This window comes from Chiloscyllium punctatum, chromosome 12, assembly GCF_047496795.1.
Source record: "Chiloscyllium punctatum isolate Juve2018m chromosome 12, sChiPun1.3, whole genome shotgun sequence".
Classification (NCBI taxonomy): Eukaryota; Metazoa; Chordata; class Chondrichthyes; order Orectolobiformes; family Hemiscylliidae; genus Chiloscyllium; species Chiloscyllium punctatum.
The window spans coordinates 64,204,655-64,276,743 of record NC_092750.1 but is presented as its reverse complement, the minus strand read 5'-3'; the positions used below and the strand labels follow the sequence as shown (position 1 = coordinate 64,276,743).

At 43.0% G+C, this 72,089-nt stretch overlaps 1 protein-coding gene across 1 annotated transcript; it reads left to right on the top strand.

The window, feature by feature from the left end:
- The first annotated feature begins 43,071 nt into the window (after window positions 1-43,071).
- On the top strand, window positions 43,072-63,456 carry setmar (SET domain and mariner transposase fusion gene). The gene is made up of 2 exons (XM_072582668.1): window positions 43,072-43,318; window positions 62,289-63,456. The coding sequence occupies exons 1-2, from the start codon at window positions 43,190-43,192 to the stop codon at window positions 63,072-63,074; spliced, it is 915 nt and encodes a 304-aa protein (XP_072438769.1). The 5' UTR covers window positions 43,072-43,189; the 3' UTR covers window positions 63,075-63,456.
- The last annotated feature ends 8,633 nt before the right edge of the window (window positions 63,457-72,089 follow it).

Below are 72,089 nucleotides of genomic sequence, written 5' to 3'. Positions count from 1 at the left end.
CTCTCTCCTCCTTAAATTTATTCATTGTCTTGGTACCCACCGCACTCTGGGGTAGTGAATTCCACAGATTCATAACCCTTTGAGTGAAGTGATTTCTCCCCATTTCCGTTTAAACCTCTTGTCCTAAAACTATGACCTCTTGTTCTAGTTTGCCCCATAGAGGAAACATCCTTTCTCGACTACTTTGTCAAATTCCTGTTAGAATCTTATATACCTCAATTAGATCTCCTCTTATTTTCTCAACACGACCAAGTATAGACCTAAGCTGCTCAATCTCTTGTGATCTGAGGCCATAAAGATGTCATCTTATCCAAAGATCATTTGAAGCAGAGCACGTTATTACAAGCATACTCTACCGCTATAAACTATCAACTCACTATCAGCCTAGATAGTGCTGTAGAAATGTAATGCTCTATATATACCTAGCTGCAATATATGTTTGTTGGATTGTTCAATACCATGAGTATATTAGGGTATCTCACCTGTTGCAGCAATGTTATCTCCCTTAACACAAGAAACAGACAATTGAGGAATATTAATGTTACAGCACTCTGGAACTCCTTCAGCATCAGCTTCAGTTTGAGCTGTCTGCGCTAACCTCTTTAACTCTGCATCCTTTTTCTGAGCCTCAAACAATGAAGCCATGCCAAACACTTTCTCTGAATTATCCTTGTTCTTAAAGAAAGTTTCAGCTACCTTAACATCTGTTTCCGGTATGGTATTGGCTTCTGGCGATAGACTTTGTTTCGGCATTGCTCCGGTCACTGCACGCAATGGAAAAATGTCTGGAACTTGTTGCTGCAACTTTTCCATCTCTTTAGCCTCACTGAGACTCTCTGTCATTAGAGGCGAAGCTATAACATTCAGTCCTGCTAAATCATTCCCCAGGAGTAAATAAACTCCATCCACAGATAATTTTTAATGACTCTGTCCATGTTCGCTCCAGAGAGCAAGTCACACTCCAATTGGACTTAGTCTAATGGAATTGGGATATACCCTACACCTACCCTGTTTACTAAAACTTTAGCTTTCATTGAATTCTCTGGAAACTAAATCCTTCTCCAGTAAGGGAGTCACCCTTATTCCCTTAATGTAATAATATATACCTATAAGGCTTAACTGAATCATTTAAAGATTTAGGTGTTATCTTCACTTTAGACAATAATCTTTTTTTGTCTCTCATCTACCTTATTCACCTCTTTTTCACTCACAGCAGTGTTTACCACTGGTCTCTTAGTTGTGGTGAAAGAGCTACAATTTGGTCTGTGCCATGTCCCTTTCGAGTTTCCTTTTTGGACACATGCTTATGCACATGAATAAGTGCTGCAGACTTCCCTTGCAACTTCCAGCATTTTGAACAAATGTGTTCCATGTTGTTACAATGGAAATATTTTGGCCTTCCATTTGTATCTCCAACCCCAGTGTTTTCCCTTCTGCTGTGGGGATGGGAACATGCAGCATTCCCAGCGATCCAAACTCTACTACGGCTACTTGAATGCTGTTCAAACTTCCATTTTCTTTCCCTTTTGAATTTATGAAGGTGACGGAAAAGTGTTTTGTTTTTGGTTTATGAATCAGCTCATAATCATCAGCCATTAATGCGGCCAGTTGTAACCTTTTTAAATCATTGGACACAAAATGTTAACTCCGATTTCTCTCCACAGATGCTACCAGACCTGCTGAACTTTTCCAGCAATTTCTGTTTTTGTTAATCCTTTCCTTACTGGGCTTCAGATTGTGACCAGAATTCTCCTCATCAACATCGGATGTCTGTTTTTAAAACTGCAGCACTTTAAACATTCCATGCATGTTCTTGCTCTGTCTCTTCTCTTTTGTATTGCAATTCTGGGCCTATTTTTCTTATTTCCATCTCCCTTCCTTTATCTTTTCTCTTCATCTCGAGCTTCTTCAGTTTGTCCTCCTGGTCAAACCGTTTTAACATTAACACAATGTGAACTGATTCCATTGTTTTGCTACCCAAAGTATTTGGTGTGCCCTGTATTCCTACAGAAACCTAAATATCTTTCCTTTCTTTCCACCTTCTTAGCAGGCAATTCCACTCCCAACTTACTTGCCAATGCAGTTTAGCTAGCTGTTGTAATCTAATCTAAATTAATCAGGAACAACTCTGCTACTTGCAGCAGCTATCTAGCAATTTTAAGCATCATTTCTTTTTTGTAGTACAGAATCTGGTGTTTCCTTCATTCCTTTACTAATATCACACCCAAATCTTCATTAGCTGTTTCAGAATAATCCTGCAATAGCCCTCAATCTCTTGGGAAATTTCACTCATACTCCAGTCACACTATTGCCAAAGTCATCTCAAAAGATTTAATCCAATTACTCAATGTCCCCAATTTACCTGTCTGATGTTCTCGGGTGACCAGAAAACTATACTTAACAATGAGCTACCATTTACAACAAAGAAATCAATTCAAACCACAGAATGCTAGCTAAAAGTGAACGCTAATTGAAATACTGGTCTACTTCTTAAACCTCTTTGCACAAGTGCAGGCAGATACAGACAAACATGAATGCTTGGGGGGAGAAAAAGAAAGCTGGGAAACGCAGTTCAATAGCGCCAGTTCACAATATTCAACTGGGATGTCCCTTTTGCTTCTTCCAAGTCCTTCCAATCTTCGAATTCCTTATTTGCAGATTCTTTCAGTTCTTTGCTAGAGACACAGGGCTTGGCCTCCTCACTGAAATCTTTCAGCCACTGGTTAGAGGCAACAGCTTATAAAATGGTAGGAGAACGTAGTTACCTTTCAACTCTTGTTGACTTCACTGCAGAGAGAGAGGGAAAGGAAGGTGATTTAACAATCACAGAAAATACTGGAGAAACCAGTAAACCAGCAAGTGTGAGGTGACAAACAGAGTTAACATTATAAAGTGTGCTTTGACTCTTCAGAACTGAAAAGCGTTGGGGAAATTATTCTTTAAAAATACTTTTGACAGAGGCAGAGGAGGAGGCATGGGGGCATGTGGTGTGGCGGTCCAGCGCAAAAGACAAATGGTGCTAGAAGAGATAAAGAGATGGAAAATGGGTGTGAGTTAAGGGGGGAAAGGGAGAGAATGGATCCTCTCTACTGAGTCTGAAGTAAACATGATGCAAACAAGTCAAAGATGTTGGGAGGGGGCTGGCGGTGGGGAGGAGAATGTCAGAAAAAATGGAGAGCAGACATCGTGGGGCCAGTTTCTGAGCTAATGGAATTTAACGTTGAGACCCTCAGGCTGTAACGTTGCATCAGCAGAAAATGAGGTGTTGTTCCCTGAGCTTGTGTTACACTGTGTTGGAACATTGCAGCAGGCCCAAGACAGAAATGTTAGCGTGAGAGTGAGGGGGCTTATTCCAATGGATAGTAACTGGGAGCTCAGGGTTCTTCCTACGGAGAGAGCAGAGGTGTTCTGCAAAATGGTCATCCAGTTTCGATTTGATCACATCAATGTAATGGAAACCACATGTGAGCCAAGAATGCTGTGACCAGATTGAAAGAAGTGCAAGTGAAATGTAGCTTCACCAGGAAGGTGTGCTCAGGGCCTTGGACAGTGAGGACGCAGGAAGTGACTGGGCAAGTGTTACCCTTCCCGCGTTTTGTATGGGAAGGTGCTGTGGGGGAGTGAAATGGGAGTGATGGAGGAGTGGACCAGGGTGTCACAGAGGGAATGGTCCCTGCAGAATACTGGCAATTGAGGGAAGGGATGGATGTGTTTGGTGGTGGCATCCTGCTGGAGCTGGCAGAAATTATCCTTTGGATGTGGAGACTTGTGGGGAGTGGGGAGGTGCCTAGTAGTGGATGTCTAATGAGGATTAGTCTCACTCTGGAGATCTTCAGCTTCTGTATTGTTCACAGACAAGCTGTCCACCAGCACGGGAGCCAATCAGAGAGTTGTCATGTTGGTGACTCTTGATCCTGACTGAACACCCGATCAACAGTCTGTCTCTGGGGGACGCTTACTGCTCACAATGAGTTCCGGTAACTTACGGTGACTCAGTGGTTGGCACTGTTGCCTCACAGCACCAGGAAACCTGGCTTCAATTCCAGCTTCAGGTGACTGTGTGGAGTTTGCACATTCTCCTCGTGTCTGTGTGGGTTTCATCTAGGTGCTCTGGTTTCCTCCCACAGTCCAAAGGTGTGTTAGGCGGTTAGGTGGTTTGGCCATGCTAAATTGCCCATAGTATCCAGGGATGTGTAAATTAGCTGAGTTAGCCATGGAAAATGCCAGGTTATAGGGCAGGGAGTGAGTTTGGGTGGGATGCTCTTCGGTGTGGACTTGTTGGGCTAAATGGCCTGTTTCCACACTGAATTAGTTCCATGATTTTGATAGTGCAGCAATCCCTCCTACTCTTCTTTGTTTAAAGTTGCTCTTGATAGTGCAGCAATCCCTCCTACTCTTCTTTGTTTAAAGTTGCTCTTGATAGTGCAGCAATCCCTCCTACTCTTCTTTGTTTAAAGTTGCTCTTGATAGTGCAGCAATCCCTCCTACTCTTCTTTGTTTAAAGTTGCTCTTGATAGTGCAGCAATCCCTCCTACTCTTCTTTGTTTAAAGTTGCTCTTTTCCCATTTGGAGCACAATCTAAAATAAAAGATGCAGGCTTTACAAAAAGGTAATGTTTGTATACAATAGTTAGCTGTAAAAAGAAGTCTGTTCAATTTCTCAATACCACAACATTGATGTCCAGTTTCTTCTGTTACAATGGAAACAGGTAAGGATTGGAGGCAAAATCACCCTATTTTGAGATGAGATGATTTAGGGAGGTACTGGTGAGGTTTGGGCGTGAGATGTTAATAATATGGAGTGTAATTTTCAGTGGGGGCTGTTCATTGGAAATGTGAGGAAATATTACGAGAGAGGGATGGGTGGAGCTACAAGGAGAGAGTTGGTCTGAGGATTGCTGCACCTGAGAAAGTTGGCCAAGTCAGAGTGTCAGAGCTGGTATTCCAATCACTTCCCTGTCCTGTGGAAGTCATTGATCCCGCTTCAGCATTATATCCAAGAACGTAGGGCCAGATTCCTGCTGCTCACCTCTACTTCTTACTCCGTTTGTGCGTCCGTTTGTAGGTGGTGGAAATGGTGGAGGATGGTGCGGTGTATTCAGAGGAGGTCACCTGGTGTATTCTGTGGGGGAACTGGTCCTCTCACGAGCAGATGCGGCAGAGGCGGAGGAATTGGGAATAAGGGGTGGTGTTTTTACAGGAGGCAGGGTGGGAGGGGGTCTAGTCCAGGTAGCTGTGGGAGTCAGTTGGTTTGTAGAAGATGTCCGCATTGAGGTGGTCACTGTTGGTGGAGATGGAGAGATCCAGGAAGGGGAGGGAGGGAGGCGTTTGAGATGATCCAGGTAAATTTGAGGTCAGGGTGGAATATGTTGGTGAAGCTGATGAACTGTTCATCCTCCTCATGGGAGCACAAGGTGGCGCCAATACAGTCATCAAGGTAGTATAGGAAAAGGTGGGGAATGGTGCCGGTGTAGCTGCGGAAGACGGACTGTTCCACGTAACCAACAAAGGGACAGGCATAGCTGGGGCCCATGTGGGTGCCCATGGCTATCCCTTTTGTCTGCAGGAAGCAGGAGGATTCAAAGGAGAAATTATTGAGGGTGAGGACCAGTTCAGCCAAACGAATGATAGTGTCTGTGGAGGGGTACTGGTGGGGATGCCAGGAGAGGAAGAAACAGAGGGCTTGGAGGCTCTGGTCATTCCGGATGGAGGTGTAGAGGGACTGAACGTCCATGATGAAAATGAGGCATTGGGGGCCAGGGAAACAGAAGCCATGAAGGGGGTGGAGGGCATGGATGGTATCCAGAACATAGGTGAGGAGTTCCTGGACTAGGGGGGATAGGACAGTATCAAGGTATGTGGAGATCTGTTTGGTGGGGCAGGAACAGGCCGAGATGATGGTCAGCTGGGGCAATCAGGTTTGTGAATGTTGGGTAAGAGGTAGAACCGGATGGTGCGGGGTTTCTGGACTATGAGATGGGAAGCTGTGGGTGGGAGATCCCCTGAGGTGATGATGTTGTGTCCGGCCTGGGAGATGATGGTTTGGTAATGGGGAAGGGGAGGCAGTGACGCGTGGTCAAGGGGGCAGTAGTCGAGTTGGCGCCTGTCAGAGGAAGTGGTAGATGCAGGTACAGTTACAACATTTAAAAGACATTTGGACAGGAACATGGATAGGAAAGGTTTAGAGGGAGATGGGCCAAGTGCATGCAAATGGACATAGTTCAGTTTAGAAAACCTGTTCAGTACAGACGAGTTGGACCGAAGGGTTTGTTTCCATGCTGTATAACTCTACAACTCTTTGACTCTACCTGAGGGACACCTTTTAGAACCAGGAACAATATGCACCATGTACAAGATCCACTGCAGTAACCTCCTTCCAAACCCACCACCTCCCCGAAGAACAAGAAGTTGAAGAATGGGAACGCTACCACTTCCAAGCTCCTCACTATCCCAGTTCGAAACCAAATCACCACTTTCACCAAGTCGAAATCCTCTTACGCTCTTCCCGAAGCATGGTGATTGTACTTGCACCATATTATCTCAGTTAGGGATAGGCAACATATATTGGCCTTCCACATTCCATGACAGAATTCAAAAATACTTTTCCCACATTGAGTCTTCACCCCAGCTTGGTCTTAGCAATTGCAGAATGGAGCAATGCTGACCCCTGCTGGTGATGTCTGTAACTACAGAGGTCTCCACTTTCAACAGTCAGGTAGGAGCCAATCACTTCCAGCTGGGGTTAGGAGACTTGACAGTGAAATGCTAATACAATGATTACGTTAAAGAGACATTGGAAAAAGCCACACACCAACTTTATGGTTACTGATCCTTCACTGATCTTCTCCACTCCAGGCTGGTCCATGAAAGAAATTGCAATGCTCTGACTAAGTTGCATGTTGTCAGTGATAGGTTTGGACCGATCCAAGTTCAGCCCTAGTAGGTGTCAGTGATGCCCATCATAACGCTGCGGTTTCACTGCAGAAGTAGGAATATGAAATGGAACTATGCAAAAGAAGCAGTGACGTTTCTCAAATGTTGAATTCTCTTCAGAATGGAACAATACTCAAGCATCTTAGTAAAGTTTGGGAAGAAACTAGAGAAGGTGGGTGACAGGCGGCTCACATTACAGGGGAGAGACAGTGGTGTAGTGGTACTATTGCTGGACCAGTAAGCTAGCTCTGGGGATATATGTTCAAATCCAGTCAGTGGAATTTGAATTCAATCAATAAATCTCCAATATAAAGCTAGGCTCTGTGATGGTGACCATGAAACTACTACTGATTACTGTAAAAGACTACAGGTTGTTCTGCTATAACACGCGTTTTGTCAGCATGAATTGGCTACAACGTGATTGATGAATTGTGGACATTGTCTGGATAACACAAATTTTCTACCGAACGGGTGAACTATTTTCTATGAGCAATTTTCGACAGCGTGATTTTCTATAGTGGTTTTCCATAATGTGGTTTTCTATAGGGTGGAGTTGCAGAGGGACACAGCTGTCGTTTTATAGCAGAACGACCCGTATGTTGTTCACTGATGCCTTTTCGGGGAAAAAAAATCTGCTATCCCTAACTGGTGCGGCCTACGTGTGACTCCAGACCATGCAGCGATGTGGTTGACTCTTTTCTGCGTTCTGAAATAGCCGAGGAAGCCATCGATGTTGACAGGAAATTAGGACTGGGCATAATAACAACTCAGGAAGCCCAACAGAAAAGGAACATCATTTTATTGCTGAACACCAAAATAAAGTCACTACTCGTGATGTACGTGCGCTAGTTACAGCCCGGGGCTGAGAGTTCTGCAGATCCGTCCATGGGTCTGCTTCCAGAAGAGCCCAGGGAATGAGCTCCAGCCTTGCCTGTTACCAAGGGAACTAGTACTCAACAAGCTCCACATGGAGATTAATTGCCCTCGGATCTTTTAGAGGTTATCACAGGCATAAAAAGCTGACCTTGCCAATAATACCCGCATCCCAAAAAAGAATAAAGAGGGAAACAAAATTGGGAGAATGAAAATCTCCCAGCAGTGGGGCAAGGCACAAAGTGACTCCAATAAAGAAGGAAGAGTAAACAGCCTGTTAAAGTATAAAATAACAGAGAAGGAGATGGTTTGATAGCACAAAGGACTGTTTCAATGAGAAAAACATTTAAACGCACCATCAAGGCCCACACAAGAAAGGTGGAAGGAAATGGTAAGGAGAGGGAAGGATAATAAGATTTGCCTGAGGGGAGACACAGAGAATCCAAAGCAAGGACCAAAGCAGTCCGGGAGGTCGGAAACCAAAACATTAAATGATGGAGGTAAACATTGGGTTTTGGTTATCGTGCACTGAAACCACAGCAGATGCTCCCTCACTTCTTCCCACATCATTGTTCAGAACCTCTCTAAATATCTTGCACGTGGAAAAAAAAATCAACTGATGTGGGCTTCCCCTCCTGTCAGCTCAGAACGTAACTGTTGCTGCAGTCTCCTCCGCACTGGGAGAACAAACACAGAATGGGGCTGCTGGATTTACTGAGCCAAATTGTCTGTTGTAACTCAATGGGGAGCCTTCACATTTCTGAGTGAAAAAGTTCCACTCCAGCTGCTTAAGCTGACAAATCTATGCTGGCATTGTAGTCTACTGTATTATTTTTGTTATTCATTGACAGGATGAGAGCATCACTGACTATGCCAGCATTTCGTACGCATCCCTAATTGTTCAGAGTTAAGAAACAACCACACTTCTATGGAGACATATGCTGGCCAGACTGCGTAAGGATGGCAGTTTCCTTCCCTAAAGGACACTAGTGAACCAGATAGGTTTTTCCAGCAATTGACAATGATTTCATAGTATTCATTAGACTCTTTAATTCCCCAGACTTCCTTTTCATTGAAATTCATCTGCTGCAATGGGATTTGAACCCAGGTCCCCAGAACATTATCAGAGTCTCTGGATTAACAGGACCGGTGGTAATGCTGCTATCACTGGTTACACCAAATCAAGTGTACTCTTGAGACCGGGAATGAGGGAAGATTGCTGATGGGAAGGAGTTTTTTGTGATAAACAGCCTTCATGTGTTGTACCTATTCATCCTCTCATTTTTTTACAGAGTGTAAATCTTGTGGCCTAAATGGCAGAGATGTTATGCAGACACATGGAGGTCAGCTTAAACTGGGGACTAGGCCTGTGGTGGTAGCATATTGTGTAGACTTAAGTACAGCAATAAATCATAAGGCAGATATGATGAAGCCAAATGCACCCAGCTCCACTTCTCAGGTTGAGATGGGGTCTATTGAAAGTTTTGAGCCTGAGATTGATGAGTTTCCTTTCAAGTATGGGTCTTAGGTGTTATAGAGATGAGAAAGTTAAGATACATATTAAATGATGGAACAGGTGAACAGGTTTGTGAGGATGAATGACTTATTCCTGTATGTTCCTTAACTTCCCATCCATTGGACCTTTGGAAAGCAATAACCAGCCTTATTCCTAGAAAGTTAAAAATCACACAACACCAGGCTATAGTCCAACGGGTTTATTTCGAAGCACTAGCTTTCGGAGCGCTGCTCCTTCATCAGGTGGTTGTGGAGAATAAGATTGTACAGAATTCATAGCAAAAGTTTACAGGTGTGATGTAACTGAAATTATCTATTGAAAAAGACCTGGATTGTTTGTTAAGTCTCTCATCTTTTAGAGTGAACATGTTGGTTTCAATTCTTTCGTAAGTAAATCGCAAAACATTTTTTTTTAAAAGTTACATTCTCAAGTAAAGTTTAACAGGCCATTTGCCCAACAAGCCTACACTGACGTTCTGCAGAGTAACCCACCCAGACCCATTCCCCTCCCATGTTACTCTTTATTCTCCCTGTAAAATACACCTACAGAAACCGTCCCCTCCATTTCCAGTCCATAATAACTGGATGAACCCGTGAACACCACAGGAGCATGCACTGCCAATGAGCCATTTCAAAACCCAGCACTGCCCTGTTATTAAGAGACAAATTCACACTGCTATTCCCATTGGCTGCTGTAACCACGAGGATTTAGATCTCTGAAAGACCAGTTTCAAACAACAGTGGATATTGATTTAGTTGACAGTTACTTGCCCACGTGGGATGGTCTTTGGTAGGTTTATTGCTAAAAGTGCAATGCAGCTTTGCTTCATGTGCTCTCTTAGGGATTCCTCAGCCTCCCCAGCATCTCCAGTAGCTTCAACATTCCCCCACTCTTCATAATTTGCTCTTGTTGTTTTTCCTGCCGCTGTTGTGTGTTAGATCCCTTGAGGTGGAGTTCTCTTCTTGTTGCATTGATTGATGTTTCTGTCTGTGTGTGCCTCTCTCTCTCTGTCTGTCTATGTGTATATGTCAATGTTTTGTGTCAGTGCATCTGCATGGTATTTGTGTGTGTCAGTGCATGACTATATGTGCCACTGTGTACATGTCTGTGTGTGTCAGTGTGTGCATATATGTGTGTGTTTGTATGGGAGACAATAAGATCACAATTAAATGCACTTTAAAAATCAGGAGAAAATTCTTCTTAGAATGTGGAATCCACTAACTAAAGTCATTGAAGTGAATGGGAGTGATGCAATAAAGGGGTAGCAATTGTGCAATGGAATCAAATATTCTGCTGTTATGTTGACAAGATGAAATGAAGTAGAGTTGCAAGAGGGTGCATGTTCATAGAACCCCTACCATAAGGAAGAAGGCCATTTGACCCATACTGACCCTCTGAAGAGCATCTCATCCAATCGCTGCATTTCCCATGACTGACCCACTTAGCCTGCACATCCCTGAACACAATGGGCAATTTAACATGGCCAATCCACCTAACCTGCACATCTTTGGACTGTGGGAGGAAACCAGAAAAAGCCCATGCAGACTCGGGGAGAACGTGTAAACTCTGACAGACAGTCACTCGAGGCTGGAGTCGAACTTGGGTCCCTGGAACTGTGAGGCAGCAGTGCTAACCACTGAGCCGCAGAAACACCAGCGGAGTCCTGTCTTTTTAAGTTGCTCACTGGCATGACCAGCAATCATTGCATAGGCACAGCTATGATGCTATTAGGAAGAAATTTCCAAGAGTTTGACCCAGAAACAGTGAAAGAATGTTGATACAGTTTCAGGTCAGTGAGCTAACTGTGTATGTAGGAGGGGATTGTACACGTGGTGGCATTCCTATGTATCTACTGCTGATATCAACAAATCACAAGTCAGTAGTCACCTTTTAGCTAGCAGCAGTCATGGGCTTCAAAGGCTGAGTTGAAGGAGTATTCCTGAGTTGTTGCAGTGCATCTTGTGGACAGTAACCATTGCTGGCACTGTGTATTGATGGTAAAGGGAGTGAATGTTGAAGGTGGTGGATGATATGCCAGTCAGATGTGGTGCTTTGTTTTTTGATGGTTTGTCAATTGTTGTTGGCGCTGAACCCATCCAGACAAGTGAAGTTTTCCATCACACTCCTTAACTGTGCCTTGTAAGTGGTGATCGGGCTTTGGGGGAGTCAGGAGAAAAGTTAATTGTCACAGATATCCCAACTGTCACCTTCTCTTGCGGTCACAGTATTTCTTTGGCCAGTCCAGTTCAATGGTAACTTCCAGGATGTTGACAGCGGGAGATTCAACAATGATGACACCGTTGAATGTCAAAGGAAGATAGTTAACTGGAGGAGATGGTTATTTCGTGGCACTTACTTGCCACTTATCAGACAAAGCAGACAAAGTTCAGGTCTTGCAGCGTAAGGGCATGGAACATTTCAGTGTCTGAAGAGTCGCGAATGGTGCTGAATATTGTCCAATCAACAGCAAATGCCCCCGCTTCTGATTGTGTGATGGAGGGGAAATCATCAAAGAAAGTTTGCCTTAGGACACTACCCTGAGAAACTCCTGCGTTTAAATCCTTGAGTTGAGGTGATGGTTTCCATGACCACAACCAAATCAGCTGAAATAAAGTCAGAAGGTGCTGGAGAAACTCAGCAGATTTGGCAATATCATTGGAGAGAGAAACACAGTTAAAGTTTTGAGTCCAAAATGACTCTTGCTCAAGACAAAGTGGCCAGAGGAATTGTTCTCTGTTGCCCAGTTGAAGTGATTTGGGGGAAATTCATGGTATTATAGAATCGTACAGCACAGAAGGAAGTCATTTGAAACATTCTGCATGCGCCATCTTTTTGGAAGAGTTATCTGAGTAGTCCCACTGCTCCCCCTAGCCTCCACTTCGCCAACTTCTGGGAGTTCAGATCTCAACAAATTACTCACCCACACGCATATATCCCCCCCCAATGACATTTTGAATCTTCTTCAACCAGCCTTTCAGGCAGTGCGTTTCTGAACTGTCCCTTGGCCGAAAGGTCCCTTTGAAGTTCCTGTATGTTATTTTACACAGTCGTTGATCTGATCAGCAGCTGAATTGCACACAATGGAATTCTTATGCAAACAATTTAACCTGTGCACTGTCAGGGGATATCAGACCCTAAATTCCTGACTTTGAATGTTTTACGATCTAATAGTGGCAATTTACCACCAGTTGAAATGACAAAAACAGATGTGTTTTCCCTTTTCCCAAACAGAAACATCAGATGTAGTTTTCAACACGTATTACTCTTCCCCAGTCCCTGTTGTGGTAGAGTTCACGCAGTGCAAACCATTGAGCCAGTCTCTGAATGTATCAGATCCTATCAGCCCCTCTGCTCAAAGTACTTGCTGGCTTACTGGCTTTTGCATTTGGTGTGACCCAGTCTGAGAAGAAATTAAGCAGCTCAGAGGCAAAAGAATCACTGGGACATGCAAAGTTTGAGTCCACTTAGCTAACACAAAGCTATCGGCCAAAGTAGTGGTTAGTACTGCAGGTCAAATGCAATTACTGCTTGTTCAACCAACTGTTTTAACGATGCTTGCCACAAGTGTCATGTTACTTGCTTTTGAAAACATACAGCAATTCTTTAAAACATTGGCTTTAAGACATTTTTGTTTCAGTCCACAAGGTGAAAAGGCACAAACATTAAAAAAAAACCTTTATAAAGGTAACCTTTATGACCTAGATTCCAATCTCGGCCTTGCCTGGTTGATAAACTATCCCTCCACTGGATGTTCTTTGTGGAGGACATTGCTCCAGCTAAACAAGGTGGTTAGTCCATGAACTTAGTCAGAGAAGTCTTAACTTCCTGTACGTCCTTTGCAGAGGAACTCTTTCCCTGCTGAATTAAACAGTTGCCCCACGACAACTTTTAATTTCCATCATGGAATTTGGTGCTTAACGGAAACGAGAACTTTATTTGTTGCTCTTTCTGATTTTCTTCTTTTTGATGGTATCCTGAATATTAGTCTGGTTTCCAATGGAGTTGTACAAAGCTCATCTGCAATTTGCGTAAGCAAATATTTATTCTGAATCTGCTGGTTGGTCTGGTTTGACCAGGGTGGCACGGTGGCTCAGTGGTTAGCACTGCTGCCTCACAGTGCCAGGGTCCCAGGTTCAATTCCCGCCTCAGGCGACTCTCTGTGTGGAGTTTGCACATTCTCCCCATGTCTGCGTGGATTTCCTCCCACACTCCAAAGATGTGCAGGTTAGGTGAATTGGCCATGCTAAATTGCCCGTAGTGTTGGGTGAGGGGTAGATGTAGGGGTATGGGTGGGTTGCGCTTCGGCGGGACGGTGTGGACTTGTTGGGCCGAAGGGCCTGTTTCCACACTGTAAGTAATCTAATCTAATCTAAAAAAAGATGCGCAGGTTGGCACATGCTAAATTGTCCATAGTACACTCTGTGTGGAGTTTGCACATTCTCCCCATGTCTGCGTGGATTTCCTCCCACACTCCAAAGATGTGCAGGTTAGGTGAATTGGCCATGCTAAATTGCCCGTAGTGTTGGTACACTCGTCATGTTCCTATCCTCAGTCTCGACACTGGAGAATTGTTGCTTAGTTAGCATTATAGGGGTCATGGATTTGGAAGAATTTCTTCACTCAAAGAGCTGTAAACCTATGGAATTCTCCCCCACAGAATGCTGTTGGGGGCCTCTTCATTCAATATATTCAAGACAGAGCTGGACAGCACCCTCGTGCCTAAAGAGATCCAGGGGTGTGGAGAGAAAGCTGGAGGAGGATATTGAAATGGCATGATCAGCCTTGATCATATTGAACGGTGGTGCAGGCTCGAAGGGCCGAATGGACTCCTTCTGCACAGATTTTCTATGTTCCTATTATGTCTCTCGCTGGGTTTTGATAATTCCAATTGGAAGTCAAAGAATTGAAGTGTTCTTCTTGAATATGTGTAATCTCATCATCTGGCATCACATTCAAATCCACGAAAGTTTTACCTTCAGTTAAAGACTCTTCAATGATCTTGAGTGGGTTACACTGCTCATTCTTGATGTCAGTATTGGTTTCTGGTCACAATCTGCTTACTTCTGTCATCTTCAGTGATGAGAGAAATGGAAGACATTTGCACCACACCCGTACAGTAACAGATTTGTTTCCGGTTGACTCTTCAAAATGATTCTCAAATGCCTGTGGAGGTAATCTCATTAGATTCATTCTTCCTTTTGGGGTCAGTCCTGAGTTTAGGGAGCCCATTTAAGTCTTCTTTCGGTTTTCCTTTGACCCATTGGATGTCAACAGTTTGTTCCTTCCCAACGTTGTTGCTGTCTGAATAGTTTCTATTTAAACAGTCTCAATAAACTTTTTGGACTATAACCTGGTATTCTGTGATTTTTAACTTTGTCCACTCTCCAGTCCAACACTGGCACCTCCATTTTGTTTTCCTTGATCTAGTCGCTGTCTCTTGGGACCAGTGAAACAACCTCTCCTGCTTTAAAGATATTGAGGACAAGTCATCCATCCAGGCTCAAGAGTGAGAAATGTTGATTGTAAATAATATATACATTCTCAATCCCCTCACGTTGTCTGTATTGCAGAGTTGTTTGTGGCACACTTAATTAGATTAGATTCCCTACATTATGGAAACAGGCCCTTCAGCCCAACAAGTCCACACCGACCCTCTGCAGAGTAACCCACTCAGACCCATTTCCCTGTATTTACCACTGACTAATGCATTTAACACTATGGACAATTTAGCATGGCCAATTCACCTAACCTGCACATCTTTGGACTGTGGGAGGAAACTTACGCAGACGTGGGGAGAACGTGCAAACTCCACACAGACAGTTGCCTGAGGCGGGAATTGAACCTGGGTCCCTGTGAGGCAGTAGTGCCAACCACTGAGCCACTGTACCAGCCCAATCATGAGTGTTATGCTACCTGGATCATACAGGTTCATGTCTGTAGGGTGTATTTGCAGCATGGTATTCAATCTGATATGAAAGTGATACCCCCATGCATCAATGTAAAAGTAAAAATAAATCTAAATTGGTTCTGTCAAGCTGTTGGATCAACAATTTCTGTTAGAAATACATTGGTTATTTACTTTAATCATAAATAATAGAATCCCTTCAGTGTGGAAGCAGGCCATTTGGCCCATCAGGTCTGCTCCAACCATCCAACGAGCATCCCACCCAGTTCCATCTACCCCCACCCTATCTCTGTAACCCTGCCTATCCCATGGCTAATCCACTTTGCCTGCATTCTCATTCATCTGTCAAATGTTGCAAAATACGATTGTCCCTCAACTTCTCATGATGCTTTCATTCTTTTGGAACAAAATTAAAATGATAGGAAGCTATTCAAAGAAGTAAGGAAAAGTGAAATAAAGTATATAAAAGTTTACTAATTTTAGCAGCATATCAAGAATTTGCTCTGGTCCTGTCTTAGCCTTTCCCATTGTCCAATCAAGCAAGACTGAGTGCCTGTGGATTTTAATCCAATCCAGGCTTTTGCCGCCATCTTCTGGCTGATATCATACCTGCAGGTCATGGCAAAACCTCATTACCAAACAAGCAGGAAGTGCAGAGGACGCAACATAACTTTGCCTTTTCACTTTTCCTCATTTCACACTTATCATTAGCAAGCTAAGGACAGGAAAACGTATCCCCTTATCTCTCTGTTATCATTGTTCTCCAGATCCAGCACCGAATTGAATCCAACTTCCTGCAACACAGAACATAGAAAAGTACAGCACAGGAACGGGCCCTTCAGCCCATGGTGTTGTGCTGAACATGATGCCAAATTAAACTAATCCCTTCTGCCTGCCCTTGGTCCATATTCCTCCATTTCTTGCATATTCATGTGCTTATCAAAAAGCCCTAATATGCCCCAATTGTATCTGCCCCAATTGTATCTGCCTCCATCACCACCCCTGGCAGAGTGTTCCAGACTCCGACCGCTCTGTGTAAAAAACTTGCCCCTCACATTGCCTTTGAACTTTCCCCCTTCACCATAGTACAGAGGAGGAAGTGCTGGATGTCTTGAAATGCATAAAAGTGGATAAATCCCCAGGACCTGATCAGGTGTACCCTAGAACTCTGTGGGATGATAGAGAAGGGATTGCTGGGCCTCTTGCTGAGATATTTGTATCATCAATAGTCACAGGTGAGGTACCGGAAGACTGGAGGTTGGCAAACGTGGTGCCACTGTTTAAGAAGGGCGGTAAAGACAAGCCAGGGAACTATAGACCAGTGAGCCTGACATTGGTGGTGGGCAAGTTGTTGGAGGGAATCCTGAGGGAGAGGATGTATATGTATTCGGAAAGGCAAGGACTGATTAGGGATAAGAGTTGAAAAGTGTGGTGCTGGAAAAGCGCAGCAGGCCAGGCAGCATCCGAGGAGCAGGAGAATCGACGTTTCAGGCATAAGCCCTTCTTCAGGAATGAGGCTGGTGTGCCAAACGGGCTAAGATAAAAAGTAGGGGGGGGGGGGTGGAATTTGGGGGAGGGAATACGATAGGTGGAAGGAGGTGAGGGTGAGGGTGATAGGCCGAAGAGGGGGTGGGGGTGGAGAGGTCAGGAAGAAGATTGCAGGTCAAGAGGGCGGTGCTGAATCCGTGGGTTGGGACTGAGATAAGATGGGGGAAAGGGAAATGAGGAAGCAGGAGAAATCTGCATTCATCCCGTGTGGTTAGAGGGTTCCTAGGCAGAAGATGAGGCGCTCTTCCTCCAGGCGTCATGTGGCCAGGGTCTGGCAATGGAGGAGGCCAAGGCCCTGCATGTCATTGGCGGAGTGGGAGGGGGAGTTAAAGTGTTCAGCTACGGGGCGGTTGGGTTGGTTGGTGTGGGTGTCCCAGAGGTGTTCCCTGAAACGTTCCGCAAGTAGGCGGCCTGTCTCCCCAATGTAGAGAAGACCACATTGGGTGCAGCGGATACAGTAAATGATATGTGTGGAGGTGCAGGTGAATTTGCGATGGATATGGAAGGATCCATTAAGGCCTTGGAGGGAGGTGAGGGGGAGGTGTGGGTGCAAGCTTTGCACTTCTTGCAGTTGCAGGGGAAGGTGCCGGGAATGGAGGTTGGGTTGATGGGGGGTGTGGACCTGACGAGGGAGTCATGGAGGGAGTGGTCCCTCCGGAATGCTGATTGGGGTGGGGAGGGAAATATATCCTTGGTGGTGGGGTCTGTTTTGGAGGTGGCGGAACTGACGGAGGATGATACGATGTATCCAGAGGTTGGTGGGGTGGAAGGTGAGGACCAGTGGGGTTCTGTCCTGGTGGCGATTGGAGGGGCGGGGTACAAGGGCGGAGGAGCGGGAAGTGGAGGAGATGCTGTGGAGAGCATCATCGACCACGTCGGAGGGGAAATTGTGGTCTTTGAAGAAGGAGGCCATTTGGGCTGTCCGGTAGTGGAATTGTCCCAACCCCTGGATTCAGCACCGCCCTGTTGACCTGCAATCTTCTTCCCAACCTTCCGCCCCACCAACCTCCAGACACATTGTATCATCCTCCGTCAGTTCCACCACCTCCAAACAGACCCCACCACCAAGGATATATTTCCCTCCCCTCTCCTATCAGCTTTCCGGAGGGACCACTCCCTCTGTGACTCCCTCGTCAGGTCCACACCCCCCACCAACCCAAATCCACTCCCGGCACCTTCCCCTGCAACCGCAAGAAGTGCAAAACTTGCGCCCACACCTCCCCCCTCACCTCCCTCCAAGGCCCCAATGGATCCTTCCATATCCATCGCAAATTCGCCTGCACCTCCACGCACATCATTTACTGTATCTGCTGCACCTGATGTGGTCTCCTCTACATTGGGGAGACAGGCTGCTTACTTGCAGAACGTTTCAGGGAACATCTATGGGACACCCGCACCAACCAACACAACCACCCCGTGGCTGAACACTTTAGCTCCCCCTCCCACTCCGCCAAGGGCATGCAGGTCCTTGGCCTCCTCCATTGCCAGACCCTGGCCACATGACATCTGGAGGAAGAGCATCTCATCTTCCGCCTAGGAACCCTCCAACCACAAAGGATGAATGTAGATTTCTCCAGCTTCCTCATTTCCCCTCCCCCCACCCTTATCTCAGTCCCAAACCCCGGATTCAGCACCGCCCTCTTGACCTGCAATTTTCTTCCTGACCTCTCTGCCCCACCCCCTCTCCGGCCTATCACCCTCACCTTCACCTCGTTCCACCTATCATATTCCCAGCGCCCCTCCCCCAAACTCCCCCCCCACCTTTTATCTCAGTCCACTTGGCACACCAGCCTCATTCCTAAAGAAGGGCTTATGCCCGAAATGTCAATTCTCCTGCTCCACGGATGCTGCCTGGCCTGCTGTGCTTTTCCAGCACCACACTTTTCAACTCTGGTCTCCAGCATCTGCAGTCCTCACTTTCTCCTAACTGATTAGGGATAGTCAACATGGCTTTGTGTGTAGGAAATCACGTCTCATAAACTTGCTTGAGCTTTTTGAAGAAGTAACAAAAAGGATTGATGAGGGAAGAGGGGGAAACGTGATCTATATGGACTTCAGTAAGGTGTTTGACAAGGTTCCACATGGGAGACTGTTGATCAAGATTAGATTTCATGGAATACAGGGAGAACTAGCCATCTGGATACAGAACTGGCTCAAAGGTAGAAGACAGAAGGTGGTGGTGGAGGGTTGTTTTTCAGACTAAAGGCCTGTGACTAGTGGAATGTCACAAGGACCGGTGTTGTATCTACTACTTTATATAAATGATTTGGATGTGTGCATAATAAGTATAGTTAGTAAGTTAGCTGATGACGCCAAAATTGAAGGTGTAATTGACAGCAAAGAAGGTTACCTTGCATTACAATGGGATCTTGATCAGATGAGCTGGTGGGCTGAGGAGTGGTAGATGGAGTTTAAATTAGATAAATGTGAGGTGCCTAATTTTGGTAAAGCAAATCTTAGCAGACTTATACACTTAATGGTAAGGTCCTAGGGAGTGTTGCTGAACAGGGAGACCTTGGAGTGCAGGTTCATAGCTCCTTGAAAGTAGAGTCGCAGGTAGATAGGATAGTGAAGAAGGCGTTTGGTATGCTTTCCTTTATTGGTCAGAGTATTCAGTATAGGAGTTGGGAGGTCATGTTGCAGCTGTACAGGACATTGGTTAGGCCACTTTTGGAATATTGCGTGCAGTTCTGGTCTCCTTCCTATCAGAAGGATGTTGTGAAACTTGAAAGAGTTCAGAAAAGATTTACAAGGATGTTGCCAGGGTTGGAGGATTTGAGCTATAGGGAGAGGTTGAACAGGCTGGGGCTGTTTTCCCTGGAGCGTCGGAGGCTGAGGGGTGACCTTATAGAGGTTTATAAAATCATGGGGGGCATGGATAGGATAAATAGAGAAAGTCTTTTCCCTGGGGTGGGGGAGTCCATAACTCAAGGGCATAGGTTTAGGGTGAGAGGGGAAAGATATAAAAGGGACCTAAGGGGTAACTTTTTCACACAGAGGATGGTACATGTATGGAATGAGCTGCCAGAGCAAGCGGTGGAGGTTAGTACAATTGCAACATTTAAAAGATATCTGGATGGGTATATGAATAGGAAGGTTTTGGAGGGATTTGGGTTGGGTGCTAGCAGATGGGATTAGTTTGGGTTGGGATATCTGGTCGACATGGACGAATTGGACCGAAGGATCTGTTTCCGTGCTGTACATCTCTATGACGTAACTGCCTTTATACGCTTCTGAGGGTTCGCTTGATCTCTTCTGTCTATACCTGACATATGCTTCCTTCTTTTTCTGAACAAAAACCTCAATTTCTCTAGTCATCCAGCATTCTCTACGCCTATCAACCTTGCCTTTCACCCTGACAGGAATATACTTTCTCTGGATTCTTGTTATCTCATTTCTGAAGGCTTCCCATTTTCCAGCTGTCCCTTTACCTGCGAACATCTGCCCCCAATCAGCTTTTGAAAGTTCTTGCCTAATACTGTCAAAATTAGCCTTTCTCCAATTTAGAACTTCAACTTTTAGATCTGGTCTATCCTTTTCCACCACTGTTTTAAAACTAACTGAATTATGGTCGCTGGCCCCAAAGTGCTCCCCCACTAACACCTCAGTCATCTAGCCTGCCTTATTTCCCAAGAGTCAGTCAAGTTTTGCACCTTCTCTAGTAGGTACATCCACATACTGAATCAAAAAATTGTCTTGTATGCACTTAAGAAATTCCTCTCCATCTAAACCTATAACATTATGGCAGTCCCAGTCTATGTTTGGAAAGTTAAAATCCCCTACCATAACCACTCTATTATTTTTACAGATAGCTGAGATCTCCTTCCAAGTTTGTTTCTTAATTTCCCTCTGACTATTAGGGGGTCTATAAAACAATCCCAATAAGGTGATCATCGCTTTCTTATTTCTCAGTTCCACCCAAATAATTTCCCTGGATGTATTTCCAGAAATATCCTCCCTCAGTACAGCTGTAACACTATCCCTTATCAAAAATGCCACTCCCCTTCCTCTCTTGCCTCCCTTTCTATCCTTCCCATAGCATTTGTATCCTGGAACATTAAGCTGCCAGTCCTGCCCATCCCTGAGCGATGTTTCTATAATTGCTATGATATCCCAGTCCCATGTTCCTAACCATACCCTGAGTTCATCTGCCTTCTCTATTAGGCCTCTTGCATTGAAATAAATGCATTTTACTTAATCAGTCCTACATTGTTCTCTGCTTTGTCCCTGCCTACCTGACTGTTTGACTCACTTCTGTTACAACATGGGGTAAAGTCTCCTGCTTAATTTAAACCATCAACATAGAACAGATTTATCCCAATGCAGTAATCTGTGAAAATTCGAGAGGCCAAGAACTATTTAAAGTAAAAATTAACAACTTTATTTCTTAACGTATAACAGAGAATAATTAACTAGCAACTATGTACAACTCCTTCCTCTAACCTATCTTTTACCTTCCCCTTCTACAATACTAGTCCAATAAAACCCCTGATTAAGATTTACAAAACAAAACTTCTTATCTCAAAACCATTCAGCTTTCAGTTCTTCTCTGTATTCTTGGGGATTCTACTTCACGGGTTACTGATTGATAAAGGTACCTTTAAGAGAGCTATTTTTCGGGCTGTCTCTACATGCTGGCAACTGTTCAATTTTCCCCGGTCTTATACCCCCAAAGCATCAAATTATGTCATTGGCTTTTAAGATTGTCAATATACTAAATTCAAACTGGTTTGGAGTTTGTTTGTTTTGGGTATAATTTAAACTGATTGGCCTATTTCAAATCTGTTTTGTCTCCAGGCAACCAGTTACTCCAGATACCCCAGTAGCTGGACCACATGTTATATTGTATTTTGTTAAGAACACTTGGTACTGTCACTGCTAGCTTTTAACTCTCTTAAAGGTCCTCTACACCCACATCTTCATCACACTTCTTTATTCAACTGTACCAGTCTCAGATTGATTTCTTTCCTCACTATCTCCCTTGGTCCTACACCACCCCCCCACCCCCATCTTTTTAGTTTAAATTCTCCCGAGCAGCTTCAGCAAATCTCCCTGCCAGTATATTAGTCCCCTTCCAATTCAGGTGCAATCCATCCTTCTTGTACAGGACACTTGTACCCCAGAAGAGATTCCAATGATCCAAAAATGTGAACCCTTCTCTCATGCACTAGCTCCTCAGCCACACATTCATCTGCTCTATCCTCCTATTCTACCCTCACAAGAGCTGATCAGTCAGGTTCATATTTGAAGGTACATGTGTGCAGACAACCATTGAGGACAAGATCAGCCCTGCTTATCATTCGGTTCACAAATTGAACAGCTTGCCAACACACATTCCGGGATATGGATGGAAAACAGGAGTACCTGCATCTCTCAAAAGTAACAGAATCCCTTTCCAGGATGATAAAATGCTTCTTGTTTGGTTTAGAGGTACACATGGACACCGATGTTTTACTATTTTATTTATTTGGAAATGTAGAACAATGTTGCTGGGGTTGGAGGGTTTGAGCTATAGGGTTTGAGGTTGAATAGGCTGTTTTCCCTGGAGCATTGGAGACATAGGGGTGACCTTATGAAGGTTTATAAAATCATGAGGGGTGTGGATAGGATAAATAGACAAGGTCTTTTTCCTAGTGTAGGGGTGCTGAAAACTGGAGAGCATGGATTTATAGTGAGAGGGGAAAGATTTAAAAAGGACTTGAGGGGTAACTTTTTCATGCAAAAGGTGGTACGTGTATGGAATGAGCTGCCAGAGGAAATGGTGGAAGCTGATACAATTGCAACATTTAAAAGGCATTTGGATGGGTAAATGTATAGGAAGGCTTGAGAGAGATATGCGCCAAATTCTGGCAAATGGCACTAGATTAATTTAGGATATCTGGTCAGCATGGATAGGTTGAACCAAAGGGTCTGTTTCTGTGCTGTACATTTCTATGATTCTATGAGTTTATGACTCAATGATGTGAAGGTAACTGGTTGACAGACAGCTGAATAGAAACATAGAAAAGAGAAACAGGAAAAGGAGTAGGCCATTTGGCCCTATAAGCCTGATCCACTGTTCAATATGATCATGGCTGATCATCCAACTCAGTACCCTACTCCACTATTCCCCTCACCCTTTGAATTCCTTTAGTCATAAGAAGTATGAGTAGTTCCTTTTTGAAAACTAGTCTTGATTAAAGACTGCTTTCAAGTAGGAATCACATTTCTTGTCTACTAGTCCTCTATTATTATGACTTTTACAACTGACCTTTTATAAATAACTATTCGTGCCCCTGTAACAGGAACTTGCATTCAGTAGCAAAACATTCCAATTCTCAGGGATTATTGTCAGACAGAATCTGACAGCCAGCCACATAAGGGAATATTAGTTCAGGTGGGCAAATGTTTTGCCGAAAAGTAGGTTTTATAATTGCCTTAAACAAAGAGAGAGCAATGGAGGTTCAAAGGAAATCAGAGATTCACAAGAGGGCAGCATTGAAGGGAGGTAGGAGAATGAGGGTTGAAGGCAGCATTGAATGAGGGTTGAGGAGGGTTGCATAAGTGCCTCAAAGGATACAATAATTGAGGAGTTTTAGCAGAAAGATGGACATTTTTCAAGACCAAAATGTTTCGGGAGCCAATGTAGGTCGGCAAGCATGGGTCTAATGGGGAACAGGATTTGGTGCTGTTAAAGCATGGGCAGCATAGATTTACATGAGCTGAGCCCAATGGAAGGTGCAAGACGAGCGACCAGACAGAGCAATGCAGTAATCGAGGCTGGAGGCTGCCAAAACACGGCTGAGGGTTTTGACATCAACTTGGTTGAAACAGGAGTGGAGATAGGCAGTAAGACAGATGTCGACATTAGCATCCACACCTTGTATCCTCGTAGCACCTTTAAGGCAACTAAACATCAGAAAGCCCTTTGCAGAACGGCTGTCAAAACACAATTTGACATTGATGCACATAATGTGACTTTAGGATAGGGAACTCAAAGCTTGATCAAAGGGTTTAAAGAGTGTATTAAAGAAAGAAAGAGAGGTTGAGAGGTTTAAGGAGAAATTCCAGAGCTTAAAAGCTAGCCACAAGGGGATGCAGTCAAAGTGCTCAAAGACGTGCAATGGGTGATGGTAAGGAATGGAAGAAAATATTTTCCAAGCAAGTCCCTAGCTCCAGAGAAAGGCTGGGTGATGAACGTTCAACACAAAACACAGAAGGCTGTATTGCATCAGTCCATGCCATCTCTGCAGCCAGATACACTCCTTATATTTTTTTGTAAATATTTGCAAGGTGAGTAAAACATTGGCAAATCAAATGCTACTGAAAAGATGTGATGTCAGTGACTCAGGGTGGGAAGAAAGGAAAGCTTGGATTATAGTGCAGATCTATACAATCTGGGAACTATTATCATTCATAAATCTCAGTCCAGCTAACAAGATCTTTAAAGATGCATTGTAAGAAACGATTTAGATTCCAAACGGCTTTTGGGTTGCGTAGGAGTCACACGAAGACAGGGCTGCGCATCTACCCTAATCCATCCAGCCACACAAATGCCCAGTACAAGGCATCCTGATCAGATGTCTCATTCTATCCGATGTTGCAGGTATAGGGCAATAGGATAAATCAGCAAGGAACTTGCTGTGTACTTCAATGAATTTCAATCCAGGAAACTGTCAGAATTACTTGATCATTATATTGCTTTTACTTGTAACTCGTTATTCATCGCTCTGTGTGTTTTCATTTTTCTGATCAGTTTCTCAGACACCATGACCTAAATTTCCTTCTGAGCGCCTGGCAACTCATTGCCATGTGGAGGTTTCTGTCTGTCCAACAGTTGCCCACTTGAAATATTCAAATATTGAACACAGTTTTAACAAATGAAAGGACAGGGCCAGATTGCATCCATTTACTTGAGTGCTTCCCTAACCTTTCCCCATTGTGACCATGGATTGAAGCTTGATCATTGTCTGGAGATCAGGGTGGGGAGGGGTGGGACTCTGAGGGCTGAGGCTTGTTATAATTGGTCAGAACTCCACAGTAGTTGTCGCTGCCTCAGAGTTCGAGACCTCAACATATCAGCTCACGAACCCACGTGGGATCCCAGCCTCTACATTGGGAAGCTCTGATCTGACTTGCTCTCTCTCATCACTCTCTTACTTACTAGCCCCCTTTCTTGCAGGAGCACATAGATACATGCTATTTCCACTTGACATCTCAAAGCCAGAATGGCAGTCCCTGGGACAATGCCATGGGTTGGTTTTGAGCTCTGTGGATCCATCTCACAGAAAATGCCCCTGAATGTCATGATGTTGACTTGGAGGAAGGGTGCGTAGTGATGGGCTAGTTCAGGAAATGGTCAGCCCTGACAACCCTTGAAGCAGATTCTAGGTAGCCTGCTAAGGCAGACTAGTTATAAAGTCTACCTCAATTCTCAGCCTATGCAGCATTATAAAATTTTAGATCCTTGAGATTTCACCCCTTACAAATCTCTCTGCACCCCACCTTTTATATTGTTCTTTTGTATTATTTATGCTGATTCATCTCCCATGGTTTCTTACATCCCCATGTCAACTCGTTTTCCCACCTATTGCTGTGGTCCTGAATATCCTCATGCTAGCCCACCCACTATTGATCCACAACAGACCTCAAGAGCCATGTAACGATGAAATACAATAAAAGATCTTATATAAGTTTTGTTTTACATACCTGATAGTAAAAGGAAATCAGTTAATGAAAACCATTCTTTATTTTAAAACTCAAGTGCTTAATCTCTTAGAAAATTATACAAATTTCTTATCAATCCCCATATCAAAGGCCAGCTAATCCTTTAATAACCTCATTAAGCTGTTGATCAATCAGCACAGTCAGAAAACCCCTGCTGAATAATTGGAGCATTTGTAACTAAACAAGTATTCATGAAGAGTCCTTAGAAAAATGACAACAAACAGCTATTGAAACAGCAATACAGAGATGTCTTTTAGCTTCCACTGATAACTGCAGCTATTTTGTTTAATTTTTTTTTAAATGGCTGGGTTTTAAATAACTTCACACTATGATAATTAAACAGGCCTTCATGATCCTTTCTGTCTGTTCCATAAGTCCATGGATTCCATGGACTTATGGAACAGACAGAAAGGATCATGAAGGCCTTGGACTTATTCTAGATAAGGCTTTTGTATAGTAAAAAAAAATGGATCTGTTTGAAATCAAATCTCACTCTCTTTCCACTTCTGGGAGAAAGTAGATCTGACGGGGGCTAGGTTTTCTACATATAGGCCCTGGTTGTCATTTTGGAATCTCCAAAGCTCTAAAAATTTGAGCCATCGTCTAAGGGCAGCAAACACTTTCCACACTTCCAGTTAGGATTGCCAACTTTGGTTGGTGCTTTTGACATCTGACCTCATGCCTCTAGTTCCACCACCCAGTCAAACAGCTCTGTTCCCCATCTCACAGACTTTTACAAATAATCAATGGAAGTATTCAAATACAATGCCTGATTGTTTTAATGCCGCTATTGGTTTTGTCTTCTGGATTGTTCACAAAAATGTACAGGAGATTAATCTCCAGTTCCTGAAGACTTCACGGCAACCCCAAACTGGGTTGTAAAAATAGGCTGGAACATTTTTCACTGGAGCGTAGGAGGTTCAGGAGTGACCTTATAAAGGGTACTGATAAAATCATGAGGGGCTTAGATAAGGTGAATGGCAAGTGTCTTTTCTTTTCCCTAAGGTGGGGGATTTCAAGACGAGGAGCCATATTTTTAAGGTGACCATAAGACCATAAGACATAGGAGTGGAAGTAAGGCCATTCGGCCCATCGAGTCCACTCCACCATTCAATCATGGCTGATGGGCACTTCAACTCCACTTACCCACATTCTTCCCATAGCCCTTAATTCCCCTAACAGAGGAGAAAGATTTTAAAAAGGCAATGAGGGGCTTTTTTTTTTACAGAGAATGGTTTGTGTGTGGAATGAACTTCCAGAGGAAGTGGCAGGTGTGGTTAAAATTATAACATATAAAAGACATCTGTGTAAGTACATGGATAAGAAATATTTGGAGGAATATGGGCCAAGCGCAGGTAGGAGGGACTAGTTTAGTTTGGAATTATGGTCGGCATAGACTGGTTGGACTAAAGGATCTGTTTCCCTGCTGTCTGACTGTATGACAAATCCAAAAGCAACAGGAATATATTCGCAGAAGCCTCATAATGATGGAAAATGTCCAAGTTAATGTTATTTCCAATAATAATGATAGCAGTTAATTAATCCATTGAATAAATATGTGTATCCGGAGGGTGTTTTATGTGAGATCTTGGCAGCCTGACGGTAGCAATAACAATCTGCCAAACCCAGTCTCTGCAATCTCTCTTCTACAGTATAATGTACTTGTTTAGCAAGGTAGGCAAGAACTTTCATTAGAACATCCAAAATTCTCAATGAAATAATCTTCCCTGGTCCCATAGCACTCACCGGAAATTAGCTTTCTAAAAAACATAAAAACTGACACAAAAATTATTCAATCAATGAAATATTGCAGTCATAAGTCCCTGAACAACTGAGCTTTTATGACACTGGTATTTATTATTATTTTTAATCTTTATGGTGATATTTCTAAAATGTACTGTTCATTCACTCCTGCCGACAGTACTTCAGAATATTCCCAAGGATGTCAGCGAGATTCACAGGCTGGGGAACGAAAGAACAGAGGCATCTTTCATATTGGTTAGTGGAATAATGTGTGGTAATAAATCTGTAGCCGATGTTCAGCAGTGTGTAGTAAAACTCATATAGAATCTTTGTGCGCCCTATCTGAATGTAGCCACTATACTATTTAGGATCTTAGGAATATTGCAGTACTAGAGCATTTCTGCAATATTGATGGGTAGTGGAAAGGAACTAGAAGATGTTACCTGATGAGCAAATAGTCCCATCTGATGTCCCTTCACCCTTACAGAAACTAATGACATCCTACCACAAGGGTCTGGGTTTCAACCTGGTGACTGTGAGCCTGTATATGTTGGTCTGACCACCTACCTAAATTGTGACAGGAGGTCTGCAAGCTCCTTGGAAGAGTGAGCCATTTATGCCATTTCTTTAAAGGGTTCTAAGATCTCTTGCCAAATTCCACAGGAATACAGGACTTGAATTCTGTTTAAGACTGGGTCAGTCTAGAGAAAACAACATGTCCGCTGAACATCCAAAACAACAACTCTGGAATGCTTTATGTACTGAGTGAAGCAGAATCGCAGTTAGTCCATGTATTTCATCAGTAATTTTCAAAGTTTCACCTGTGCTGTCTTAATCTTTTTATAACACTCAATAAAATCTATCTTTCTGATCAAACTTTTGGAGACCTGTCTCATATTCTGACTTGGTGCCAATTTTTGTCTGATTTCACAACTGTGATACTTTACTGTGCATGTACCTTTAAGGGATATTTCTTAAACTGTTGTCAATCATTGCTCACCTCTGGACAGATTGTCATGGACTAGTCTAGTGACTCTATGTTCAGCATACATCATAGGACCATATGATGTGGGAGTAGATGAAGGCCACTTGGCCCATCGAGTCTACTCCGTCATTCAATGAGATCATGGCTGATCTGATACACTTTCCTGCCCTTTCCTCATACCTTTGATTCCCTTGTTAGTTAAAAACCTCACTACCCTACCCTTGAGTATTCTTAATGACCCAGCCCATTGTGGTAAAGAATTCTGCACATTGACTACCATCTGAGAGAAAATATTCCTCCCCATCTCTGTCTTAAACCCTCATTTTGAGATTACACACTTTGGGTTTAGACTGTCTCAAAAGGAGAAATAATCTCAGTATCAAGCCTGCAAAGAATCTTATAAGTTTTGATAAGGTCTCCTCTCATTCCACTAAATGCCAATGAGTACATAACCAACTCGATCTCTCCTCATCAGAAAATCCATCTAGACCTGAGATGCTTCGAGTGGACCTTCAGAAGCTATAGCGAAAAGACATGCCTACACTGCTTCCCGCTTAACATTGTATGTATTTTCAAAAAAAAACCCATTATTGTTTTATTAATCCCTGTGCTATGATTTATGATGAATAGACAAATGCTGCATTAATTACATTAAAGTTGCCATACAAATGTCAGTTGCTGATACAATTATATTCATCTCACTTATTGAGTCCATATAAATTTCAATTAGAAACTTGCTTTTAAGGCCTCCTGTCAATTAATATTATTAATTGATTAATTTCAGTTAATTGTGAAGAATATACGCAATAACAATGTCTTTGTGTCAGATTTGAAATGCGAAGAAATAATTGCAACATATTTAAAAAGCCAAATATATTACACTATAAGACCACATACTTCAGATTCTTCAGGGAAGTATACAAGCTGTCACATATTAAAAGAAGAATTGCAGTTACTACAGCATTTTGTAATTATTGTCATTGTAGCCTCTAGTTTATTTGACTCTATTTTGTTCCATGTTATAGGAGAAAGTGAGGACTGCAGATGCTGGAGATCAGAGCTGAAAATGTGTTGCTGGAAAAGCGCAGCAGGTCAGGCAGCATCCAAGGAGCAGGAGAATCGACGTTTCGGGCATCAGCCCTGATTCCTGAAGAAGGGCGCATGCCCGAAACGTCAATTCTCCTGTTCCTTGGATACTGCCTGACCTGCTGCGCTTTTCCAGCAACACATTTTCAGCTCTGTTCCATGTTATAGCAGATATCAGCAACTTCTGCAGTTGATGCTTATATTAAACAATGGTTGGTGCTTTGATTGCTTGTGCAAATATTCTTGCTTTTGCTATGGACAACCCAAACTGCAACATTGTCCAGGACATGATTAATTGCATCAGTGTCTCGCTATGGACTCCTGAGGACTAAGTGAGCCCCTTCTTAAATTGTAGTAAGTTCCTCTCTGTTAATGTGCACTTAATGGGTAAAGACCAGTCTTATATCTTGTAAGTTTGCTCCCACCTTCATAATGGTGATTTTAAACACAATCAGTCAACCATTCTCCCCTCTGTTGTCTCATGGACGGTTTGTTAAAGACTGACTGCTCCAAACTGGGAAGGGTGCGTGTGTGTGGTGAGGTAGTTGGATGGAAAAGTTTGTTAGCATAGTGCTATTTCAATGATTGCTTCCATTGATGAGCACGACTTGAACCATGCAGGTAGCAACTTGCAGTGCTCCCTGTTCCTAGGAAATCGGAGGGGTCGAGGTTCCACTGTCAGCATCAGCCAGGGCTCTTCATTAACTAGGTAAAAGCAATGACTGCAGATGCTGGAAACCAGATTCTGGATTAGTGGTGCTGGAAGAGCACAGCAGTTCAGGCAGCATCCAAGGAGCTTCATTAACTGCCTTCCAGAAGCATCTCATCTATGTTCTGTGTTCCTCAGGTGGTGCAGTGGTTAGCACTGCTGCCTCACAACACTAGGGACCTCGGATCAATTCCAGCCTCAGGTGACCGTCTGTGTAGAGTTTGCGCAGTCACCCCGTGTCTGCATGGATTTCCTCTGGGTACTTTGGTTTCCTCCCACAGTCCAAAGATATGCAGATTAGGTGGATTGCCCATAGTGTCTGGAGATGTGTAGGCTAAGTGGATTAGCCATGGGAAATGGTTATCATGGGAGGGGTGGCTCTGGATGGGATCCCTTCACAGGGCCAATGGGTTCTTTTTCAGAATGGCAGCCAGTGACGAGCGGTGTCCCGCAGGGTTCGGTGCTGGGGCCACAGCTGTTCGCATTATATATTAATGATTTGGATGAGGGAACCGGGGGCATTCTAGCGAAGTTTGCCGATGATATGAAGTTAGGTGGACAGGCAGGTAGTACTGAGGAAGTGGGGAGGCTACAGAAGGATCTAGACAGGTTGGGAGAGTGGTCCAGGAAATGGCTGATGGAATTTAACGTGAGCAAGTGCGAGGTCTTGCACTTTGGCAAAAAGAATAAAAGCATGGACTACTTTCTAAATGGTGAGAAAATTAATAAAGCCAAAGCACAAAGGGATCTGGGAGTGCTAGTCGAGGATTCTCTAAAGGTAAACATGCAGGTTGAGTCTGTGATTAAGAAAGCGAATGCAATGTTGTCTCTTATCTCAAGAGGGTTGGAATATAAAAGCAGAGATGTACTACTAAGACTTTATAAAGCTCTGGTTAGGCCCCATTTGGAGTACTGTGTCCAGTTTTGGTCCCCACACCTCAGGAAGGACATACTGGCACTGGAACGTGTCCAGCGGAGATTCACACGGATGATCCCTGGAATGACAGGTCTAGCATATGAGGAACGGCTGAAGATACTGGGATTGTATTCGTTGGAGTTTAGAAGATTAAGGGGAGATCTAATAGAGACGTACAAAATAATACATGGCTTTGAAAAGGTGGATGCTAGAAAATTGTTTCTGTTAGGCGAGGAGACTAGGACCCGTGGACACAGCCTTAGAATTAGAGGGGGTCATTTCAGAACAGAAATGCGGAAACATTTCTTCAGCCAGAGTGGTGGGCCTGTGGAATTCATTGCCACGGAGTGCAGTGGAAGCCGGGACGCTAAATGTCTTCAAGGCCGAGATTGATAGGTTCTTGTTGTCTAGAGGTATTAAGGGCTACGGGGAGAATGCTGGTAAGTGGAGCTGAAATGCGCATCAGCCATGATTGAATGGCGGAGTGGACTCGATGGGCCGAATGGCCTTACTTCCACTCCTATGTCTTATGGTCTTATGGTCTTATGGGCTGAAACGCCTGATTACACACTGTAGGAATTCGATATTAATAGTCCAGTTCAAAGCATACTTTAAATATTACATCCCACAATCAATTCTTAATGTTATTTGCTTGCCAGATTCTATAGGGACAGTTTCTGGATGCAAAGCTTTCAAACTGCAATTTGATTTTTCATAGTTTTTGTCAGCTGATTAATTATTCTCCATTGTGTGCCCCTAATACTTTTGCCTTTCACTAACTCCGGTGTTTCTATGAGGTTTAGATTAGATTCCCTACAGTAGGAAACAGGCCCTTTGGCTCAACAAGTCCACACCAATCCTCTGGAGAGTAACCCACCCAGACCCATTCCCCTACCCTATGATTACCCCTGATGTGGCAATTTAGCATAGCCAATTCAGCTAACCTGCACCTCTTTTGGATTGTGGGAGGAAACCGGAGCACCCAGAGGAAACCCATGCAGACATGAGGGAAAATGTGCAAACTCCACACAAACAGTCACCCGAGGCTGGAATTGAACCCGAGTCCCTATCACTGTGAGGCTGCAGTGCTAACCACTGAGCACCGTGCCTATGAGGTCTTTGTAACCTAGGAGGGACAGAGACTGCTGTGGCTAGTTTGAACACTCATGAGATACTTCTGGACAGTGAGCTCCGATCTGCTGGGGCAGTCTTGCCAAGCCAGGTTTTTTCTGGCGCCATTCAGGTTACAAGCTATCCAATCATAATCATCATTAGAGATGGCCACTGTCCATTCTCATTGCAAAACAAACTAGGACTGTAGCTTAACCATCTTGAAAGAATATTGGAACGGAAGGGGGAGGATCCAGTTGTTATGGTCTACACTGGGACAAACAACACAGGAAAGGCTAGGAGGGAGGACTTGTTTGGGGAGTATCAAGCACTAGGAACGAAATTAAGGAACAGGTCCTCAAGGGTCATAATCTCCGGAGCCACATGCAAGTTGGCCTGGGGATAAAATAATTAGGGAAGTAAACACGTGGCTAAGGGAATGGTGTGTGAAAGAGGGGTTCCACTTCATGGGGCATTGGCATCAGTTTTGGAACCGGGGGTGTTCTGTACCGATGGGCAGGTCTCCACCTGAACCAATCTGGAACCAGTGTTCTAGCGAAAAGGATAAATAGGATGGTCACTAGGACTTTAAACCAGTGAGTCGGGGGAAAGGGAAAATGACAGGAAGCATGATGGTAAATAAAATGGTAAGCAGCAGGTTAGCATGTCTGCATGGAGGGTTTAACAACATGGCAGACTATGAAGGAAGTAAAAAGGAAGGATAACTCAGGAGATATTATGAGAGATGTTGGAAATCATGAGGGTATGAAAGGTACTTTACCTGAATGCTCATAGCATTTGTAACAAGGTCGATGAGTTAATGACACAAATCATTGTGAATGAATATGATTTGGTAGCTATTACGGAGACATGGTTACAGGATGGTCACTATTGGGAGTTAAATATCCAGGGGTATCAGACTATTCAGAAGGACAGACAGGAAGGTAAGGGAGGTGGTGTAGCTCTGATATTCAAGGATGACATTAGGGCGATGCTGAGAGATAATATAGATTCTATGGAGAATAAGGTTGAAGTCATCCACCTTGGTAGGAGTAACAGTAAAAAGGATTATTACTTAAATGGCAAAAAGTTGCAGCATGCTGCTATGCAGTGGGCCTGGGTGTCCTTGTGCATTAATCTGAGAAGGTTGGTGACAGGTACAACAAGTAATTAAGAAGGCAAATGGAATTTTGTCCTTCATTGCTAAATGGGTCGAGTTTAACAGCAGGGAGGTTATGTTGCAGCTGTACAGGGTGCTGCTGAGGCCACACCTGGAGTACTGTGTGCAGTTTTGGTCTCCTTACTTGAGAAAGGATGTACTGGCACTGGAGGGGGTGCAAAGGAGGTTCACTAGGTTGATTCCAGAATTGAGGTGGTTGGCTTATGAGGAGAGATTGAGTAAACTGGGATGATATTCAGTAGAATTTAGAGGAATGAGGGGGGATCTTAGAGAAACATTAAAAATTATGAAGGAAATAGGTAAGATGGAAGTAGAGAGGATGTTTCCACTGGTGGGTGAAACGAGGACAAATGAGCATAGTCGCAAAATTAGGGGGAACAGCTCTAGGACTGAGTTGAGAAGGAACCTCTTCACCCAAAGGGTTATAAATATATGAAATTCCCCAACCAGTGAAGTAATTTACACTACTTCAGTAAACATTTTTAAAGCTAAGATAGGTATTTAAAAAATAAAGGAATTAAGGGATAAGGTGAGAGGGCGGGTAAGTGGACCTGAGTCCATGAAAAGATCAGCCATGATCGTATTGAATGGTAGAGCAGGCTTAAAGGGCCTATTCCTGCTCCTGGCTCTTATGATGAATCTTCATACTGCTCTGCTGGACAGGAGACTCTGGGGAATCAGTGACCCCAGTGTAGCCCTTCGCCGTTCAGACTGTCCAAAGCAGAGAGATCAGTTGAACCCAGAGCCTGTACAGTGCCAGTGACTTTTGAGACAGATTTTTGCAAAGGGGCTGAGAGAGAAATCAGTTGCAGTGATTCTCAAGGTCTGATTAATCTTTCTTTTTGTACACACATTTTAAGTCAACATTCGGTGAAAGTGGCAATACAACAACATTCGGGAGTTCAAAGAATTAATTAGGTGTCAAATCCAATTCTGCCCTGTGATCAGGTTGGCACTCATTGTAAAGTTTTCAGTAGGACAGTGCAAGGATCACCGAAAAACAGTCTGGGGCATACCTTAGCCAGTGAAAGAGTTAGAGATGAACAGATTCCCCTTTGCAGAGTGGGGGTAGTCAGCCGTACTGCCGGGAAGGCATCTGAAGTGAGGAATCAAGCGCAGTTGGATGGATCTTTGTTTTTTGAAACTAAACTCAGGTGAAGTTCTTGGATTAGGAGGCAGCTAAGCATTGGAGTCAGGACTCAGGAGAAGTCCTGGCTGGCTGAAAAACTGGGAAATTTACTAGCACTACGGTGGGAAAAGCTACATGGGGCTTGGAAAAAGCCAGTCAGCACTGATATTTAAGTGCAGCTCAGATGCTTTACAATCTTAAAGGTGGTGTATATAAGTAAGTTGTTGTTGTTATCATGTAGAAACAGAATAGCCTTGATGTTTTGGCCTTCTGTCATCACTTTGTTTTGGAAAGACCTGGGGAACAAAGGGGTGAAGTACTTGAAAGTGCAGACAACCACAATTTCAACTCCCCTTCACCCTGATTACACAGAATCAGGTCTGTGGTGTTTCTTTATATGTGGAAAATCCAAGCAGAAAATTAATCAATGAGGACTCTGCTGTAGTTTTGGCATTTTTATTTTCTGTGTCCAGGTTTTGAAGGCCAGTAGTGAGCAGTAAGCCGAAGAGAACCCTCAAGAGTGAGGCCTGTGCAACTGCTTACAAATGACAGCTGAGCTCAGGCACAGGAGGACGACCCAACACTTCTACATTTTCAGTCAGGTTCAAGGTCATCTACCCCCGCTGGCCTCCAAGGCAGAAGCTGTAGTGTCACAAGTGGGGTCACAAGCTGAAAATGTGCATGAGTGAGCTCCAAGGCAGGAACTGCCAACAATCCTCCCACCACCCCCCAACATTGATCATCTCCTCCACACCCACAATCTCGGGATTACTCCTTGTGCCACATGCTAGTGTGGCCAGAGTGTATGGTAATGATCTGGTGTAAGAGGGAGGTCCTCGTTAGATCTCGTCAAGGGCAGGGGGGACCTGTACAAGAAGGATGGGTTGCACCTAAACTGGAGGGACACTAATATCATCTCAGAGAGATTTGCTCGTGCCACTTGAGAGGGTTTAAACTAGCATGGCAGATGCTGTGAAGCAAACCCGTAGGTCAACATGTGGAGTGATTGAGGTGAAGGTAGAGTTAAGTCAAGTAAGTCTAAAAGGAAGAGTAGGCAGGGCCAGGTTAGTAAACACAGTTGGACTGACATTCTGAAGTTATTTATTTTATTGCAACAGATAAGGCAGAAAAGCTCAGAGCTGAGATTAATATGTGGAACTATAATGTTATAGCCTTTACAGAAACTCGGTTGAGAGAAGGGCAGGACTGGCAGCTCAATGTTTTAGGGCTTTGATGTTTCAGGCGGGATACAAAGGGATGTAAAAGAGGTAGGGGGAATCGCATTACTGATTAAGGAGAATGTCACACCTGACCTAAGACAGGACCTCGTGGAGGGTTCATCCAGCAAGGCCAAAGGGTAGAACTCAGGAATAAAAAAAGGCGCAATCACTATGATGGGGTCATACTATAGACTTTCCAATAGCAAGTGGGAAATAGAGGAACAGATATGTAAGCAGATCATAGAAAGATGTAAAGATATTCAGGGTTGTTGAATGAATGATTTTAACTTCCCCAATATTGCCTCAGTCTCCCTTAGTGCCAGAGGTGTAGTTGGGGGCAGAATTTGTTATGCGTATCCAGGAAGGCTTCTTGAAACAATGTGTAGAAAGTACAACTGGGGTAGGGGCCATACTAGAGCTTGTACTGGGGAATGCCCCTGGACAGGTGATCAAATTTCAGTGGAGGTGCATGTTGGGAACAGTGATCATAATTCTTTAAGTTTTAAGATAGTCATCGAGAAGGATAAGACTGGACCTCAGGTGAAAATGTTAAACTGGGGGAAGGCTAATTCCAACAGAAAAAGGCAAGAACTGGAGAAATTAGGCTGGGGCAGCTATTTGAGGGTAAATCCACATTTGACATGTGGGAGTCTTTTAAAGGGCAGTTGATCAGAGTTTTGGGCAGTATGCTCCTGTGAGGATGAAAGATAAAAAAGGCGAGATTTGGGAAACTTGGATGATAAGGCGATTTTGAAAGTTTAGTCAAAAAGGAAAAGGAAGCATATGTAAGGTTTATGAATCTGAAATCAGAAAGGCCCTAGAGGAAGATAAAGCAAGCAGAAAAGAACTTACCAGAGAGTTAGAAGTGGCCATGAAATGTCTTTGGCAAGTAGCCATGATGAGGAGATGCTGGTGTTGAATTTGGACAAAGTTATAAATCACTCAATACCAGGTTATAGTCCAACAGGTCTATTTGGAAGTACTAGCTTTCGGAGTGCTGCTCCTTCAGGTAGCTAATGGGACAGGATCATAACACACAGAATTTATAGCACAAGATCATAGTGTCATGCAACTGATGCGATAAATTGAACAAACCTAGATTGCTATTAAGTCATTCATCTTTTAGAATGGGTTGCAGGTTTTGATTCATTAATATGTAAATCCCAGAACTTTTTTCAAGTCATATTCTTAAGGTTTTATAAAATGAGGTGACATCTCAGCTCAGACGATGCATTAAAGATGTGAGGTTAGAGTCTGTCTGTATCCCAATCTTGAGTCAGACTCATTCTATTTCCAAAGTGGGAATTTATAAGATGTCACATGGATTGATTGCCTGGATTGACTGTCCACAGATTGTGTACTTTTTGAGCAAAATAGAATGTATCTGCAAATATAATTCTGCAAATGCAAATTCACTCCATAGACCGATCTGTGTGTGTGCATGTGAGGGAGAGAGGGGGGTTGAAACGCTCCCAGGGCCTGATGGGATCTACCCTAGAATACTGAGGGAGGCAAGGGAGGAGATTGGTGGAGCCTTGACAGTATCCTCATTAGATACAGGCAAGGTCCCAGAAGACTGGAGAATAGCCAATGTTATTCCTTTATTCAAGAAGGGTAACAGGGATAATCCAGGAAATGTTTAAGCTGTGAGTCTTAGATTAATGACACAAAAATTATTGGAGAAGATTTTTAGGGTCAGGATTTATTTGCATTTGGAAAAATAAATAGACTTACTAACGATAGGGTGGCCTTGTCTCACAAAGTTGATTTGAGTTTTTTGAGGAAACGATGAAGACGATTGATGAGGGTAAGGCAGTGGATATTGTCTACATGGACATTACTAAAGCATTTGACAAGGTCCGTCATGGTAGGCTGGTCCTAAGATTAGGCCACATGGGATCCTCAGTGAGTTGGTAAGTTGGATACAAAATTGGCTTGGTCATAGAAGACAGGGTAGTTGTGGAGGGGTGTTTTTCTGACTGGATGTCTGTGACCAGTGGTGTTCTGAAAGGATCAGAATTGGGACTTCTCTTGTTTGTAATATATATATAAATGCTTTGGATAAAAATGTAGGTGGTCTGATTAGCAAATTTGCAGACAATGCAAAAATTGGTGTATAATGAGAGAAGGAAAGTTTAAAAGAGATGTGTGAGGCAAATCCTTTTTACACAGAGTGTGTTAGGTGCCTGGAATGTGTTGGCAGTGGTGGTGGCAGAAGCAGACATAATAGCAATATTTATGAAGCATTTAAACAGACATATGAACAGGCAGAGAATAGAGGGATACTGACCATGAGCAGGCAGACGGAATTAGGTTAGAATGGCATCATTATTGGTGCAAATATGGTGAGCTGAAGGGATCATTGCAGCACTGTCCTGTTCTACATTCTATTCCTCCACTGCTCTCTGAAAGGGGTTGCAACAATTTTAAAGCTTTAAAGTGAGTTTGTGGTGGGAAAAGGCTTAGGTGGTTTGATCGCCACATGCCTAGAAATTTATTCGAGCCAGAATATCCAGGCTCACAGATTGAATAGTAAGTACTCTTTTATTGAATAGGGTACATTCAGGCCTATCACCTAGAGCAGTATAATCCATTGACCAAGCTCCTTAACAGGGTAAACATTTGAATCTTTTATTAATATAATATCACTCCATAGGAAAACATTTACTGGGTTAAAAATGTAGGAAAATTTCCATCCACTGATTTTAACAGATTGAAAATCAGTCACAAGCACTGGTATGGTTGAGATTCCCCTCTGTTGGTATTCATTTGGAAAAGTTCACCCCCTTAATAATTTAATTGTTTTGCTCAAGGGTTTTATTGCCATTCAGCAATACATATTAAGCAAAAATATATTTGAAGAAAAGTCCTTGAAGACTAAAGTGTGTTGCTTTGTTTTTCCCCTTATGTATATATTCAATCTCATTCAGGGGGTTTTATGTGGTCTTAATGTGTATTTACAGCCAGGTTATATAATACCATGAAGGCTACTTAAGACTTCCAAAGTTTCAAAAAGAAAGCATCAGTAGATGATTAAAATCTTAATGATTTTTTTCAAAGACTGCAATGAATATCTGTGCAATAAGTGCAGGAGATTCATAATTAAGAAATGCAACAAGAGCTCTAATTTGTTACTATGGCAACAAAGGTAATGACTTTTGCTCTTAGCTAAGCAAAGGGGGATTTGAAATCTGGTAGAGATGGAATTTGATAACCTGACAATTAAATTTCTCATTTCAAATTTATTTTAAATTATCAAGATTGCAGGGAGCTATTTGTAGACAAACTGAAAAAAATTAATTCATTATCCCTCTGTCAATGTGCTATACATCTGGCAATTGCTGTGTCACTGGAACTTTCTCAAAGTCATCTAATATATGATTATACATTATTTCTATAATAATTACTTACATATTTTTTATTATAATCATTAATATCTTTGTAATTAATTTGAACTAGGTCATGCAATTTACTAGCATAGTGTTCTACCCTTAATGTGCTCTGTAAACAGAATTAGGGAATTACAAAATGATGACTGTAAATTGTGACTGCACATTAACTAAATTTAAAATGTCATTTCAGTTACAGGACCACCTGGATTTAAATGGCTGGCTTTCAGCAAAGGAGATTTTTGTAACTTCATATCCCTGCAACACTTGCATTTCCAAACTGTGGGTCATTGCAAAAATGTGCCTCCACGTTTAATGGACAAATGGCTTAAAGTCAATGCAGTTGTGAGAAAACTGTAGTTTTTAAATTAGCACCCATACAGCCTGAAGATAATTAGCTTAAAGGTATAAAGCAAAGTTAAAAGAGTGTCTTGAATTTTGTAAAATATCAATACAGCATCAGACAGTGGATAAAAATAGTACCATCATATGTAGCAGTGGATCCATCTGAACCTATTTGTCATTTGAAACTGATTTTAGAAGGCAATTTTGCTGCTAATGTTGACAATATAAACATTACTGAAATGCTTTTACAAAGTCTGGGGAAAAGGGGTTGTGAGCTTGGCTGGCGCTCTGTTGTACTTGACTTAAATAAGAGAACACAGCAAGTCCATGTATTAGGTTTATTACTTTAATTAATAACATTATTCTGTACTACAAGATTTATGGTTATGATGATTTTGTAGTGCATGAAGCTGTCTGGTTCTGTTCCTACAGAAACTCGATCACTAAAATAATATGGTCAGATATGTTGACATTACATTCTCTTTATTGCCTTGCATATTTTGGGCAAGTTGTCTCAGACTTTGCAAAGGGCATGGACCAAATATTAGGTTACTGTATCATTGGCACTAGTCTCTGGTACTTTCCTGAGATGGACATATTTAATCTTCCCTCTGCTTTTTTGTGTAGTACACAACTTTTATTTCAATACATGGACCCAATTTTGAATTCAGGGGGGTCAATTAGCAGACAACCTCAGCGTGGATAAGGAAAATGTTTGTAGCCTCAGAATATCTGCCAGGGTAAGAGTACTCCATTTTTCTATATCAATTAGATAAGCAAAATGTGAGTATGTTGTCTGGTTATCTTTTGGTTCCCAAATATTAGAAATACTCATAATTTAAGCTTGGAAAGTTGAGTTTTTTGCTTATATTCTAACTTGCTTTGCTGCCTGGCTAAGAGGGTACCTTAGTCCTGTACTAGGTTTTACAGAAGCCTGACTCTTCAGAGCTGCCATGAAATGAGGACAATGGAACATTTACATGTACAGCTGATGAGCTGATTAGTTCCTAGATCTTTACCATGCAATACAACAATGTATAACATTCCACTTTCTTTAAAACATAATTCCGCTTTCACTATAACTGTTCCACTCATTAACTTCTTTAAACAAAGGTATATGTAGCCATGAACATGTCATAAAGATTTCCCTCTCAAGTTGTTTAAAAGCAACTGATATCACATACATATGAATACGGCAAGAAATTACAGAGAATTGTGAATGGAGCCCAGTCCAGCCTGAAAACCATTGAGTGTGTCTACACTTGCTGCTGCCTCAGGACGGCAACCAATATAATCAAAGATCCCTCCTACCCTGGCTATACTCTTTTCCACCTTCTTTGTCGGCCAGAAGATATAAATGTTTGAAAACATGTAACATGTTTTAAGAACAGCTTCTTTCCTGATGTTATCATACTTATGAATGGACCCTTCGTATATTAGAGTTGATCTTTCTTTGCATCTTCTCTGTAACTGTCATACTATAATCTGCAGTCTGTTGTATTACCCTGACGTACTTTTGTAAGATATGATTTGCCTTGTTAGCATGCAGATCAATACTTTTCACTGTATCTCCACACATTTGACAATAATAAATCAAATAAATTAGTGAGCAGCATTTTCATTTCTGAGTCTAAAAGCTATGGGTTTATGTCTATCTCACAACTTTCAGCACAAAACCTGTGCGAACATTCCAGTGCAATACTGAAGGAGTGCTGTACAGTTCGATATCCAAGTACAGACCAAGTCCTCTTCATCCAGCACCCTTTGTAAGATGTCCCTTAAAAGCTATTTCTTTGATTAAATCTGTTCAAAAATCTCCTTTCATGGCTCACTGTCAAATTGTATGTAATAACATTTCTAGGAAGCACTGCACAATGCTTTGCCACATTAAAATACTGTATAAATTGTGCATGATATTGGATTGGGAGGGGATGGTGCGTGTTTAATCACACTATTCCTATCCTAGTAATACAAGTGAGGAATACTACAAGGAACCATGCTTAATTATAGCAATCAGGGAATGTGTTTCAGCACAATGCAAATATAATACAAACAAACTGTGAAGTTGTGAAGTCAGCAGCTAATCCTTTATTAGTCCATTGTAGCCAAACAGAGAACAAGCCTACTCTTCACTTCTATTTCATTGTTTGCGATTGTTTGGGAATTGTATCAGGGCTCACTGTAAAATTAATAATGAACTCTAAACCAAACCATCATTGAGAGAGTCATTCTGTTGTTCATACTCCAGAATTTCAGCTGTAGCAGACTTTGTAGCACTTCAATCTCTGCCATGATCATAATGAACGGTGGTGCAGGCCCGAAGGGCAGAATGGCCTACTCCTGCACCTATTGTCTATTGTCTATTGGATTAATAGGTTCTAATTTTGAGTCTGTAGCGATTGTAATGAATAGAAAGATGTGGCGCTGGAAAAGCAGTCAGGTCAGGCAGCATCCAAGGAGCAGGACAATCGATGTTTTGGGCATAAGCCCTTCATCAGGGATGTTGCCTGATCTACTGTGCTTTTCCAGTGCCACACTTTTCAACTCTGATCTCCAGCTTCTGCAGTCCTCACTTTCTCCTAGTGATTGTAATGAGGATTGTAAATGGCGGGTGACTTGGTGATGGGATACTGGCACCTGTGAAGTTATTTCAGAGTCACTCCCTAGAGACTTGACCCTTGAACTCAAAAATAGGTACAAGTTCCAAACCGTAATGGAGATAAGACTTAGACTTTAAGATCTGAATGTTGTTCTTATTTTTTTAGCTTTCTTTTATTTCTGTTTTTTTAAAATGCTGGTTTTGTAACCAAGATGGCGCCAGAGTGGTGATCTTGTACACTTTTCACTGTAATCATATATTCTGATACTTGAGCACATGACAATAAAATATAATTCTAGTTCCAATTCTCTGCTGCTCTGTCAGAGACTGTATTAACCTGCTGAAAAGATTGATCACCTTTCTGCTCAGTCATGAGTGTGGTGGATACTGCATACTCATTAAGAGTTTTCTCCAGTCTCTGGCCAATATATATCTGTCACACAACATCTTTGATTCTGGTCATTATCATATTACAGTTTTTAAAACATCACACGACACCAAGTTATAGTCCAACAGGTTTATTTGGAAGCACTCTGAAAGCTAGCACTTCCAAATAGGCTGTTGGACTATCACATGGTGTTGTATGATTTTTAACTTTGGCAACAGTGGTAGGCCAGATGCTGGAGATTAGAGTGGTGCTGGAAAAGCACAGCAGGTCAGGCAGCTTCCAAGGAGCAGAAAAATCGATGTTTCGGGCAAAAGTCCTTCATCAGGAATAGGAGATGAAGGGTTTTTTTTTGTTTGAAACGTTGATTTTCCTGCTCCTCCGACGCTGCCTGACCTGCTGTGCTTTCTAGCATCACTCTAATCCTGATTTTTAACTTTGTCCACCCCAGTCCAATACCGACACCTCTACATCATATTACTGTTTGTGAGAGCTTGCTGTGCGTAAATTGGTTGTCATGCTGACAATATCAGGACATGGGATACCTTACAAAAATTCCTAAATTTCAAAAATAGTATTTTAGAAAGGGCGTCCCATGGACGTGAAAAGACTATACAAACTTTGTCTTTCCCACTCAAGTTCAGACTGACGCTGTCCCTTTAATAGAAGGCTCCGCCCCTTTGTCTGATTGACATGCGAACCGAACATCCGATAGGAGGATAGGATGACTGACGCGCGAGATTACCAATGGTTGTGCAGGGTGTAGCGGGCGGGACAGGGTTTGAAGGGGATACATTGTAACCACTCTGTGTGGAAAATGGACACAGTGTATTCGCCAGCGGCCGAGATTCCCAGAGCAGGAGAGTAAGGAGCCCAAGCTGGAAATCACTAGCCCAGTGTGCCCACCTAGGCAATGACCGCTGCCAGTCCCCAGGCCCCTCACTCAGGCCGTCTGCTGAGTTTTGATGTGTGCTGCGGCCTGGAGAACCTGCCAGTGTCAGTCCTGAATGAAGTGGACGACGACTGTTTGCCCCCCTTGCAGGTACAGCAGCGTTTAATTTACAGAACTACTGTAGCCCTCCACACATCAACAGAATTGTTAACTGAGTTTTAACCTGGTGTAACCCCCCGTGAGTGCAGAGGTCACCTTGCTTTAGATTACATTACAGTGTGGAAACAGGCCCTTCGGCCCAACAAAGTGCACACCGACCCGCCACCCACCCATACATTTACCCCTTACCTAACACTATGGGCAATTTAACATGGCCAATTCACCTGACCTGCACATCTTTGGACTGTGGGAGGAAACCAGAGCACCTGAAGGAAACCCACGCAGACACGCGGAGAACGTGCAGACTCCACACAGTCAGTCGCCTGAGGTGGGAATTGAACCCAGGCCTCTGGTGCTGTGAGGCAGCAGTACTAACCACTGTGCCACCGTGCCGCCCACTTTGTGTGGTTGTAATGTGTGTCTCATCGACTGTGCAATTGACCCCAATTCTAACCGAAGTGCCAATTAAAGTTTGCAAATGTTAGGTTCTTTGCGAAGCCTACACTGCATAGTCGAACACAGTCAGAAGAGAAGGTAACCTAACCGTGGTCACACTTAAACTGCAGTGTGAACACAGACCAGTTCTCTTTCCCGAGGGCTGGGAACAGTGTAAATGGGCCAGCAGGTTAATCAAAACTGAAAATAGTTTAGGTATTCAGGAACATTCTGAGACTTGAACTTAATACTAATCAACCTGTTCAGAGATGTCATGTTGCACCTCTGGAGCAGGTGAGTTACAAACCCAGGCCTCCTGACTCAAGTAGGGACATTAATCAAAATCTTTGGTTTGATTTATTATTTTCACGTGTACCAAGTTACAGTAAAAAGTATTGTGTTCTATCCAGGTAAATCAAATGTTACATAAATACATCAAGATAATATAATAGGATGCAGAATATAGTGTTACAGCTGCAGAGAAGGTACAGCAAAAGATCACCTCTAATATATGAGGTCCATTCATTAATCTGATAACAACAGGGAAGAAGCTGTTCTTTAATCTGTTGGTAGATGTTTTCAAACTTTTATATCTTCTGCCTGGTGGAAGAGAGTGGAATGGTGTATAACTGGGGTGGGAGGGGTCTTTGATTGTGTTGGCTGTGTTTCCAAGAAAGCAGGAAGTAGAGGCAGAGCCAGTAGAGGGAACGCTGTTTTTCATGACGGACTGGGCAATGTTCACAACTCTCATAACTTCTTCTGGCCTTGGGCAGCACAGTTACCATGCCAAGCTGTGATGAATCTGGATAGGATGCTTTCTATGGTGCTTCTGTTAGGTTCTTTTTCCGAGGTTTCACACACGAGATGCAATTCGTACACACCACCTTCTGCAAATAGTTAAAGTTTATTAAAGCTTGTACAAGCTAAGTGACCACCTTCGCAGGCGTGCAAAGTCAAGACAAAAGAGGCCCCAAAGGAAGGAAACACATCCCCTTTATACAGGTCAGTTGGTAATGCTCGCAGGTACTGTGGCCACTACCCCCCATAACTGCATGTTACCCCAGGTACAATGGTGGGATGAGATCATCCACTGAGATAATGTAAATGTAAATGCCCTAATCCCGGGGAATCGTTATGCAAACAATTTCCTGATTCCTGATTTCGAAGACCATATAGATGAAATATGTCCTAGCTTCGGAGGATGATCACACAAACTTATTTGATTGGCTATGAAAGCATTTCTGAATGGAAGAGACTGAATGAGAGTTTAATTTGATAATAGCAGTAGAATAGTAGTAAATGGCTGCCCACATGAAGTGTGGATTACAATGGATACTCACCCACTTTCCTGCATGCTGTCTGTGAGACAGAATGTCACCTTCCCCCCCCCCCCCCCCCACTTCCAGAATGTTCAGCTTCTTGGAGAAAGACAGTGTAGTTTAACCCTCTAACATTAAATTAATGTCCAGAGAGAGAGAATTTAACATTGACCCTGACCAATTTTTATCAATGTGTTTTTGTGGACATGCCAAATTTTCTTAGCCTTCTGAGGAAGTAGAGGTGTTGGTGTGCTTACTCTACTGTAGCGTTCACATGAATGGACCACAACAGATTGTTGGTGATAGTACTCCAAGGAACTTGAAGCTCTCGACCATCTCCACCTCAGCACCACTGATACAGACAGGGGCGTGTTCTCCACTCCACTTCCTGGAGTTGAAGACCAGCTCCTTTATTTTGTTGATCTTGTGGGAGAGGTTGTTGTCTTTACGCCATGTCACTAAGTGCTCTATCCCTTTCCTGTACTCTGTGTCGTCATTGTTTGAGATCCAACTCACTACGGTGGTGTCATCGGCAAATTTGCAAACAGAGTTGGAGGTGAATTTGGCCACAGCTGTGAATGTAAACGGAGTATAGTAGCGGGCTGAGTATACAGCTTTGCGGAGCCTTGCTGTTGAAGATTATTGTGGAGGAGATGTTGTCACCTATCCTTACTGATTGTCGTCTGTGGGTCAGGAAGTTGAGGATCCAGTTGCAGAGGGGTAAGCTGGGTCCTAGGTCTTTGTGGTTAGGTTTGAAATTATGGTGTTAAAGATGGAGCTAAAGTCAGTAATTAGGTATCCGACATAGGTGTCCTCATTGTCCAGATGTTCCACGGATGAGTGTAGGTAAGGGAGATAGTGTCTGCCTTGGACCTGTTGCAACAGTAGACGAATTATAGTGCCCCATTATTTACACTTAATCAACTTGTCAAGAAGAAACACACAAGGTGTCTTAATTATTAGTACTCTTACATGCGGACCATCTGAGATTGATTTTTGTCATTCTGATTAGTCATCTAAAGGCTGAAAATGTCCATGTGATTGGTCGCCATCAGCAAATGACATCACTTATCCCTCATATGCTTATCTTTAGCCCCTCGAGAGTGCATCACCTTTAACTGTCTCAACTATTTCTGAAAGTGACAAGATCCATATTCTCACCATTCCCTGGGTAAAGGTGTATTCTGAATGCCCTATCTAATTTCTTGGTGGTTGCATGATATCGATGGCCTTTCGTTTTGCTCTACCCCATAGGTAGTGACTAACTTTCTCAATATTTCACAAATTTAAAGGTCTCAACCTCATTTAGAATTTTACTTTCCAAATAAGAAATGATTTATGTAATGTAGTACCTCACATTTAAAATTAATTTGACAATTAGACATGGCTATTCTGTAAGTTTATTAATAATGTGACCTAGATGTTACCTGGTTGACATCATACTGTTCAAAATATATTAGATATAGTCACAGAAGCTATTACAGGAAATTGTAATAAGTTGAATTGCAGGCTTTATGCCCTCAAACTTGCGTCAAGTGGACCTTTGAACCAAAGGATCCCCGATATAACCTGGTATGCCTGCAAACAATAGGTTCTTGATTGTCAAGGGAATCAAGGGTTACGGGGAGAAAGCAGGAGAATGGGGTTGAGAAACTTATTAACCATGATTGAATGGTGGAGGCCTGATTTCTGCTCCTATGTCTTATGGTCCAAACATACTCTGTTTAAGAATAAGTACAAATGGAGTAAGTATGTGGAAAAAATTTTTGGTTCAATTTGTTCACACCGAGAATGGCATAACCATTTGTGGCAGCCTGGTGGCTCTGTGGCTAGCCTCACAGTGCCTCGGACTTCAGTTCGATTCCACCCTCAGGCAACTGTGAGGGGTTTGCATATCCTTCCTGTGTCTGTATGGATTTCTACTGGGTGCTCTGGTTTCCTCCCACAGTCCACAGGTGTGTAGGTTAGAATGCCCATGCTAAATTGTCTCCAGGGTTATGCAGGGTAAGTGGATTAGCCATGGGAAATGCAGGATTACAGGGATGAGGTGGGTCTGGGTGGGATGCTCTTCGGAGGTTGGGTGTGGACTCAATGGGTCAAATGGCGGCTTCTATGCTGTGTAGGGATTCTATCATTGTACAGTAAAAGGCTTGGAAAATATTGGGAGTTAGCTTGGAATAAATTCAAGAATCCTTTTTTTTGTGTAGCATGCTGTCTTTGTTCAAGTCTGATACAGTCTGCCATTGCATCAATCCAGTTGAACCTGTTTTGCCCCATAGCAGAGAATCATAGAATCCCTACAATGTGGAAACAGGCCATTTGGCCCAACAAGTTCACACCGACCCTCCCAGACCCATTCCCATAAATAATGTACCTAACCTACACACCCCTGAACACTATGGGCAATTTAGCATGGCCAATTCACCTAACCTGCACATCTGTGTACTGTGGGATGAAACCGGAGCACGCGCAGGAAACCCACACAGACACTGGGAGAATGTGCAAACTCCACACAGACCTGAGGCTGGAATCAAACAGGGTCTCTGGTGCTGTGAGGCAAGAGTACTAACCACTGAGCCACTGATCTCTACAGCTTCAGTGAAAGAAACAGATGCATGAGTGGGAGGGCAATTCTTGTGGCCCAACTATCTATCTGGATTTCAGTAAGGCCTTTGAAAAGATTTCCTGTGGTTGGCTACTCTGGAAGGTTAGATCACATGGAATCCAGAGGGAGCTGGCAAATTGGATCCTACTTCATGGTAGGAAGCGGAGGGTAGTAACTATTGGAGTGCCCATGACTATTGGAGTGCCCATTGCTGTTTGTTGCCTATATCAATTATTTGGATGAGAGTGTACAAGGCATGATTAGTACGTTTGCTGATGACACTAGAATAGGCAGTATCGTGGACAGTGAGGAAGGTTATCAGAAATTGCAGCAGGACCCTGATCAGCTGGGGAAATAAGCTGAAAAATGGCGAATGAAGTTTAATTCGCCATTTGGAAAGTCTTGCACTTTGGAAAGTCAAATCAAGGTAGGAGTTTTGTGGTGAATAATAGGGCCTTAAAGAGTGGAGTGGAACAGAGGGACACTGAAGTTTAGGTGCACAGTTCTCCAAAGCATAGGAGACTGAGGGGCAACCTCATAAAGGTGTATAAGGTCATGAGAGGCAATGGATAGGGTGAATGTACTCAGTCTTTTTCCCAGGGTTGGGAAATCGAGGACTAGAGGGCATCAGTTTATGTTAGAGGGGAAAGAGTCAAAGGGAACCAAAGGGGCAAATACTTTCCACAGAGGGTGGTGAGCATAAGGAATGAGCTGCCAGCAGAAGTGGTTGACGTGGCTACATTGACCACATTTAAAAGGCATTTGGACAAATACATGGATAGGAAAGGATTATATGGATATGGGCCAAGTGCAGGGAAGTGGGGTTAGTGTGGATGGACATTTTGGTTGGCACGGACCAGTCTGGGCCCTAAGGGCATGTCTTTGTGTTGTAGGACTCCATGACTCCATTACATCATTACCCCTTATTGCACAGAAGACAGTGCGTTTCTTTGCCTTGTCTTGAATTGTTCCAGTCATCCATCAGGTGAAAGCTCAGCCTGTTTGTCCTTCAATCAACAAAATATTTTAACTTTCTCTCAAGTTTTAACTTGCAGGATATGGGCATTTTTTTCACAGAAAGATACTCAATGCTGAATGATAGCTGCCCATGATTTCATGCTCCAGCCTTGTCTAACTTTGCTCCAAATAATAATGTGGTCATATGATAAGTGTGTACAGATTTGGGTAACCCAGAGTTGCCAGTCCAGAACTTTGGCTTACCACGGGTAGGTTGTCAGCAAGCTGGACACAGAATTCTTAACATGGAGGTCAGTGTGGGTATTTAATAGCTTCCTCTGACTACTGGCTATGAAGAGGTTCTGTGTTGGTCACCATGCAACAGAATCTCAGTGTCTGGTCCATGGGCACCAGCCACATGTATCTCTCCTCCATGGAGATTCATATCTGATAGTATTCTCATGTCAACTCTCGCTTACTAACCCATTCGCTTAATAAGTTGAAGTCTGCATTGCAGGATGCTCCAGAAACTAGCATTGAAAAATTGCTGCAAGGATACTTTGTGTGCAGGTACAGAGATCTAGCTCATGAATTTGACTATTTTGGATCTCTGGGCTGCCTCACTTGCTAAGTGTTCATTCACTTCGCTCTTATCTGAATGCTCACAGCATCCTTACCTTGTCAAGATACCTTGTTATGACAGTAGGAATGTAGCGAAACTTCTCACCAAATACTCTCTTGATTTGGACACCTGCAGGTTATTAAAAGCTGAGAAAATTTAAGCTCTTAGTTTTGTGAGAAGACTGTTCATGTTGTCTTTTGTGCAAGAAGGCTCTATAGTTTACAGATCAGAAACTGGGGGAAATCAGTTTAAATGGGGCTTAAAGACTTGATGTGGGGGGTTGATTTCTTCAAATTTGATTTTCTATAGCAGATATAGATAGATGTGTCTGCCTTAAGATCTTAATAACTTACTGTCTATCCATATATAGTTTTTTTTGCATATTTCTTCTTTTTCATCATAATCTTCTGTTCAGTGAAGAAATCCTGTAGCGTCCTTGGTTTTAGTATTTCAGTGACTGACCACCAAGTTAACTATAATAAAATATAACTATGATCTGTCAAGCTAGATTTCATTTTGCGATCTGACTTGGTATCATATGGGATTGTAACAAAAGAGTGGAGTGTTCATGTGGGGGTACGATGTTAGCAGAGATAGCAGGTGAGACTGAGGGGTCTGCCATATAAGACAACATTCTGAAGTTGAGCCACTACACCGCAAGGAGGCAAATGAAATGTTGTCAGATTTTAATCTTTATTCTTTTGTTAGGTCTAGGCATTGCTGCCAAGGCCACCATTCATTGCCCTTGATCTGATTAAGTGGGTTTTTCAGAGGGAGTTAATTGTCAACGACAATGCTGTCTGTCTGGAGTCACATGTAGGTCAGGTAAGGATGGCAGATTTCTATTTCTAAAGGATGGCAATAAATGAGGTGGATTTTTATGATTTCATGGGATTAGCTTTATATTCCCAAGTTTCTTCATACAGTTCAAATTCTGTCATGGGCCTCTGGATTATGAGTCCAATTGCATTATTGTCTCCCCATTATTGTAGGTCAATGGAACGTTGACATTTAGCACAAAGTGAATGAATTATAAAAGCAGATGTTATGAAGATATGAGTGTACTGTATCTTTTAAGAGAGTTAAAAGCTCGCAAAAACTACCTGAAAACACCAAGTGTTCTGAAAAAAGAAATAATGTAACATTTGGTTGAACAACTTGATTAGCTGGTTGCCTGGAAACAAAAATAAATTCAAATTCAGCCCATCAGTTTAAATTATACCCCAAAATACCCACCTTCTGTTAAGTTTGAATTGAGTATATTGACTACCTTTAAAAGCCAATGACACAATCTGTTGCTTTTGGGAGGGGGGGGGTAATAAGACTGGGGAAAATTGAACAGTTGAGAGGAGAACTGCCAAGCTACCAGCATGTAAAGACTGCCTGAGAAAGATGAGAGGAGTACAGAGGAGAACCAAAAGCTGCCTGGTTTTGAGATGAGAAGTGTTGTTTTGTAAATCTTAATTGGGTGTTTTATTGGACTAGTATTATAGAAGGGAAGGTAAAAGATAGGTTGGAGGAAGGAGTTGTAAATAGTTGTTAATTAATTAATTCTCTGTTATGCTTTAAGAAATAAAGTTAATTTTTACTTCAACTAGTTCTTGGCTTATTGAATTTTCACAGGGTACTGCACGGGATAAATCTATTCTGTGTTGCTGCTTTAAACTAAGCAGGAAGGTTTACCCCATGTCGTAACACAGAAGTTATACAACAATTGTATTGATGTAAGTGGATCCACTGCATCTGGAGTACCATTTTGGTCGGCTTACATCAGAAAGGATATAATAGTATTAGAATCAGTTCAGAGAGGTTACGTTTGCCTGCTTGCTGGGACGGTGGAAGGATTACCTTATGAGGAATGGTTTGACAGATTGGGCCTGTGTCCACTGGAGTTTTTGAAAAATGAGACGGAAGACCAGAAAGTGGAGTTGAGGCTTCAGTCACATCACACATGATTGTATCCTTACTAAATGAGGGAGCAGACTTGAGGTCGAATTACTTACTCCTGCTCATAATTTGTATATTTTAAGGAACCAGTGGAAGGTTGGCATGGATTGGAGTTGTTGGTGAGCAGGACTTTGTATGGTACAGGGTGTGAGTGACGGAGTTCTGGATGAAATGGAGATTTTATTGGTTGTGCTTTGGAAGCCAGCACGGTGATTACAGGGTGTAGACATGCTGGTGGAAGCTTGCCTCAGAGGTCAGGTTGAGTTAGGGATGCTGCTGTCAACAATTGTCTGAGTGACAGGTCAGATGAGGGATTTGGAAAGGCAAGCAGGCTAGAGAAGGTGCACAGTTCCAGGCTGAGCTTTCACTATCATCAGACCAAGGGACTGAATTGAAGGATAGGAAACGTTGATTTTGTTGCTCGTTGGATGCTGCGTTTTGATCCTAATTTGTAGAGGGGCTCTTAGCAAAGATGAGTTGTGCAATGTTGGTGCAATACAGATTTCAGCCACACGATGGTGCAAAATCTCATACACTGAAGTGTCAATACCAAGCTAATAATGACATTGGGTTCCCAGAGTTTTTGAGCTGTTGACAAATTAACACGTGCCCTGTACAGAAGCAGGGAATGTGAAGCTGATGTTAACTATGATGTAGTCAATGAATGGCTTGTTGGAACATATCGTAGATCAAGCTTACCCTGGCAGCCTGCCAACTGCTGAGTTCATGTTGCTTGGGTGCAGGCTGCAGGTTGACAGAAGCTGGAAAACTGTGGGTAATATTTACCTGGTGGGGATGGGGACTGGATGGAGGAGGGGGAGGGGAAGTGGCAAAACAGTCTTTTTAAAAAAAACCTAAGCTGAGCTTCATATGATCCTGCCGCACTAGTTACCTGATGAAGGAGCGGCGCTCTGAAAGCTCGTACTTCCAAATAAATCTGTTGACTATAACCTGGTGTTGTGTGATTTTTAACTTTGTCCACCCCAGTCCAACACCGGCACCTCCACTTCATTTAGTAAGGAAGAGGAAAAAAAAATTGAAGAGACAACTTTGACATCAATCAAAACTTTGTTTTATCTAGAATACATCTGGGTTATTCTGAGCAATGTAACTCCTAGTGACTGTACAGAAAGATACATGTCAAAGATTTGAAACAGCTTTTAGGCTCATTGATTGAAAAATAATGAAAGTAGAACAGCAGGTGGTGCTGCACTGCAAGAAAACTGCTTGGAAGAATTGAGAGCACTCACATCTCACATCTCCTGGGTCATCCCATAGGGATTCAAGACAATAAATTAATTTGAAGTACAGTCAGTCTTAAGTAAGCAAATGTGACATATATTTGGCTCAGAGCACAAACAGCAAGGAGCTAGAGAATTACTTGACTGTTTTGTTGGTGCATGGCATTTTTCTAAACCAGACCTTTAACATTGGCTGAATGAACAAATGGGTTACAGATCCCAGATCCACCCCCTCCCCCGAAGGACAGTACCTGCTACACAAGGTTCCTCAACCCTGCTGGAACCTCCTAAAAGAGCTCTTGCAAGCACCACTGCTGGCCATGCAGAAAAACCGTTAAGGGAGCAGGAAAATCTAAAGGGGAGGTCTGATGGGATGAAAGTGCAGAAGAGACATCAGAGGTTAAAGGTTGGTTAAGCAAGTATCCAGGCATATACTGTTCTACTCAGAGCTTTACGTCAATACACACATCATGAAACTCCCAACATATTGATCACTCGCTCCCCTAATTTATAAACTCGCTTCTCACCCAACAATCCCTTACGTTAAATATAATTAATATGTGTTCCCTAGTCCCAGTTGGCCTTAAGCATACTTTGCCAGGCCCTACTAGCTGAAGACATGAAATAACACAAGATTTCATGAAACAAAAGCCAAAGGGAGTGATACTGAGTTAAGTGAAAATACAAAATTGAGGTTGTTTTAAATATACTGTCCATGCTGCAGCTGTAAAAAAACTCTGGTGCGGCTACACTTAGAGTTCTGGTCACCGCACTTTTGGAAGGATGTGGAACTTTAGAAAAGGTTCTAAGGAGAGTTACTAATGTTGCCTGGTGTGGAGGGAAGGCCTTATGAGGAAAGGCTGAGGGACTTGAGGCTGTTTTCTTCAGAGAGAAGAAGGTTGAGAGGTGACTTAATTGAGATAATCAGAGGATTAAATAGGTTGGACAGTGATAGCCTTTTCTCTGGGATTGTGATGGCTAGCATGAGGGGACATAGCTTTAAATTGAGGGGTTATAGATATAGGACAGATGTCAGAGGTAATTTCTTTACACAGAGTAGTAGGGATGTGGAGCGCCCTGCCTGCAACAGTAGTAGACTCGCCAACTTTAAGGGCATATCAATGGTCATTGGATAAACATATGGATGAAAATGGAATAGTGTAGGTTAGATGGGCTTCAGATTGGTTCCACAGGTCGGCACAACATCAATGGCTGAAGGGCCTGTACTGTGATGTTATGTTCTATGTCCCTGAAAAGGCATAACTTACAGGACTATGGGAAAAGAGCAGGAGAATGGGACTATTTGTAAGAAACAGGAGTAAGCCCCTGAAACCTGCCCTGCTATTCAACAAGGCCCCAACTGTTCTTTCACATCAGCTCAGCACAGCCGTCAATTCCCTGATACTTTAAAACTCTGCCTACCTGCTCTCCCAATACTTTGTTATCTAGCCTTCGCAACTCTCTGAGCTAGAGAATTCCAGATAATCACTGTACTGTTGGGGGTGGGGGAGAGACAATCCTTTGCATTTCAGTTTTACATGAATGTCCCCTTGTCCCAGAGTTTGAGACCCCCACACCAACTCCACACTAGCGAAAACATGCTTATCAACATCTATCATGTCCGAGCCCCTCTTAGCAGGTATACCAGACTCAAAACATTAACTCAATTTCTCTCCATGGTACTGCCGGATCTACTGAGTTTCTCTGGCATTCTTCAGATGTTTCAATCATTCTTCTAAACTGTAAGGAATAAAGGCTTAACCTGTTTGGCCGTTTTTGATAATCAACCCCTTCAAAGCCCCGTGAATCTCTTTTTAACAGCCTCCAATGCACACTTTCTTTAAAATATAGGGTATCAAAACTGTACACGTTAATCCCAGCTATAACCTTACCAATATCCTGTACTTTGTACTTTGCCTCTAAAACTCTAAGCCCGTAGCAATAACAGTCCAAAATTCCATTTGCTTTCTTAATTACGTGTTGCAGCTGCATGCTAACTTTGAGTTTCATGCAGCCACACACGTTTGTGCTGCACTTCTTCGGAGTATCTTTTTTCATGTAAATAATAGCCTGCTTTCTGATTCTTCCTCCCAAAGAGCACGACCTCACCCATTCCTACAGTAAACTCCATCTGCCAAGTTTTTGCCCACTCACTCAACCTATCCATATCCCCTTGCAGATTCCTTTTGCCTTCATCACAGCATGCTGTCGCACTATTTTTGTGGTGCCAGCAAATTTGGTACATTTCACTCTGCCCCCTCCTTCAAGTTGATAATTTAGGATTGATCCTTGTGGCACTCCATTAATCTGGAAGGGACCCATGAATCCTGGCTCTCTGTTCTGTGTGTTAACCGATCTTCAGTCATGGCTAATACATGCAATGTCGTAAGTTCCTATCAGTTAGATTTTCAAAGAACCAGCACAGGAGGATGGACCAAACGGCCTCCTGTGCTGTAATGTCTTTAATGTCTGAAGAGCTTTAGTTTCTGTGTCCTGAATTTCTTGTGGACTCAGTGGATTTTGATGCTAATTGATCGTTCCTTCTGGCAACTTGTAGGTCATATCATAGATGATGTCTGAAGTCACAAACCACACTTACATTCACAATGACGTAGTGCTTCAAGTACAGCATCTAAACTGTCACTCACAGCATCCTGTTGGATCCAGACAGCAGCATCAGTCATATTAACTGATATGACCACAGGGCATGGAGCTGGCTGCTTGAGGACAGAATAACACAAAGACTTTAATCCCTAAAAGAAATAACAATCAAATAATGCAAGTGGAGGTGTAAAATATCAAAAAGTATTTACTAATAATAAAAGAATTGTGGAAAACAGAAAATTAAATGTGGGAATTATGAGAGGCTTGAATAGTGAGTCGAAGAAGTGAAATGAACCAATGCTGGCTTCAGTTCATCGACACTGAATTGCATTTTTCTTCCAAGAACTGTGACAGGAGAAGTCATCCGTTCCAGGTCAGCTCGAGTGTGAAGATTTTTGTGTTCTCGCTTTCTCAGCCAAATGCTTCATCTATCACAAAGCAGCTTGCAGCAACAGTTAAACTCAGGCATGCAACAGAAACAAGACTTGTAATTGTAAACCATCCTTCATGAAGTCAGGACATCCCAAAGTGTTTTATAACCAAGGAAGTACTTTTGGTATGATGTAGGAAGCATGACAGCATGCAACAAGATCTCACAAACAGCGATGTAATAGTGGATCTGATCATCTGTTCTAGCTGAGGCACAGATATTGGTCAGGACACTATATCAGTGCTATTGGAAACTCTTAGAGTGCCCTACCTAATAACCCCACATGGACATACTGCAGACAGACTGGACACATGAGCGTTCAGACTGGCATTAATTCCTCACTAAGTAATCATTTAAACATTCACCATCAACAAAATAATTCATTCCTGTTTTTTGTGGTTAACTGCTGAATCCAATGTATTTTTATGTCACCAATCACCAATCACCATTCTTTGATTATTTAATGCCGCTCTATAGGACAAAAGTAGGGTACTTAGTGATAGTTTGAGGATAGTCCCCAGCAGTGAGTTTTGTTTTGAGCCTATTTGCTATCTTCTATCATCCTTGTTATAACTCTAAAAGAACGGTAAGAATCCAGCACTTTAGATACGTTTTGAAATTCTGAATTCAGGCATAACTTTCAAAAGGGAATTAAATATACACATATTTAATGTGTATACACATGCTACAGAAATGTTTGTTGGGGAAAAAGTGAGAATGTAGGACTAACTGGATAACTCCTTCAAAGATCTGGCACACACGTGATGGGTTGATTGTCCTCCTTCTGTTCTGTATAATTCTACGTCTGTCACTCTAGGGCAGAATAATCCCAGGCCCTGAATGATGTGGACTGTGGGTAGTAAAGTGAGGCCTACCCTGACATCAGGAACAGCAGGTCCCATTCTCCAAATACGTTCCAAAGCATCAAGATTGTGTCGTGGTCAGCCCTTTGGACCCAGTGCAATCATTTGGAGGATTTACAGGAACACAGTCAGGGAGATGTACAGACATGGGTCTGGTCACTCATTGTTTGGGGGTGCCTGGCTAAGTCATTCAAGGAGCTGATGGATCACGGTCTGTCTGGGGGCTGTCAATTCTAGGCAGTGTTATTGGGAGGTGGTGGCAGTGCTGTGGGAGGGAATGTGTGCAACTAAATTGTGAGGATTGGAGTTAGAATACTGGGATGTAGAGGGGATGACAGAACTGAAGGAGGAAATTCAGTATATAAGAGTTGAAGGGGAGAGACAATAGAGCATGTCATGGAAGGGAGTCATGTGGAGGATGGTGGGACTGGGATTGTCGCTCATTGATAGTAAGCTTCCATGCTCCTAAAGTTTGTTCTGATATACCGCGACAGTTCCATTCCCACGTTGTAAGAAAATCGCGTTATAACCAATACAGATAAGGGAAGTTCACGTTCTGCAAATAGCGGTCTAAATTCTTCAGTCGCGTTAAAGACAATTTGTGTTGAAGAAACACACGTTCTAGCAGAACCGACTATATCTACATCGACAGAACTGAGGTGGAGAGGGTTGGGGATTGTCAAGTTCCTAAGAATGACGATAACTGACAATCTGTCCTGGACCTCCCGTGTAGATGCAATGGTCAAGGAGGCACAACAATGCCAGGTTTTCCTAAGGTAACTTAGGAAATTCAGCATGTCCGTCAGGACCCTCACCATGTTTTACAGCTGAACTATAGAAAACATTCTAACTGGGTGCATTACAGACTGGTACAGAAACTGCTCTGCCCAGGACTGTAAGAAACCACAGAAAGTTGTGTGCATAGCCCAAACTATAACAGAAGCCAACCTCCCATTCATGGAGTGCATTTACACAGCTCATTGCCGCAGAAAGGCTGCCAACATCATCAAAGACACATTGCACCCTGGTAATGCTCTTTTCCAACCTCTTCTGTCAGGCAGAAGATACAGAAACTCAAACACACGGCAACAGATTCAAGACCACCTTTAACCTTGCTGTTATTAGATTGCTGAACGGACCTATCTAATTTCAAATTATCTTGGTTTTGGTAATGTTGATTTTGGATTGCCCGCCTCCTGTGTGGCTGTAATCTTGAATGCCTTGCTCCTTCTGAGCACCCTGTGATCTGTTTGTCTTTGTTTATTATGATCTGTCTGCACAGCTCACAAAACAAAGCTTTTCACTCTACTTAGGTACATGTGACTACAATAAATCAAATCAAATTAGTGCAGTACCAGACTTGGCATATCTACTTGATTTTGCTATGGCTTTGTGAGATGGGGTAAAGGGGTCAGTTGTAGATTCCATTGGCAGGTTGGACGGAGACTTTGGGATATGTGAAGCCTACGGGGTTGAGAGAGAGAGGGGTTTACCCAACATGAAGAAATGGAGCCTGAAGCTCACCGTTGAAGGGGGATTCGCTGCCACTTCCATTGTCCTGTACATAGCAAGCGTGTAATTCAGATGAAAATGGTTGCGATCACATTAGGAGTGGGTAGGGTAAGTGGTTTGTTCTGTGATGAATGGGGTTTCAAGTCCCCTCAAAGGGCAACAGCATTATATAGACACCCAAACACTGAAGCTGAAACACATGTATGAGTGATAAATTCCTCACAAGCCTTCAATATTAGTCTACCATTTACCATCCAGCTGCAGATTGAATGGTTTGCAATGCAGTGTGATGCCAACAGTGTGGGGTCACTTCCTGCACCGGCTGAGGGACTCTTCTCAACCCCCTCCCTTTGCCTTCAGGTTAAACCACCACCATTCATCCCTTTCTAATGAGAGGGCAGCCCTGTGGGGTTATACTGACTTTACCTTTACATGGCAGTCCAGCTCCTTGCCCCGAACACTCCTGACCATAGCAGGCAAGGTACTGAAAGAACCCCACGAGGGACAAAGCTGCCCACTAGATGGGCACTACCTCCATAAGTTTTTACTCTCTTCATCATTGATACACAGAGGTAGTAGTGTGTACCAACTCCAAGAGTCGGTGTAGAAATTCACCAAAGCTCCTCTGACAGCATCATCTGAACCCCTGTTGACTACAGTGATCCAGTGTTGAACTGGGCTCACAATCCTATTTGTTCATTGGGATCTGGTGATTTTTATATCCAAAGTCTTGGGATCTCAAGTAGAAATCAGATTTGTGATCTCCCTTCAATATAAATTCCACTAAATCGGCCAGATAGTCATCGAATGGTGAATGTAAACTGCATGAGCAGGTATTTATTCAGTTTTTACGAAGGTGAGAACTGATTGAAGATGGGACATGTGAGGAGGAAGACCGACCATGGCTCCTTGACAGGTCAGAAGCTGCACGTGTCAGCATCCACTTAGTTCACATCATAGTGACATTCTACCCAGAAAATGTGTACGGTTGTGGCCGATTGTGTACGGTTCTGGTCACCACATTACAAGTAGCATGTAGTTGCTCTGGAGAGTGTGCAGAGAAGATTTACTGGAAAGGGCTAGAGAATTGTAGCTACAAGAAGAGATTGGAGAGGTTGGGGTTGGTTTCCTTGAAACAGAGAAGGCTTAGGGGTGTCATTGTGAGGGGTAGAGACAGGAGGAACTTATTTCCCTTGGCAGAGTGTTTTAAAAAAGGGGCCATAGATTCAAACTAAGTGGCAGAAGGATTAGAAGGGATGTGCGGAAAATGTTTTGACACAGAGGGTAGTGGGTGTCTGGAATTTACTACCTGAATTGGTGGTTTTAAGCAGAGACTCTTAAACTCTTTTAAAGTATATCTGGATCTATACTGTAAGTGGTATAAGCTGCAGGGCTATGGGCCGTGTGCAGGAAGATGAGATTAGAAAGGGCATCTGGGTGTCTTTGGATTGGCATGGACAAAATGGGCCAAATGGTCCCTTCTGTGCTGTATCATTTCTATGGTACTGAAGGGTACATCACAATACCCTGAAAAGAAAAACAGTACGCAAGTAACACTGACGTTGAAGCAAAGGATATCACAGTGTTTTAAAGGATTATATCTCTCAACAAAAGAAGTATAATTCATTAAAAGAAACAAAACATTCACATTAAAGTGGTACCTGTGCATTAGTTAAAGACTAATTTTACATTACAAAGCTGATAAGATCATAGTTGTTGGTTTTACTGTCATCAAAATTGCAGAATTTATATGAAACTTGGGATTGTGTTAAAGTGGTCATAGTTCTTGATACATTATTTTAATTCCTATTTTAATTCCTAACATTATTGTTTTTGCACCATTTATAAATGCAGTGGTGAGTGCAACTCATTTTCATGGAATCCATACAGTGTGGAAGCAGATCATTTGGTCCATCGAGTCCACACCAATCCTCCATAGGGCAGCCCACCCTGACCCAGGCTCCTCTCCTATCTCTGTACTCCTGCATTTCCCATGGCTAATCCTCATGGCCTGCACATTCCTGGACACAATGGGCAATTCACCATCGCTAGTCCACCTGACTTGCAAATCTTTGGAATTTGGGAGGAAACTGGAACACCCAGAGGAAACTCACGCAGACACGGGGAGAAGATACAAACTCCACAGTCATCCAAGGGTGGAATCGAACCTGGGTCCCTGGTGCTGTGAGGCAGCAGTGCTAATCACTGAACCGCCACGTTGCCCTCATTTAGCTCCTATTTCCTATAACGAATGTTGTCTTTTTTTCTTAGATAAGTGTTGAACTTCCCTTTGGAGCCCATGTAATTTCCTGGTGACAGCGTAGATCCCAGGTTTTACCTTCCTACTATTATGAGGTTTTGGAAATGGAAGTTGGAGCAGTGTGGTGGTTATGTGTGTTAGTCGACTAATAATCCAGTGAACAGGAGTCTATATCCCATCATCACAGCTTGAGAATTTGAATCAAGGGAGAGGTATCTGTAATAAGTGAGTCTGAAGCTGTTACAAATACTCAGCTGCATTGCTGATGTCCTATGGGGATGGAAAGCTGCTGTCCAACCCATGTGAGACTCCAGGCTCACACCAACATAGTTGGGACTTCTAACTGCCCTCTGAAGTTGACTGAAAAGCTAATCCATTACTAAGATACCTCCAAAATGCACACCATCCTCAGAGGGGAAGGAAATTCAGCATGTCCATAAAGACTCTTATCAATTTTTGTAGATGCATCATAGAAAGCATCCTATCTGGGTGCATCACAGCTTGGTACAGCAGCTGCTCTGCCCAGGACCATAACAAACTACAGAGTTGTGAACACAGCCCAGTCCATCACGCAAGCCAGCCTTTCATCCATTGACTCCATTTACAATTCCTGGTGACTTGAGAAGGCAGCCAACATCATCAAAGACCCTTCCCTCCCCAGTTATAATCTCTTCCACTCCTTTCCGTTGGACAGAAGATACAAAAGCTTGAACACACATATATGAACAGATTCAAGAACAGCTTCTTCCCTGCTGTTATTAGACTTCTGAACAGACCTCTCAAATTTTAAATTTAATGTTGATCTTGGTGATTGTGCAACCTTCTCTGCAGCCGTAACATTGTATTCCTCACTCTGTTCGATTACTCTAATGCACGTTCTGCGGTATGATTTGCCTGTGCGGTTTGCAAACCCATGCTTTTCACTAAACTGAAGTACATGTGGCAATAATAAATCCAAATTTATTAAAAAGCAGTAAACGTGGGCTTGCCAATAATGTCCAAAATCAGTAGGATGAATTTTAAACCAACCCATTGAGAAGCTGGTTACAATCCTGCTACAATTTCTTGGTTTAACAGCAGCGTGAGAGATGTGATTGAATTTTTAAGTCTTTATTTATACTAGATTTGCTTGGGTGCAGTTTTTAAAAGAATGTACCCTCTGCTATCCACTGTACCAGATCAATTATGCCCTTTTTAAAAGCAATTTCTACATCACTCAGTATATTTTCATGATGTAAATGTGTGCTTGGGCATTCGGATTTATCCTGATCCATCATTTCCTCTTTTTTTTACCCCTCAGTTTCTCCCTATTCGAAGAAAGGGACATGGTCTATGGAGTTAGCATGCCTGGCCTGCTTTTCACGCTTCATTTAATAGATGTAGAGAATTTTATAGAGCCCAGGGACCAACCAGGACAGATGAAGGGCATTTATCTGAAAGCCATATTTACATAAGTTAATTAAGGCCAAGATTATTAAATCCTTCTTGAGAGACAGTGGGATCCATATTTAGAAATGGGTAATGAAGTCTCTGTAATCTGGAATCTAACGCTGCCTAGGTCACACAGCTATAACCCTTTACATTCAAGTGAAGGAGTGAATTTTGCTGTTTAGGTCAGGAGGTGCTAGTGATGAATTGTGCAATGAGATACTTTGTGTTTTTGTTGATCAGCTTTTGTGTTTGGTGACGTTTGTAACTATTTTGGAATTTTTTTAATATATATGTTGTACTGTCTTTTCTTGTTTGTGCAGAAAATACCTCTTACTGGTTCAGACCAGCAGGAGTAATACTTTGACCAGTATTCCATCAAAAGCACATGCTGTCTGTGCTTCACTCTAGTACCTGGGATGCTGAGCTCCTGGGCATGACTGTATATAATCTTGGATGCATTTAAGTAGCATTTAAACATTCAAAGCTTTGTACAAAACCATTATTTTTGCTTCTGAACATTAAAAAACAAACCACTTATAGAGTATTCCACTCTTATCAGTAAATCTTTTCTATTGAAAAAGGAACTTGTCAATTAACTGATTTTTACCCCTTTATTAGTCAAGTCTGAACTTAGGAGAGGATACAGTAGGTGCAGTTCCTCCTGAAGGAGACAGACACAGCACAGCACTGTCTGGCGTAAATCTCTTCTCAGGCTGTTCTATGTTTGTTTTGCAGTACACATCAGAAAACGTGGCTGGACCTGGAGAAGGTCGTGATCCTACTGAAATAACCCTCCCAGGTTGCGAGTGCCTAACCTCTTCCTGTGAACAGGACACGTGCATTTGTCTACAACGCTACGTTGGAGCTTATGATGATGACCTGTGCCTTGTTGACTTTCAGGAGGAGATGGGCTACTCGAGGCCGGTGTTTGAGTGTAACGTTATGTGCAAGTGTGGTGAGGCTTGTAAGAACAGGGTAGTCCAGAGGGGCCTCGCTTTTAAACTGCAGGTGTTCAAGTCTTCCAGGAAAGGATGGGGCCTTCGCACTTTGGAACCGATTAAGACAGGGAGGTTTGTGTGCGAGTATGGGGGTGAGGTCATCAGTTCTCCTGAAGCTGGCAGGCGAACTCGATCCCAACGTTCTGGTGACATGAACTATATCATAGCTGTGAGAGAGTACCTGAGCAATGGAGAAATACTAGAGACGTACATCGACCCTACCCACATTGGCAATGTTGGCCGATTCCTCAATCATTCTTGTGGTCCTAATCTCTACATGGTTCCTGTTCGTGTCAGCTCAATGGTTCCAAGGTTGGCTCTTTTTGCAGCTTGTAATATTGCAGCTGGGCAGGAGCTGACATATGACTATTCTGGAAAGTTCAACAACCTTGAGAAGAGAGTTTCAACTGAAGAAGGGCCCAGTGGAGAGACTGGTAACCCGAAACTGTGCTCCTGTGGTTCATCGTCATGCACTGGCTTTTTGCCATTTGACAGTTCACTCTATAACCTGAAAGACAAGTAGAATAAGATCTAGCATTGGCTGCAGCCGATCAGACATTGTTTTAAGAGATTTGTCTTTGTAATTTATGCATGTTTATGCTCCCAGGTGTGGAATCTGTTTGTAATGTGCACTCTTCCGAGATATACACTTATGAATATACAAATTAGTTCATTTATAATTGGTTTGCAGCACATACACAGTCACTTACAGTAAAACACCCTGGCTATACATTTCAAAATACAGTTTTTCATTTTCCTTAAACCTTTAGGATCATATGAATCCTAAAGTCAGACAGATTCATTCATGAATGAGTATTTAAATAAATGTCTGGCAGAGCCAACTGACACATTTGAAATGACCCCTGTCTTTTCCATTAGCCCATCATACAATGCTTTTCAAGGTGACTCACTTCACTGAGTTTTTTTGTTGAGTGCATTGGTTACTGTTATGTAGCAAGAATGAAAAGGATGGGGGTGTGGGCAGTAAAGCTGATGTTGAATCTTCTGCAGATTCATTGTTGACCAGTACACTTAACATTGACCAATTAAGAATTCAGAGATGGTTAACTGCATTTCATTTAGTAAATACAAATCTGTATTGGGCATTAGAGGTTATTTGGTCAGGAACTTAGGTGATTTATGCAAGTAAACATTACCCTTTTTGTAAGGTTTGGCACAGTGGTAAATCATAATGTGCGAGTTTTTTTTTGTAGTGAGCTCTTCGCCATTCTGATATCAAGGAAGTAATGTTTGTGAAATCTCTCTCTGTCTCTCTGTGTGTCTGTCTTCGCCACCCCCCCCCCCCCCCCCCCACCCCGTCTCTCTCTCTCTCTGTTTCTCTCATTTGTGTGTGTCTCTTTTTTTCTCTCTCTCTCTCTCCCTTCCCCCCATCTCTCTCTCTCTCTCTCGCTCTCTCTGTGTTTCTCTCATTTGTGTGTGTCTCTCTCTGTCTGTCTCTGTCTCTGCGAGTGATGGTATTGCCCTGCTCGATGCCTGTCCTCAACACCCAGCTCATGCTCATAACTGGTGTCTGGCTTGATAAGCAAGCTGAAGGTGGAGCGATCATGCTTCTTATACTTTTGAACCACCAAACCCCATCCCTCACCCTGATCAGTCACTTTGTGATTCCCTGCTTTCACACAGCCACATACTGCAACCTACCCAGTCACAACCATCTCAGGAGGTGGAGTGATAGGAGCAGCTTAGTGCTGACATAGACTCCATCATTTGATCTGACACTCAAATTGGCATTGCATATAACACAAGGACCAATATAGACTTGCGATCAGTATATGGGGTGTTACTGGGCATGAGTGGCTTCAACCAGGCCAGTTGTAAGATATGGTTTGTGCATCCGTTTCATGGAAATATATTATTGTTCCTTCATTGTCACTGGGTCAAAGTCCTGGGGCTCCCTCTTTGACAGTACTGAGGGTGTATCTTTACCAATGGACTGCAGTGGTTCAAGAAGGCAGCTCACCACCAGATTCTCCAGGGCAACTAGGAATGAGTAATAAGTGCTTGACCATCCAATGAAACCCACATCTTTTGAATGAATAAGAAATACAGTTGGGTTCTGATACAGTGTACTCTGAATCTACGACAGGGTATTGTAAAGGACTTTTGGGGGTAGTATACTGCTATGGGATACAGTATACAGGAGATCATTATGCTTTTAACAGCCTCTGCTTCATCCCTTTCTCATACTGCAGACCTTAAGGTGCTGCTACTATGCCCTCCCCCCACCCCCACTCCCACCCAAGAGACTTCTGCATCTTTTGTGTGGACAAGGGTGGTTAGCACTGCTGCCTCACAGTGCCAGGGACCCAGGATCGATTGCACTCTTGGGGGACTTCCTGTGTGGAGTTTGCACGTTCTCCCCCCTCCATGTCTGCATGGGCTTCGTCCTACAGATGTGCAGGTTGGGTGGACTGAGCATAGTAAATTGCCCGTAGTGCTCAGAGGTGTGCAGGCTCGGTGGATTAGCCATGGAAAATGCAGGGTTACAGGGATAGGGTGGGGGTGATGGTTCTGAGAGGGATGCTGTTCGGTGGGTCAGTGTGGACTCAATGGGCTGACTGGCTTGCTTCTACACTGTAGAGATTCTGTCCTGAGATTCTGTGAAGTCGCTAAGTCCTCTGAGGATGCAACAATACCCTCCATGTACAAAGTAGGAACTCTCAACACATCTAACAAAATTCTAGAAATTATGCCACAGCGGAAGTTCTTAAAAACGAGCTGACCTCTCAGATGATAACGTACGTGCTATGTCTCACTTAGTGAGTAACATGTGAATTGTTCAATGGATTGACAATGCAGGTGAACAACTTGCTCTCCATCGATGTTAGGTTCACTGGTCTACAATTCTTTGACTTTTCCTTACCACTCTTCTTACGTAGTGGCACCACATTAGCCAACCTTGAATCTTCTGGCACCTCACCTGACTATTGATGATCCAAATATTTCAACAAAGGGCCCAGCAATCTCTTCCCTAGCTTCCCACAGTGTTCTAGGGCACAGCCGATCAGGTCCTGGGGATTTATCCACTTCTATGTATTTCAAGACATCCTGTACTACCACCGCTGACTGGGGGCAGATGTTCGCAGGTAAAGGGACAGCTGGAAAATGGGAAGCCTCCAGAAATGAGATAACGAGAATCTAGAGAAAGTATATTCTCTAGAAAGTTAGGGTGAAAGGAAAGGCTGGTAGGTGTAGGGAATGCTGGATGACTAAAGAAATTGAGGGTTTGGTTAAGAAAAAGAAGGAAGCAGATGTGAGGTATAGACAGGATAGATCGAGTGAATCCTTAGAAGAGTATAAAGGAAGTAGGAGTATACTTCAGAGGGAAATCAGGAGGGCAAAAAGGGGACATGAGATAGCTTTGGCAAGTAGAATTAAGGAGAATCCAAAGAGTTTTTACAAATACATTAAGGACAAAAGGGTAACTAGGGAGAGTATAGGGCCCTTCAAAGATCAGCAAGGCGGCCTTTGTGTGGTGTTGCAGAAAATAGGGGAGATACTAAATGAGTATTTTGCATCAGTATTTACTGTGGACATGGAAGGTATAGAATTTAGGAAAATAGATGGTGACATCTTGCAAAATGTCCAGATTACAGAGAAGGAAGTGCTGGTTGTCTTGAAATGGGTAAAGGTGGATAAATCCCTAGGACCTGATCAGGTGTACCCGAGAACTCTGTAGGAAGCTAGAGGAGTGATTGCTGGGCCTCTTGCTGAGACATTTGTATCATCGATAGTCATAGGTGAAGTGCCAGAAGACTGGAGGTTGGCTAACATGGTGCTACTGTTTAAGAAGGGTGGTAAGGACAAGCCAGGGAACTATAGACCAGTGAGCCCGATGTCGGTGATGGGCAAGTTGTTGTAGGGAATCCTGAGGGATAGGATGTACATGTATTTGGAAAGGCAAGGACTGATTAGGGATAGTCAACATGGCTTTGTGTGTGGGAAATCACGTCTCCCAAAATTGTTTGAGCTTTTTGAAGAAGTAACAAAGAGAATTGATGAGGGAACAGGGGGAAACATGATCTATATGGACTTCAGTAAGGTGTTTGACAAGGTTCCACATGGGAGACTGATTTAGCAAGGTTCGATCTCACGGAATACAGGGAGAACTAGCCATTTGGATACAGAACTGGCTCAAAGGTAGAAGACAGAGGGTGGTGGTGGAGGGTTGTTTTTCAGATTGGAGGCCTGTGACCAGTGGAGTGCCACAAGCATTGGTGCTGGGTCCTCTACTTTTTGTCATTTACATAAATGAATTGGATGCGAGCATAAGAGGTACAGTTAGTAAGTTTGCAGATGACACCAAAATTGGAGGTGTAGTGGATAGCGAAGAGGGTTACCTCAGATTACAACAGGATCTGGACTAGATGGGCCAATGGGCTGAGAAGTGGCAGATGGAGTTTAATTCAGATAAATGCGAGGTGCTGCATTTTGGGAAAGCAAATCTTAGCAGGATTTATACACTTAATGATAAGGTCCTAGGGAGTGTTGCTGAACAAAGAAACCTTGGAGCACAGGTTCATAGCTCCTTGAAAGTGGAGTTGCAGGTAGATAGGATAGTGAAGAAGGCGTTTGGTATGCTTTTCTTTATTAGTCAGAGTATTGAGTACAAGTGTTGGGAGGTAATGTTGCGGCTGTACAGGACATTGGTTAGGCCACTGTTGGAATATTGCGTGCAATTCTGGTCTCCTTCCTATCGGAAAGGTGTTGTGAAACTTGAAAGGATTCAAAAAAGATTTACAAGGATGTTGGAGGATTTGAGCTATAGGGAGAGGCTGACTAGGCTGGGGCTGTTTTCCCTGGAGTGTTAGAGGCTGAGGGGTGACCTTATAGAGGTTTACAAAATTATGAGGGGCATGGATAGGGTAAAGAGGCAAAGTCTTTTCCCTGGGGTCGGGGAGTCCAGAACTAGAGGGCATAGGTTTAGGGTGAGAGGGGAAAGATATAAAAGAGACCTAAGGGGCAACTTTTTCAAATAGAGGGCGGTACGTGTATGGAATGAGCTGCCAGAGGATGTGGTGGAGGCTGATACAATTGCAACATTTAAGAGGCATTTGGATGGGTATATGAATAGGAAGGGTTTGGAGGGATATGGGCCGGGTGCTGGCAGGTGGGACTAGATTGGGTTAGGATATCTGTTCGGCACGGACAGGTTGGACCAAAGTGCCTGCTTCCATGCTGTACATCTCTATGACTCTATGCCTCTGTAATATGAACATGTCACCATCTACTTCCCAACATTCTATATCTTCCATGTCCTTCTCCACAGAAAATACTGATGAAAAATACTCATTTAGTATCTCCTGCGGTTCCACATACAGGCTGACTTGCTGATCTTTGAGGGGCCCTATTCTCTCCCTGGTTACCCTTTTGTCTGTAATGTATTTATAGAATCCCTTTGAATTCTCCTTAATCATATTTACCAAAGCTATCTCATGTTGCCTTTTTGCCCTCCTGATTTCCCTCAAGTATACTCTAATTGCCTTTATGCTCTTCTAAGGATTCACTTGATCTCTTCTGTTTATACCTGACTTATGCTTTCTTCTTTTTCTTTACCCAAACCTCAATTTCTCTAGTCATCCAGCACTCCCTACACCTACCAGCCTTTCCTTTCATCCTCACAGCAAGACACTGTCTCTGGGTTCTTGGTGTCTCATTTCTGAAGGTTTCCCATTTTCCAGCCGTCCCTTTACCTGCAAACGTCTGCCCCAATCAACTTTTAAAAGATCTCGCCTAATACTATCAACAAATTGGCCTTCCTCCAATTTAGAACTTCAACTTGTAGGTAAGGTCTATCCTTTTCCATCACTATTTTAAAACTAATAGAATTATGGTCACTGGCCCCAAAGTGCTCTGCATCCTGAGGTACAGGATTTACATGTATTTGGAAAGGCAAGGACAGATTAAAGATAGTCAACATGGCTTTGTGTGTGGGAAATCATGTCTCATGAACTTAATGGAGTTTTTCGATGGTGAGTGGTTAGCACTGCTGCCTCACAGAACCAGAGACCCGAGTTCAATTCCAGCCTTAGCTGATTATGCAAACTCCACACAAACATTCTCTTCCTGTCTGCATGAGTGTCCTCTGGGTATTCCGGTTTCCTCCCCCTAGGCGCATTAGTCAGGGGTAAATGTAGAGTAATAGGGTAGGGAAATGGGTCTGGGTGGGTTACTCGGAGGGTTGGTGTGGACCTGTTGGCCTAATGGCCTGTTTTCACACTGCAGGGATGCTATGAAATTTCTATGAAATAACAAAGAGAATTTATGAGGGCAGAGTGGGGACATGATCTATATGCACTTAAGTAGGCATTCGACAAGCTTTCTCATGGTAGACTGGTTAGCAAGGCTAGGTCTCATGGAATACAGGGAGAACTAGTCATTTGGATACAGAACTCACTCGAAGGTTGGAAGACAGAGGGTTATGATGGAGGGTTGCCGTTCAGACTGGAGGCGTCTGACGAGTGGTGTGCCACAAGGATCGGTGCTGGGTCCACTGCTTTTTGTCATTTATATAATTCATTTGGATGTGAACGTAGGAGGTATAGTTAGTAAATTTTCAGATGACACCAAAATTGGCAGTGTAGTGGACGGTGAAGAAGGTTACCTCAGAGTACAATGTACAACAGGATCTTGATCAGATGGGCCAATGGACTGAGGAGTGGCAGATGGAGTTCAACATAGATAAATGTGAGATGCTGAATCTGAAAAGGTGGTCATGTTGCTGCTGTATGGGATGTTGGTTAGACCACTTTTGGAATACTACATGCAATTCTAGTCTCCCTCCTATTGGAAGGATGTTGTGAAACTTCAAAGAGTTCTGAAAAGATTTACAAGGATGTTGCCAGGTTTGGAGGGTTTGAGCTATAGGGAGAGGCTGAATAGACTGGGGTTGTTTTCCCTGGAGTGTCGGAGGCTGAGGGGTGACCTTATAGAGGTTTATAAAATCATGACTGGCATGGATAGGCCAAATAGATAAGGTCTTTTCCCTGGGATGGGGGAATCCAGAACTAGACGGCATTGGTTTAGGGTGACTTAAGGGGAAACGTTTTCATGCAGAGGGTGGTATGTGTATGGAATGAGCTACCAGAGGTAATGATGGAGGCTGGTACAAGCACAACATTTACACAGCACCTAGATGGGTATATGAATTTGAAGGGTTGGAGGGATATGGGTCAAGTGCTGGCAAATGAGACTAGAGTAGGTTTGGTTATCCGGTCAGCATGGACAAATTGAACCGAAGGGTCTGTTTCCATGCTCTACATCTCTATGACTCTAAGACTGGAGTTAGAGAGTGGGTACCATCATCAGCTTACAGGGTTGTGTGCGCTATTTGATACTTGCAGGGGCTACCCTATTCAAGGTGGTGTGTGGCATGTGATCTGAGGTTGCTGTTCAGCTTTCATGGTATTGTCTTATCTGAACTTTTCACCCGCTAGGTCCAAAGTGACCATTTTGATTCCAAGCACAATACACCATGTAATTTTTCAAATTACATCCCAAAATGTTATTTTCTGGGGAAAAAAAATCTTATCTAATTTGCATTTGAATGAATAATAACTACTTCTACCATCTCCCTAGAGAGCCTGTTCTTCATATTAAGCACACTCTCAATGGAATATTGTTTCCACAGATTTATTTTGAATTTATCCCCCTCCAAGTTAAGATTACTGTGTGTTGTGCTGACCTTGTTGTGGATAAGGGTTTTAGAATATTACTGTCCTGGAATTTATTGCTGAAAGCTAATTCAATGACATAATATATAACTCAACTTGGGATAGGAGAGTAGGGGAAGATTTTGTAAATTGTACAGTGATGCTTTGACAGTCTCTGGCCCTGGTTTACGATGACTGTTTAGTACTGGGATCTACAATGTGAACTTCAAAGCCATTCATTGTTTTGTAAAGCTTGTTTCGAAGTGGTGTGATGAGGCCCTATACAATTGTAACACTTCTTTTGATTTAATCGAGTGGCTGGGATTTATTGCTAATTGTATCCACAAGATGTGGGGCACTGGGCCATTCAATTAATGGGACACGTTAGATCCTGTCCCACATTCCATTAATAACAGTGAGCTCTACTTTCAGCTCCCCATGAGAGTGACGAAAATAGCCAGGCCGTTTACGGCTCAGTGTATTAGATATTTGCAAAGTAGTTCACTCAGCTGGAACCAGAGTCCTGAGATCCCATTCAAAGTTGCAACATTAACCTCGTTTTGAGAAAACATGCTCTCTTCACAGGTCTGACTGCTGGCACAGGGCACAGGAGAGCAACTGGGTCAAAGTTGTGCCACAAATTCACAAGAGAAGCACAAAAATCTGATCAGGAATAGGTTAGCAGCATAAAATTGTACAGCACAAACCTAAATATGGCTGGCCACTGGTGGTGACCACGAATACTGGACATTGTTGACCTGTTGAGGGTGATGATGTCACATACAGAGATTTGTTGTGGTTTGAGAGATAATGGTGGCTGGTGGGGGTGGAATGATGAAAATGATCATATTTTCCATTTCTCAGTCTTCTGTTGAGGTTCCTGAGTATGAGGAAAACAACAAGCAAGACTATTGAGGCAAATGGACTGGGACACACAATAGAAAACAAAAATAAAGCAGGAAAATATGTAATTTTATCATAATATAAAAATAACATAGTAAATAAGCGTAAACATGCAAAATAATATAAAATAGTTTTTTCGTGCATTTCTAATTGTGGACTAAAGTGCAGATAAAGTTGCCATAGAGCCAAGGGACTATAGGGCTGCGTGCTCATTAGAGAGAGACAGACATTAGGTGCTGGTTTAACCTGATGGTCATCTCATCTCTGTTGAGGGGAGAGATTGAGAAGGAGAGTCCTTCATGGTGACCATGGCTGCTATAGGAATTGAACTCTCACTGTTGGCATCACTGTGTCGTAATCCAACTGTCCAGCCAACTGAGCTAACCGATGGCCCTTTCTGCTAGTGGTGAGCTGAATTCACCAGGTTCCCACTTTGATTTGCGGGACAAGGTTAATGGGTGAATGGCAGTGACATGCATAGCGGTATTTACACATTTGGCAGGACATTGATGTTTCTGCACCCCTGCATGAATAGTCTCAGTTTCCTCCTGCAAGGCACAGGATTCTATCTTCATAAGGGGTTGACAATCTGCATTGTGGGTATCCCACAGTGGTATGAACTCACTCTGCTCAGTTGTGGGCTGTCTCCTGTAACAACTGAAAGGGGTGGATGGGGGTTGGGGGGTGGCGGGGAGGAAAGAAGGAAATAGTGAGATAATAGTGGGTGACATGGCTGTTAGTGCTGGTACTTGCGAGGGAAAGGTAGTGGAGTGTTGCAAGGCAGTGAGCAGCTGCACTGAGTGCGTGTTAGTGGTGTGGGAGGTAGTGCTGCATGAGGTACTGGCAAGAAGCAGTGGAATTTTGCTTAAAGCACAATACCATTCCCATAGGTCAGCTCTGCCATATTAACCAAGTTTTATCCCTGTTAATGGTTACTGTTTAGCTTATTCTGGCCTTGTGGT

Bases quoted from the DNA above. Each gene is read 5' to 3' on its own strand.
- setmar (XM_072582668.1), top strand. From the start codon at position 43,190: ATGACCGCTGCCAGTCCCCAGGCCCCTCACTCAGGCCGTCTGCTGAGT. The intron at 43,319-62,288 runs GTACAGCAGCGT...TTTGTTTTGCAG, and splicing joins ACTGTTTGCCCCCCTTGCAG to TACACATCAGAAAACGTGGC.